Source organism: Ptychodera flava, chromosome 13 (genome assembly GCF_041260155.1).
Source record: "Ptychodera flava strain L36383 chromosome 13, AS_Pfla_20210202, whole genome shotgun sequence".
NCBI lineage: Eukaryota > Metazoa > Hemichordata > Enteropneusta > Ptychoderidae > Ptychodera > Ptychodera flava.
Window position 1 is genome coordinate 15,997,461 of NC_091940.1, and position 69,623 is coordinate 16,067,083.

At 40.7% G+C, this 69,623-nt stretch overlaps 1 protein-coding gene and 1 long non-coding RNA gene across 3 annotated transcripts; both read left to right on the forward strand.

Moving 5' to 3' along the window:
• Positions 1-1,820: 1,820 nt before the first annotated feature.
• On the forward strand, positions 1,821-29,659 carry LOC139147578 (uncharacterized). 2 transcript variants are annotated; one of them, XM_070718706.1, is made up of 15 exons: positions 1,950-2,241; positions 2,768-2,990; positions 4,634-4,776; positions 5,194-5,425; positions 6,129-6,271; positions 6,473-6,881; positions 7,242-7,412; positions 8,040-8,224; positions 8,514-8,679; positions 9,128-9,239; positions 9,593-9,758; positions 10,024-10,171; positions 10,939-11,104; positions 11,798-11,988; positions 12,515-12,990. In XM_070718706.1, the coding sequence occupies exons 1-15, from the start codon at positions 2,047-2,049 to the stop codon at positions 12,547-12,549; spliced, it is 2,685 nt and encodes an 894-aa protein (XP_070574807.1). In that variant the 5' UTR covers positions 1,950-2,046; the 3' UTR covers positions 12,550-12,990. The 2 variants fall into 2 exon arrangements, with proteins under 2 accessions (XP_070574808.1, XP_070574807.1); XM_070718707.1 differs by lacking the exons at positions 4,634-4,776; positions 5,194-5,425; positions 6,129-6,271; ... (8 more) ...; positions 11,798-11,988; positions 12,515-12,990 and adding exons at positions 18,911-19,053; positions 19,420-19,651; positions 19,965-20,213; ... (7 more) ...; positions 27,552-27,742; positions 28,537-29,659 and having other exon boundaries at positions 1,821-2,241.
• Positions 29,660-41,363: 11,704 nt separating this feature from the next.
• LOC139147579 (uncharacterized) lies at positions 41,364-69,288 on the forward strand. The gene is made up of 3 exons (XR_011555760.1): positions 41,364-41,459; positions 46,118-46,262; positions 63,497-69,288. It is a non-coding gene; the product is annotated as an uncharacterized lncRNA (long non-coding RNA).
• The last annotated feature ends 335 nt before the right edge of the window (positions 69,289-69,623 follow it).

The following is a 69,623-nucleotide window of genomic DNA, read 5'->3' on the forward strand; positions in this document are numbered from 1 at the left end:
TGTCTCGCACGTTAGTCTGAAGATCGTTCCCCTGGGACAAGCATTTTGACAATACATCCATAAACCCTAGTCATTAGAGTATTCTGTAGGATTAGGTCTGAGACTTACGCCCCCTCCCCAGATATACTCAGTAGAAAATTGTCGCCATTCACGTCACCGTTACGTCATCACGTCAGCGAGACGAAGAAAAAAGTCGAACTTGGTGGACAAAGAGCGAGTCTTGATCGAAATGTCATGAAAGGGTCAGCACTGTGAGTGACGTAACGCGTAGATCGATCGGTATTGTTTGTCAGATCATTCATCCATTTATCACTGTGCGTTTCAATCCATGACGCCTGTGTTGTTGATGCACACTACAGACGAAAGCACACTCCCCCTGACGCACGGTTGAGCATAGTTGACGTACATCTTGCGAAAATACCGTGTAAATAACGCTTAGTTAGTGCTTGTTTTCAAACTTGCACTGTGTGCAATTAATGTGTTACCGTCTGAATGCTTTATCAAAGGCACAGTTGGTCGTTGACCGGTGATAGAGGGACCGCGTTGAGACGTTTGCCGTTGGATTACAGACCTTCGAGAAAGGATCCACGAAACAGTGTACCCGGTCACTAGACTTCAATCTACACACGCACAATGGGTCGGGGTTCAAAATTTCAAATATGCTCACAATAACTTTGTTGTTAAAATTCCGGTATAAAGGGAAGGGACATGATAGGAGACTGGTCTAGTAATAGGGACTGAAATACTATCGTGACTTACATTCTTTAAGATGGCGTGAATAAAGTATGCGAAGCATTCACGAACGGAGAAAAGCTCATAGACAAGCTCATCGAGAAGTTCAAATTTGGAAAACGTCATAAAATATCCGCAGTCGAAGTGACCGAATAATGCCAAAAAGGTGATACCATTTTTTGCCATTTTCTTTTCACGCATCTGCGATCGTCAGGTATCAGTGATGAAGATAAAATGTTACAGAGATCATTCACTTTGACCTTTAGGGATATTCGGACCCTCACACTCTTACAAAAATTTTGAGTTTACCAACTCACAATACCTATACACTAGTGACCAAATCATAGACGAAACCATGAATGATAATGATGTAGTAGTGTGAGAAAGTCATGATCACGGATGAGATCCACACGTACAGAGTATGATATGATGAGTTTTCATTTCAATTGTATGTAAATAACAGATTGCGTATGGGAGGTGTCTTCACCAGCATAAGCACAGAAGGGACAACACCTGGCACTATATGTAACACTCTTGTATGAGAAATAAACGGTGTTATCTTTGAAGGCTTCGAGCCATGCATTACTCTCTGTATCGACGTCCTCTCCCGTGGCGGTGAGCAGTAATAGTAGGAAGCACAGACAAGGGGAAACACAAAGGCTGACTTCGACAAGTGCCAGTGGACACTTAACTGGAAGAGTTAGTTTTGCGAGAAAACCTGTCGTATGCAATTTTCCCTTTTCCAGAAAAAGTATCCGAATATTTGTGAAAATTCAGACAATGTATAAACCATGTGTATATAATTTAAGGAATATTTTCTCTCCTTCACAATATATCTTTTTCAAATCTCTCTTTTTCCTATAATGGACCACAGTCTTGAGATTAAACCCGAACTGTTGAGGTTAGATGCCATCTGCAAAGGCCAAATACCAAGCAAACAAACATACTTGAGATGATTCCGAGACAAAAAAAAGAATCCGAAAGAAGCTTTCAGCCTCAAAATTTGCCTCGGCCATGTGATGACGTCATTCAACTACGCACTGACAGGATATTCCATCGCGGCTGATCGATACATTTCACTTCGGACGTCAGGGGTAAAACTGTGTGACAAAGCGTCTATCCTTTCTTTGCAAATTTGCATGACGTAATTCTGATTCAAATAAGAGGGCTATGACCGATAATTAGCCCTTGACAAAGTATATAAAAAGACCTGCCCCGCACCGTAGATGCAGAAGTTGTTTTCCGAAAAAACTTTGAAGGACAGCAGCAGACGCAGTGGTTTTGACACTGGCAGTACAGTCGCAAGATCAAAGAATGAACGCACATCGTTTGGCGATCTTGGCCCTTTTGATAGGTGCATGCAGCGGACAGACACTACAAGGGTACATGACGACCAAATCCCCGTGGAACGGCGTTTTCGACGGGGAACTCGTGATCCCAATCACGGAAAAAGTTAGCGGTGGTTGGTACGTGCAAGTGAGGTTTTCTGCAGCGGTCACAGGAATAGAGGTAATATTCTTTTCCAATCTCAGTCCGTGGCGGCCATGATAACGTTTGTCTGCCTCCCTTCTCAGTGCTTGTGGTGTATAATATCTTGGTTTGATGTGTTGGTTGTAAAAAATTAGCGAATAAGTGCTCTAAGATATAATGCGCCTTTTGGGGATATTCGGACCCTCACATTCTTACAAAAGTTTTGGGTTTACCATTTTGCATGGTTCACTTTGAAGCTCTTGGGGTGGCTAAAGTTTCCGCCAGCTAATTTTTATGAAAATCGAAAATTTAATTTCGCTCACAGAGTTAACACAGGGATGGTAGCCACTCTGAATTTCGTACATAGGTAAAGTCGAGGTAAATTTATCCCATGCCACGCTGACCCCCGGTTTTTACTCTTGATTTTGAAAAAGAATAGTTTTAACGAGGAAAGTTTACAATGATAAGCAAAAGTTCAAGTCTTTCGATTTCCAGGCGCATATACTATACCTTTATTTAAAAGAAAAACTTTCTATCTCCTTCTTCCTTCCAATTACCATTGAAGATATGGCTAGCCGACGTAGAAAACGTGAGCCCGGACAATAAAGTGTACACGTTAAAGAACAAGTCTTGGAATCCCAAACTGGAAGCTGGGACGACTTTGACGATGTCATTCAGGGGCACCATCGATGGCGTTGAGTCACCGACAGCCACCGTGGTTCTATTCGGGTCGGGCCCGCCACCAGAAGGGAACACCCTAGCTCCACCTCCAACGCTTGGACAGTCGGGTAAGTTCACACAAACTCGGCAGCCATCTTCTTCTGTGTGGCGCGACGCGCGGAGTTTTTCTCGGGGCTCGGGATTGCTTCGGTCTGGAATGAAATGTTTTCGCTTGAAGATTTGAGCTGCAGTCGACTTGCATAACGGGGGCTATGACCTGGATGATATGCATTCACCAGACAATTGCGAAAGACCACAAGTTGTAAATTATGGTCTCTGTCTGTCTGTCTGTCTGTCTGTCTGTCTGTCTGTCTGTCTGTCTGTCTCTCTGTCTGTCTATCTGTCTGTTTGTCTTTGCCCTTCTCTTTCCATGCATATCATGCATTCAAACCATCCACAATTTTATTCAGTGAATGCGAAAAAGCGTTGTCAAAAGTTTCCTTGAGAAAAGTCTGAGTAACGGTTCGAAAAACTTTTTAATTGCGCCTGTGTTTTCTCGTGTGTTTTATCTTCTATCAACGGCAAAAAATCAAACTACTGGTCTCGCTATTCGAAAACTGGTTAGTACTCAATACAATCTATAGCTGATTTACCAAAAATTGCAATTCGATGGGATCTTAAGGACTTTCCGACCTTGTCACGGAGATTATGCTATGAACAACTGCTCTTTGTAAACTCCAAACTCTGAGACTGTGTGAGCCGCAACGCTACAAAGGGATGGTTTGTTTTTAGAATATGAACAGAATAGTTTAGGCTGTTTGGTCCCCGCACATGGTGACAGCATGATTGGCTTTGTCTGCGCGACATAAATTAACTATCTGTTGGCAAAAACTGCTCTTTTCAACGCATTTGTAGTGATTGGACACTAACAAACTGCAAAAGAAGAATCAAGCAGCGAGGTCATTTAGTCAATTCTACAAACCTCGCTGGCCAAATTTATCGTGAGGAACAAAACAGCTTTAATTACTCCGCGTATATGAAATTGTCCCCGGCGCTTTAATTCAAATTCATGCTCTAATCAGGGTGCAAATCCCAGTCATTAGCAAGCTCAGAGTCCGAATGAAGTGGCATCGTAATTGGCTGTGTTTGATTGTGCAAAGAGCTGAATAGCACATCGCATGACTGGGACGTCAAAGGGTAGCGGTTGCTACCAGTATCATTAGCACCACGGCATCAGTCGCATGGAGTTACCTCCATACTCCTAGCACGGTCCCGGCCCTTTTGTGGAGGGACCGTGATCCTTGCCAGAAAAAGGGATAGGGAATAGTATAAATCGAACTACTTTGTCCTGCATGAAAAGCGATGTTGCACTCTGTGACGCGGCGTTTCGTTAGACCATAGACAGTAGAGAAACAGTATGGTTAGACCGAAATTTTCCAAATGGAGAGCAACAACATGTCATATTACGTGGGTATACCATTATGCCCTATCTTTAAAAGCTTTGCATATTCCCTTCTTTCAGACTGACCGCTTTCAATTTCCTATTTTCAAATAGTCTAGTGAACGGTATTATGGTACACATCTACGTTCCACCATTTTATTGCTCAATCGCGACGGCTTCCAAAATATTCCGCTCCCTCCTTTACCGAGATTTGTTCAGTGTTGATTTTTAAGTAAAGAGGGGAAGACACACAAAAAGTAAATCACGAGATGCCTGACCAGTTAAAGATAGGCGATCACAACAGTCTTGCGCCCTCTCTCCTAACTGCAGGTGCTGAACTTGAGGGCGAGCTACGGGTCGAAGAGACATGGCCGGGTGGCTTCCAAGGGTTCCTTGAGGTATACATACCGCAGCGCATTACTGGTGGTTGGACTATGAAGGTGACGTTTTCAAAGCGGGTGAAAAACTTGGAGGTAGGTTTGAAGATCATATGCAGATGCAGACAGCAGGTTGTCTGGTTAATTCGGAACACTGTCTTAAGTAGAAAGCACCTCGGAGGACAGATATCGGTCTTCTTTTCTGATTTACCACCTGTGGGGCTCATTTTAAAGCTCTTGGAGTATTACAGGAAAATGTTCACCGTCTCATGGCAGTTCTTTCGAAAATCGTTTTGCTGTAACAATATGGTCACGAATCACATTCCAAAACAATTGACTTTTAATCAAAATTGAAATTATTAATCAGAATTGTGATCACAAATCGCATCTCTTTACCTCAACAATGTGGTTGGCAGAGGTATTTTATGACATCTTTAAGTATTTGTAACCATGGCGACAGGGAATTTGTTGTTATTCCGGACAATCCTTCATTCTGTTTTACTGTCTCAACAGATCTGGGACGCTGAAATTGATTCGATTGTCCGCAAGAGGGAGTATACATTTGTGAACAAGCAATGGAATGCAGAGCTTGCTCAGGGTACTACACTGTCTATGGCCATCGTCGGACAGCTCTATGGTGGACGAGCGCCCTCAGCGATTATTACTCTCCACCCGGCCACCCTTCATCCGTTTGTGCCGACAACTCCAGGGCCAACAGAGGGACCTATGACCACACTTATATCTGGTAAAGCCAAAGAAAAAAGATTATCATAAAGCGATTATGATTGTTACTTGTTCCATTACCTTTCTCAACACTAGAGATCGTGAATTTTATTCCCCTTGTTGTCATTGCTTTCCGGTCAATATTCTTGACACACTTCAGTTTTCCTAATCATTGTTCTTTTCGCTCTATTTCCCTTATTCTTTGATAATTACGAATCGTACCTCTAAATTATCATCAGTAAAGATAGATGTTTGTCTGTCTTGGTATGTCTGTAATTTTTTCTGGTTTTCGCCTGTATACAGTGTACTCCAGTACAGTATACTATGTACAGTGTTTCTCAGTCTGCAATCTGTTATGTCAATCTGACTGTCTCGTACCCTTCAAACTTTAGTATCCCAACTGTGTATTGTTTTGCCTGTCTGCTTGCCTGCATGCTTGCCTGCCTGTCTGTCTATACTTTCTGTCTATCTTCCTGCCTGCCGGCCGATTGTCAATTGTTTTCTCCTTCTTCGCAAACCACATCAATTAGTACCTCCTGTGAAATAATTAAGAGGGAGAAGAGTTTGAACAATATCACTGTCTGAGGGTTAGTTTCAGCGTTGTCTTGCATCTAAGTTGTTTCTGGTAAATTCAGTTATCGACTGACATCCATGAAAGCTACCTAGCGTCTTGACATTTTGTCACCGTGTCTGAACTGGCCTCCCTGTTTCGATTTCATGAACAGGTGCTGAACTTGAGGGCGTTTTGAAAATCACTGAATCAAGGCCAAATGGATTCGAGGGTATCCTGGAGGTTTACGTACCGCAGCGCGTCACTCGCGGCTGGACCATGGAAGTGAAGTTCTCCAAAAGAGTGAAAAATTTACAGGTACTCGTAAAGTTTTCTAGGATTTAGGAGTGCAAATCACTAGGCTGCAAGGCTAGATGAGCTTAACGTAATTCCGAAACAATATTCTTCTCCGAGTCGAGTTTCATCCTTTTATTTCCAATATTTGCAAATTTACAGAAATACATGGATTTTGGTTTTTTATAATACTAGATCCGTTGTCGCTTATCTATTTTCCAATAGATTTGGGATGCCGACGTCATATCCAATTACCGTAATAAAGATTATTCACTTCAAAACAAAGCCTGGAATGCCGAGCTCGCCCAAGGAAGTACCCTATCCATGTCCATCGTTGGAGAAATTATCAGTGGGAGACCACCTACAGCGGAAGTGACTCTGTATCCGAACGCGATGTACCCGTACGAGCCCATGGGGACGACTGCACTACCACCGGCAACAACAGACTCAGCTGCCACTGAGCGACCCGTGACGGTGTCAAAGAAACCGGTAACCGAAGCATCCACAGATGGAAGGCAAGCCTCGTCTACGTTGAACCCTCCTGAGCCATCCACAGGTGGCAGGCAGGCCTCGTCTACGTTGAACCCTCCTGAACCCTCTGAGACAACCAGACAACCGTCACCGACAGATCCAGGTATTATTATTAAGTCATGTCAACGCTGCCTCCATTCAGAAGCAATTTTCTGTAATTTCGGGGAAAAATCATAGAAGGCACTTTTTGTTGGTTTACTTAGTACTTAATTCACCTCACTTTTGCGCTTAAATGTTCTCATCCTCATATCTGTCAGTAGAAAGATAGACAAACATAGTGCTCTCAACCACCACCCGCTGTCTCGCAATCCCCTATCTGTCTGACTGTAAGCTCTCTTCTCTCTCTCTCTCTCTCTCTCTCTCTCTCTCTCTCTCTCTCTCTCTCTCTCTCTCTCTCTCTCTCTCTCTCTCTCTCCCTTTGAATTGAGACAACTCACTTGAAGCATCATTATTCATTTCACAGGAACAATAGGGCCATATGACTACAACGAAGTTCTGAACAAATCTATCCTATTCTATGAAGCTCAGCGTTCAGGAAAATTGCCTCCGAACAATCGGATCAGCTGGCGTTCAGATTCCACTCTCAGCGATTTTGGACCAAACGGCGAAGACCTTACCGGTGGATGGTTCGATGGTGAGAACAGCGAAATTTTTTTTTTTGAATACCCTTTTCGATTTTTTAAGCTCCCAGTCCGTCATATGCATATGACAAAGAGCTTCATCAGAGAAGAGGAAAATCCGCTGTCTGTGTGTGTGTGTCTGTCTGTCTGTCTGTCTGTCTGTCCGTATGTATGTATGTATGTATGTATGTATGTATGTATGTATGTATGTATGTATGTATGTATGTATGTATGTATGTATGTATGTATGTATGTATGTATGTATGTATGTATGTGTGTATGTGTGTATGTATGTATGTATGTATGTATGTGTGTTTGTATGTATGTATGTATGTATGTATGTATGTATGTATGTATGTATGTATGTATGTATGTATGTATGTATGTATGTATGTATGTATGTATGTATGTATGTATAGTGTATCTACATTCGCTGCTTATATCACTTTGATTTTAGTGTGGAGATGTGTTATGGAGTGAAAAGCCCCCGTTGTTGAAAGCGCAAGTCCCAAAATATGCAAATGGTTGCATGTCTCTACGGTCCACATTTTCTTTCAGCGATCTTTTAAAATTTGCAATAACTGTTGTAGTTTTTAATTGTATGTATTTGATTTCAAAGCGTAATTCCATTATTCTTCCAGCCGGTGACTTTGTCAAATTTGGTCTGCCCATGGCCTGGAGCGCCACCAATCTGGCCTGGGGTCTCATACAGTATCGCGAAGCCTATCTAGAGGCCGGTCAACTTTCATACATGTTGGATTGCCTCCGATGGGCCACTGACTACTTCCTGAAGTGCCACACCGACGAAAACACTTTCTACGCACAGGTAAAGTTGCCCAGTTTAGAACATCTCATTCATTGCAAGATAATGATGAAGTTTTTCAATATCTTAGCATAATTCGGGGCATACATTACTTGTAACTATGAAAGACAAGTGTAAGTCTATGCGTATCATATATGAACATTATTTTATAGGTTTTCAATATATTAGGCCAATTCTTTCTGAGAGATCGTGTGCATATTAAAAGATGTTATAAGTCTTGACCACACACATGAATAGAATAGATCTACACATGAAAAGTAGTCAATACTCATATTTACTGATTGATATTCAGGTTGGTGACGGAGATATTGACCACGCCTACTGGGGTCGCCCTGAAGACTTGCCAGCAACCATGTCCCGCCCTGCGTTCAGTGTCACGTCGTCTAAACCTGGATCAGATGTCGCCGGACAAACCGCTGCGGCGCTAGCAGCCTCGTCCTTGGCTTTTGTCGAAACAGGTAACTTGTGACCGTTTTCCGCATCACTTCGACGGGGAAGATGTGTGCGAAATTCGCAACGCCGATGGTAAATCTGCCTCGCAAGGGTTTGTCGTCGGGTAACCTACAGAGACCGACACGGGTGGACTGCCAAAAGCAGAACAGGCCTTCTTGTGACTTTGTACATCGACCCTTGAAGTTGCTACCGAATAAGTCGATTATACATATGTCAGATTTCAGGGGACGAATGCACATGTAGGCCTACTACGCTTACAGCAACAAAAAATTTCGATTAATTCCTCTTAAGAAATTGACACACAGGCATGGATAGCAATGAAAGCTCTTATTCGGACGAAAATGAAAACCGAAGAAAACATCAATCCTAACACTTGCCTGTCAATAGAGGAACATATGAAATCATATACAGTTAGGTTTCTTACAGTTAATTCCCTACCATCTTTCAAAACAGATCCACTGTACGCTGTAAAACTTCTGGAGAACGCCGTCAGTCTGTTCCAGTTTGCGGACAATTTCCGTGGGAAGTACAGTGACAGCATTCCGGAAGCCAGAAATTTCTACCAGTAAGTGTACATAAGATAATTTAATCCTTCCACGGACCAGCCAAGACTACATTTTGCACATCGGACGTTAGAGGGCGTTTCGCAATGACGGGTCTTCGATGAAGTTTTATCACCTAGCTGTGTTTCGTTTCCCATAAAAGCCCTAACATCGCCTAATCACGGCATGATCCGACAACAGAAACAGGCAGAAACGTAATAATAATTGCAGGCCAGTCTTTCACATCATAACTGTTTTAAATGATTAGTAATTTTATCTGCAATATGACTGACAATGTGGAAAGAGCTTATCAGGAAGTAGCGATTACCTGAGAAAACTCAAGTTCTCAAAGTGATTCTTGGATCATTGTTTCTAGATCTTACAGTGGTTATGGTGATGAATTGGCACTTGCAGCAACGTGGCTTTACCTTGCCACCGACGAAGTTAACTACCTCAATAAGGCTAAACAATTCTACGGGGAATTCGGACTTGGTGGTACACCCTGGGCATACAGTTGGGATGATAATACGGCCGCCGTGCAGGTAAAGAATTCACCAATATGAATGAGAGAGAGAGAGAGAGAGAGAGAGAGAGAGAGAGAGAGAGAGAGAGAGAGAGAGAGAACAATAACTTCAATTGGAACAAAAAAGACGGTAAAGATCGCAAATTAAATTTAAACACTACCATACGTAAAACAGGAACTTGCCTAAATGAAACTTGGACACAGGCGTTTTACGTTTTCAGTAAATACGTCTGTTTACTACATTTTCCCATACGTTACCGGGTTTTTTGTTGTCTTGATTTCAGCTTCTGCTCCATATAGCTACGAACGGCGACGCTGCATATGGCCAAGCAGTCTCTTCTTTCTTGAACGGCTGGTTTCCGAACGGGAACGTACATTACACGCCAAAGGGGCTGGCATGGCGGGACCAATGGGGATCGCTTCGATACTCTGGTATGTCACGTGATCCCTATATCTCGCGCAAGTGTGATGAGAGCCCATCTTCATATCTTCCAACAAATTTCAGGCGCTTTCTTGTTTCCTTTTGTCCGAGTTCTTTATTGTCATCAAAAATTCCTTCATTTTTGAGTATTTCGGTTATTGACTTAAACATTTTATTCAGCATATAACACTTGACAAAGGTGTCCTGGTACAGTACGTTCGAAGTCAGCAAATGCAAAACAGCCGTTTAGCTTGAAAATATAGGTATTGTGACTTTAACCCCAAAACAGTCACAAACTACCAGACGACAAGTGGAGAGTAAATAGGAACTGTAGTCGAAATATAACGTACGTGAGCCATGAGGTTTAGGCCACGATACCATAGCCTGCGGTGAATTAGATCAACATTTCAGGTTCTGATCATTTTATGTGCTTGCCGACATTTTTGTCTTGTTTGTGAAACAAAAACTCCTGAAATCATATGTCTAGATACCGAGTGCTGATGACAAGTTCATGTGCAACCTGTATTTGTGCAATGTCTGCGTATATTTTGACCAGAATTCCTCTGTCAACCATGATAGTGTTGCACATTTTGCACAATGTGTTACGCTTTTGAACACAATTTTGGGAGAGAAAGGAACTATTTGTTTTACAGAACAAAACTTGTAACATTACAGAAATTGTCATTTTAATACTAGTATTCAAAATTTTTATGAGAAATACCACACGTACATTACATGTCAACTTGAATCTAACTATCGCCTCATTGTCCACATTCAGCAAATGCCGCTTTCCTGGCGCTGGTGGCAGCAGACCAAGGGATCTCGCCCCAACAGTCACGTGAGTTCGCCCGATCTCAGATTCACTACATGCTCGGCGATGCTGGAAGGAGTTTCGTCGTCGGCTTTGGAGAAAATCCACCTCAGAGACCACATCATTCATCCAGGTACAAGGAGTAACCTCTCTTTTACCTATATATTTTGCAAATATCTGCAAACACATTCCAAACGGACCAGCAAAGTTGTTCACACCAGAATGTGAGGTACCCTCCTGTATACGATATATGCTCTCAGGTAGAATGCGCCTCGGGGACATATATTCGGACTTGCAAACTTTTACAATATTCTTTTGGCCTACCAGTGTCACTTTGAAGCTTTAACCGATTAGTTTTGTGAAAATTAGGAATTTATTTTCTCCAATAGAGATCAGGCAGGGATGGCGGCCATTTTTAATTTCAATTATCGGTACAGATTGGGTAATTTGTTTCTCTAGAATCAAAAGTTGCGTGGTGACGCCGGCCCCTTGGAATAGAGGGTCTGATGATAAAAACAATCAAATACTATTGCCTACGTAAAATTTTCTGTGCGTGTTTTTTAACCGCTCACCTTTAAAAAAATTGACTGGACGCAAAACGAAGAATGCGGTCACTCTGGCCAAATTTTGTTTGAGTTTTTAGCATAAAACGTTATTATTTCAGAGCGAGATATTTGGACAAGTTCAATTTTATCATGAAGGATATGAATCATTCTGTTGATAAATTGTCGCTATTCTGATTTCAAAAATGACAACTAAGCTTAAATATTGCTTTTTATTTTGTATGCCTGTTTGTTGAATATATGCGTTTTTTTGGCATTTGCAGTTCTTGCAGGGACGTCCCCGCACCATGTAATTGGGACGACTTCAACTCACCCGACCCCAATCCACAAGTGTTGTATGGCGCCCTCGTCGGCGGTCCGGACAGAAACGACAACTACAACGACGTGAGAAGTGACTACGTCTCCAATGAAGTGGCTTGTGACTACAACGCTGGATTCCAATCGGCCGTGGCCGGTGAGTCATTTATCATATGATTCCTTCTTGTGTTCCAAATCTTAATGTGTTTGGTTGTGTGTGGTGTATTGATATGTTTCCGTGTCCAATTGGTTGGATGGAATAGGAAACTTGAAAATTATTGAGACTTTTTTGGCGGGAAGCGGTCTCTCTGATTGATGTACAGCACTAGCCGTATCGAACAAATATTATAGCATAGGTAATCAGTATAGCTATGCTTTCTTATTACAATAATCTGAATATCAAGATATTAAAATAATAAAAACATTTTTATTGCAACTCCGTAGTCCATCAGATAGAAATAAGTCGCATTAACGAATTTCCAGGCCTGATGAAGGACATTAAGTATTGAAATCATACTGTTCACATTTCAGCCATCATAACAGAGTCATAAAAGTATTCTATCAATCCAGACAGAAGTAACAAATGATCAGAATTGTGACTCTTTTGGCGCCAATAAATTTCTATGTTCTGTCACTGAGAGTTCGTCAATATTTTATGTTTTTGTCCTTCTCTTTCGTTGCAGGGCTGAAAAATCTTCAGATAGCCGTAAAACGATGATTTCCAGTGCGTCCACTAGATTCCACGAGCCTATCGTTCACGTCTGTCGGCGATGAACCATTTTCGAACAGAAAGATGCAGCTCTGTCTGAGAAATGTCCCGGTTATGCAAAAATAGAGACTTCTAATTTTTTTTAGACACTGAAGTCAGATTACCATTTTTGTATATTCTTTCCTGGCAGCCTGTATTTACACATCGATCTAATTCTTTACTTTTTTGTATAATCAAAGTGAAACCGATCAAAGTCAAATACTTTCCGCCAAAAGCTGTAGGTTATCTCGACACGTCAGTGTATGTATTACTTCACAATGTACGCGTATCCTTGGAGCGCGTCACTCACCATTTGAACTTGCCATAACTCGCCACTTGTGGTGTTTTTATCACTTATTGTAGCAGTACTCCACCGTGGCTATAACAAATAAAGTTTTTAGAAAAAAAAGATTCACTCTCTCTGTCCCAATCACTTGAACTTTGATAGAGAACTTTTGCCACAAACAATTGCAACACAAGCTCTGCCGCCTATTGATTGAAGAAATGGTCGCTAATGAACACTGATGGTGTACGTTGTCGCTGAAAGAATTACATGTTCAATATATTACTGTAAATACAGGCCTTGACACCACAAACACAGCTCCAACTAAAGGTCGTGTTTAAAAGTCCAAAATCTGGAATTAGATCACGTGTTATGTATGTATATATATATATATATATATATATATATATATATATATATATATATATATATATATATATATATATATATATAACACAACAAAATGGCCAAAACCCCTGTACGCGTACCTCATAACACAAAAACAAAATACTGCAACACTTCATCAATGAAACAAATAAAGAGGAATGCCTTGATTGCATACAAGTCCAGAGTATTAACCTAATATGTGAATGGGTGAAGTCCTAAGTATCAGAAAATACATTCATCGAAAGTGAAAAGTCATGCATCCTTGTTCTTTGTTGTCGCAGCTTATGAGTGGGTGTATTCTGAAATACTGATTCTTATCATTCGTAATCAGTCCGTGAATATACAAAGGGGACCGGAAGGTGAACCACAAGCATCGCTGACGTTGGCTGGTCATACTTGTTGTAGACTCACACACATCTCAAACTTCTTCGGTCATTTTAGTGCACTCTCGAGCTCTCGTCCAGTGTATCTTCGAGGCATGACGTTAGCACCACAATAATAGACAGGTTTGGCTACACGTTTTACGTGAACGTGAACGCGTAATGTCACGAATTTCTGCGATGATGTCATGGACTTGTGCGTACGTTCTCCACGTGCACGGAGCCGGCGTCGCGTATTTACGTGGAGACAGCTTTTTTAACGTAATTTGTAAGCGTGTAAATTTATTCTTATCTTTAGGTATCAAAACATGATATAAACTGTGAATCATTCATGCACATTGTTAGTTGGATATATGAAAGTGACATCCTCAAAGATATTCACGTATTTTCGTTATTTTTTATGTGCAATTTCTTCGTCGATTCGCGGAATACCGGATAACCATTGAGCTATCCCTGTGATGCGGAAACAGACTACGCGGACCCAAGCCGAGCCGAATCATTTCTTCTTTCGCGTGCCACGGGAACGGGTGGCGTAACGCGTAACCAAACGGATTTTTGCACGCGAAAGTTTACGCCAACGCCAACGTGAATTCTACGCGTTCACGTTCACGTTAAACGTGTAGCCAAACCTGTCTAATAATGCAATATTGCCCACCTCGGACGTCCGTGTCTGCTACCCGCCCTGTCTCTCTCGATCATGGTTCACCTCCATACGTTTAAGTGCGTCTTCGAGATGCTTCGCTACGTAAAACCATAGAGTCGATGGTGCTGCTAGTTCATCTGAACTTCATCCGGTTCTGCCATCTCTTGTTCTTGTCTCCCATTGACTATACTACCACATCTCAGTATCATATATTCATGCTGCTTAGCTACCCGGATTCTCCACAAATTTGTCACGCCCGTAGTTAGGGGAATACGAGTTCAGGTACAAGTGTGGATGGTATTGCTTTCAGTAACTGAAGCTGACACACCAAGTTGTTGATTGTAGCACCACTTTAAATCTTTATTACGAGATGGCAAACGTAACGTTCCACGTCTCAAATCTAAGTCTGTATGTGTCATCAGTGTACATTCTCCACGTTAGGGACACTTCGAGATAAAATGCCTACAAGACAGGGTGTTACGTTTGTAGGGGTAGCATACGACTACCCTTTGGTCTGGTTTGGGATTGGTTTAAATTAAAACACCATCGTGACTTTTCTCGTAAATGCACAAGATAACATCGTTTAACCGTCCATCGCTCGAGCACTTTTGATCTAAATGATCGACCCATAGTGCTGTATTTGGTGAACGACAAAAATTTGACGCCAATGGCAAAGCCTAATACCCATGAACACAGAATTTTTAGCACCTTGTCTGTGCCCTAGACTGCCACTGAGTATACAGAAAATGCTTGTTGGAATTTGGAGAGCGTCACACGCGATATTTTCGCTATGTGCGCGGACCACTGGTCAAACGTACTATTTATTGCAGCACGGTAAGCAACCTGAGAAGTCCAACCCTGTTTCTGTTTTCTCACCTTTGGCATCAATATAATATGATAACACATCGACCAATCGCATACGTGGAAACAATTAACCAATTAACCAATAGAAAATATGGGATCATGCATAAATATGTCAGAAATAATTACCTCTCTTAAAGTTCCTGTAGAGTCTGAGATGAAGTAAATAAAATATACGAAGCTTATCGAGGAGTTCAACTTTACAAAACGTAATAAGACATCTGAATAGTCGAGCCGAATAAGCAGAATGTGAACGAATAATGTCAATACAGTGATACGTAACCATACCTTCATTCTATTTTCATGCATCTGCTATCATAAGATGCGGCGAAGATAAAATGTAAAAAGATCTAAAATCGACGCAAAGGCTGACTTCGTTTCGTGCCAGTGGGCACTTCAAGTTGACTGTAAGACCTGCTATATGCATTTCCCATTTTCAAAAAAATTATCCGAATATTTGTGAAAATTCCTCCGTCTAGACAATGTCGATGCTATGCTGGATATTTTCTCTTTTTTTACAAAGGGGTTTTAACAAATATCTATTCTTTGATATATTGGACCACAGTCTATCTGTGGATAGAGGGACTGTGATTGGACTAAAGTCTTGACAACAGACCTGGCACTGTTGAGGTTAGATGCCATCTGCATATGCCAAATACCGAGTAAACAAACATACTTGAGATGATTCTGAGACCAAAGAGAACAACCGACGAAAGGAAGCCTCAAAATTTGACTGGCCCTTGTGATGACGTCATACAACTCTATATAGTATACGCACTGAGAGGGTATTCCATCGCGGCTGATCGATGCATTTCACTTCAGACTTGAGGGGTTAAAGTTTGTGACAAAGCGTCCACCCTTTCGTTGCAAATTTGCATAACGTAATTATGATTCAAATAAGAGGGCGATGGCCGATCTTCATACAAAGTATATAAAAGGGCCTGCACCGCACTGTATTATGCAGAAGTTGTTTTCCGAGAAAAGTTTGAAGGACGGAAGCAGACGCATTGGTTTTGACACTGGCATTACAGTCGCAAGATCAAAGAATGAACGCGCATCGTTTGGCGATCTTGGCCCTTTTGATGGGCGCATGCAGAGGACAGACGCTGCAAGGGTACATGACGACCCACGGGGCTTTCGCCGGGGAACTCGTGGTCCCAATCACAGAAGAAGTTACCGGTGGTTGGTACGTGCAAGTGAGGTTTTCTGCAGCGGTCACAGGAATAGAGGTAATCTTCTTTTGCTATCTCACTCTTTGGCGCCCATGATAACGTTTGTCTGCGTCCCTTCTCAGTGATTGTGTAAACTGCCTTGGTTTGCTATGTTTGGTTGTATATGCTAGAAAGACACACGCGCCTACGGACAGATATTCGGGCTCTCACACCTTTACACTACATTTTGGCTAACCACTTGTTTTGGGCTTATTTTGAAGCTCTTTGGGTAAGTGAAGTTTCAACCGCCTAAATTTTATGAAAATCGAATCTTTAATTTTGCCCATTGAGTGAACACAGGGATGTCAGCCATTTTGAATTTCAAATATGGGTAAATTTAAGGTAAAGTTGTTTCCATGGTATTTAATTTTACTCTTGATAATTAACGTTAAGGGAAGTTTAACCAAAAGTTCAACTCTTTCGATTTGGAGGCGCGTACTACCTGAATTTAAAAGAAAAACTTTAATTTTTCGCTATTTTCCTTCAAATTACCATCGAAGATATGGCTTGCAGACGTAGAAAACGTGAGTCAGGACAATAAAGTGTACACGTTAAAGAACAAGTCTTGGAATCCCACACTGCAAGCTGGGACGACTTTGACGATGTCATTTATAGGAACCATCGATGGCGTTGAGTCCCCGACAGCTACCGTGGTCCTAATCGTTTCGGAACCGTCAACAGAAGGGACTGGGAACACCCTCGCTCCACCTTCAACGCTTGGACAATCGGGTAAGTTCACACAAACTCGACAGTATTCTTCTGCAGTGGCGCGAGGCGAAGAGTTTTCCCTTGGGTTCGGGATGGACTTTGTCAGAAATGAAATGAAATGTTTTCGCTCGTGGATTTAAGGTGCAACCAGCTGGCATAACAACGACCTAGAGAAGCTAACCAAGATTAATAGTATAGTAACGTATCTTGTTGATTTGTTAATGAATTTACTGTAGTGAAATTTATGTTCAAAAAAGAAAACAGAGTAATTAATGATTTTATTGGTCGCTTGTGAGAGTTTTCTCGATTTACTCATTAGATTGCCTTTTTTGCTTAACTTATACTGAAAGTAGACCTTATCTGTTTTTTAAGGTAAAATTTTGTAATTCAGGTGAAGCTAAGTTTTTTGACAATGTGTTTAGCTTTTTAAAATTCAAATTACTTAAACTGTGAAAGTAGTATACTGTGATTTGGAATTAGTGTTTTTTTTTCTCGTGTACTAATTTTGGAAAGAAAGTAAACATAGTTATTAACATGTTAGAACAATCAAGATGGAAATTAACGAGTTGATGTTGTTGTTACTTTAACACAGAAATACTAATAAAGTCATTGACCAAAAAATCTTGTAGTTAAAAAAATAAATTGAAATACTTAAGAGATGGTATGACCTGGCTGCCGTGCATTCACCTAACAATTGAGAAAACACCAGAGGGGATAAATTTTTCTTCTCTCCTTCTCTGGCCGTCTGTCGGTGTCTGTCAGTGTATACTTCGTCTGTCCAAGTCCGTCTCTCTCCGTATTCCGTATCAGTCTCTTTAACCCATCTCTTGCCCCTTCCCCTCGTCCATGCATAAGCTTATGATTCATTCCAAACCATCCACAATTTTTATTCAGAGAATACGAAAAAGCATTAGCTAAGTTTCATTGAGGAAAGTCAGAACAAAGGTTCGAAAAAATTTCATTTTTTAAAATTGTGCCTTTAGCTGTTTTATCGGTATTTTATCTTCTACGAATAAAAAAATCAAACCACATTGTCTGGTTACCAATCAGTGCAATATATCGCTGAGTTGCCCCTAGATTGTAATCCGATGGGATGTTGACGACCTTCCGACCTTATCACGGAGATTTGGCTATGGACAACGGCTCTTTGTAAACTTCAAATTCTGAAACTATGTCAGCCAAACATCTGAAAGAGACGGTGTCACTGTGATGTAATTAAATCTATTGAGGAAAAAGAATAACTCAGTCACGTTGCCTTTAGACTGTTTATCAACACTACAAAAGCGATGGTTGGTTTAAGAATCTTAACAGAATAGTTTAAACTGTTCAGTCACTGCACGTGGTGATAGCATTATATGCTTTGTCTGTGCGATATAAATCACCTACATGTTTGCAAAAACTGCTCTTTTCAACACAATTGTGTTGAAAAGAGGGGGATAGGCAATAGTGTAAATCAAAAGACTATGCCCTGTACATGACAAGCGATGCTGCACTCTGTGACGCGATTCGTTGGACAGAAACTTTCTAACCGGAGAGCAACGACGCGTCATACAAAGTGGGTATACCGTTATGCCCTGTGTTTTTTGGCGTATCCTTTTTTTCAAGACTTACCGCTTCCAATTTCTTACTTTCAAATGGTCCAGTGAACGGTTTTATGCTACACCTCCACGTTTATTTACCATTCTAGGAATTGCAAAATCGCAACGCCTTGCAAAATATTCTGTTCCCTCCTTTACTGAGTAGTTCAGTGTTTGTTTTTAAGTAGAGCGGGGAAGACACACACAAAAAGTAAATCACGAGATGCTTCAGTTAAAGATAGGCGATCACAACAGTCTTGCGCCCTCTCTCCTAACTGCAGGTGCTGAACTTGAGGGCGAGCTACGTGTCGAAGAGACATGGCCGGGTGGCTTCCAAGGGTTCCTTGAGGTAGACATTTCTCGGCACGTTACTGGTGGTTGGACTATGAAGGTGACGTTTTCAAAGCGGGTGAAAAACTTAGAGGTAGGTTTGAAGGTCAAATACAGACAGCAGGTTGTCTGTTTCCGAGCAATTTCTCAAGATAGAATGCACCTCGTGGGACTCTCAAATTTTAGTCTTGAAAATGTTCACCGTTTTACTTTTTAGAAAATGGCCATGCTGTATGTTTAAGAAGCACACTCCATACCAGCGATGAGGTTTTTATGACAATGTAATTATAAATCAGAATATGTGACGACAAATCGCGTCTCTTACCTCAACATGGTGATTTAATTGGCAGAGTTATTTTATTACACATTCCCGACATAAGCATTTGTAACAGAGACCATGGCGACAGGGACTTTGTTGTTCTTCCGGACAATCCTTCAATTTATTTTATTGCCTCAACAGATCTGGGACGCAGAAATTGATTCGATTGTCAACAAAAGGGAATATGCATTTGTGAACAAGCAATGGAATGCAGAGCTTGCTCAGGGAACTACACTGTCTATGGTCATCGTCGGACAGCTCTACGGTGGACGAGCGCCCTCAGCGATCGTTACTCTCCACCCGGCCACCCTCCATCCTTTAGTGCCGACTTCTCCAGGGCCAACAGAGGAACATATGACCACACTTGTGTCTGGTAAGACTTAAAGAAGAAAAGATGCTCATATAACGTTACGATGTTACCTTTTTCATTACCTTTCTCGACATTAAGATCGTGATTTTATTCTCCATATTTTCATCGTTTTCAACTTACCGCCAATATTCAATGATTCGTAACACGCTTCAGTTTCCCTCAGCTCTGCTAGTCATCGTTCGTCCTCGCTCTATTTCCCCGCTTCTTATAATTGAAGAGACTTGTTTGTCTGTTTTCGTTTGTCCGTAACTTTCTCCCGTTTTTGCCTGACTGTCTCGTACCATTTATGTAGCCCTATTCTGCATGTCCATCGTAGGAAAAATTATCAGTGGGAAACCACCCACAGCGGATGTGACCCTGTATCCGAACACGATACACTCGTATGAGCCCATAGAGGCGACAGCAGTGCCACAGGCAACAACACACTCAGTTGCTACTGAGCGACCTGTAACGATGCCACAAAAACCGGTAGCTGCGCCATCCACAGACGGCATGCAGACCTTGTCTACATTGAACCCTTTTGAACCCTCGGAGACAACCGGGGAACCGGCACCGACAGATCCAGGTATTATTAACCGACAAGTCTTTTCAGCGCTACCTCCGGTCAAAAACATTTTTTTTCAGTAATTTCGAAAAAACCCTACAGATCACTTTTTGTTGATTACTGAGTTCAACTTACTTTCATTGGCACTTTCAATGTTCTCATCTTTCTGTCTTTCTAAAGAAAGATAGAAAAAGATGGTTCTCTCACCCACCACCCGCTCTGTGTCACAAGCTCTCGTCTGTCTGTCTGACTGTATTCTCTCTCTCTCTCTCTCTCTCTCTCTCTCTCTCTCTCTCTCTCTCTCTCTCTCTCTCTCTCTCTCTCTCTCTCTCTGAATTGAGATAACTCACTTGAAGCACCATTATTCATTTCACAGGAACGATAGGGCCATATGACTACAACGAAGTTTTGAACAAATCTATCTTATTCTATGAAGCTCAGCGTTCGGGAAAATTGCCTCCGAACAATCGGATCAGCTGGCGTTCAGATTCCACTCTCAGCGATTTTGGACCAAACGGCGAAGACCTTACCGGTGGATGGTTTGATGGTGAGGAGAAAAAAATTAATTGTTATGAGTAGATTTTTTCGTTTTTTAGCTCCCAGTCTGTCATATGATGCACATGACGACAAGCTTTCATCAGATCAGAGGAAAAGCCAGTGTCTGTCTGTCTCTGTATGTATGTATGTATGTATGTATGTATGTATGTATGTATGTATGTATGTATGTATGTATGTATGTATGTATGTATGTATGTACGTACGTAGGTAGGTAGGTAGGTAGGTAGGTAGGTAGGTAGGTAGGTAGGTAGGTAGGTAGGTAGGTAGGAAGGTAGGTAGGTAGGTAGGTAGGTAGGTAGGTAGGTAGGTAGGTAGGTAGGCAGGCCTATGTATGTATGTATGTGCATTGTATGTATATGTATGTATGTATGTATGTATGTATGTATGTATGTATGTATGTATGTATGTATGTATGTATGTATGTATGTATGTATGTATGTATGTATGTATGTATGTATGTATGTATTGTGTGCATAGAGTATTACATTCGCTGCTTATATCACTTTGATTTATGTTCATATTTTCTTTTAATGATATTTTAAACTTTGCAATAACAGTTGTAGTTTTTTATTATATGTATTTGGTTTCAAAGTATAATTCTATTATTCTTCCAGCCGGTGACTTTGTCAAATTTGGTCTGCCCATGGCCTGGAGCGCCACCAATCTGGCCTGGGGTCTCATACAGTATCGCGAAGCCTACCTAGAGGCCGGTCAGCTTTCGTACATGCTGGATTGCCTCCGATGGGCCACTGACTACTTCCTGGTATGCCACACCGACGAAAACACTTTCTACGCTCAGGTAAAGTTGCCGAGCTTATAACATCACATATATCGCAAGATGATGATAAGGATTTTAAATATTACAGCAGTATTTGAGGTATGCGTAATTTTAATGGATTGTTTTATACAAGTCAGTGTGTATCATATATCAGAATTATTTTTATAGGCTTTCAATGAATTTGACCAATACTTTACTGGGATATTTAATATGTGCACATTAAAAGAAGAAATACATCTTCGCTGCATAAGTAATCTAGATTTAAACATGAAAATTTGCTTCCTGTATGACAAGTCAAAAAATTGGTATATCATTATTTTAGTCGATAGACATGTTTATTGATTGACATATAGGTTGGTAACGGAGATATTGACCACGCCTACTGGGGTCGCCCTGAAGACTTGCCAGCAAGCATGCCCCGCCCTGCGTTCAGTGTCACGTCGTCTAAGCCTGGATCAGATGTCGCCGGACAAACCGCTGCGGCGCTAGCAGCCTCGTCCTTGGCTTTTGCCGAAACAGGTAACTTGTGACCGTTTTCCACATCACTTCGTGTGCGACATTTGCAACTCAGACGGTAACTCTCCCTTGAAAGGGTTTGTCGTCGGGTAACTTAGATAGCCGACACTAGTGGACCCCCCTCTCCGCCCGCATAAGCAGAACAGGCCTTCTTGTAACTTTGTACACCCGCCCATGAAGTTTCTACCGATTAAGTCGAGTACACATATGTCAGATTCCAGGATTTGATAGACCAATGCACATGTACTGCGCTCACCGTGACAACAACAAAATTCGGTAATACTCTCATTCAGATTAAAATTAATATCAGAGAAAACATCCTGAACGCTTTCCTGCCTATATTTGAACATGTAAAATCATGTACAGTTAGTTGTCTTACAGCTTCCCAACCATCTATCAAAACAGATCCACTGTACACTGAAAAACTCCTGGAGAACGCCGTCAGTCTGTTCCAATTTGCGGACAATTTCCGTGGGAAATACAGTGACAGCATTCCGGAAGCGAGAAATTTCTACCAGTAAGTGTACACCTTTATGGGGGCCGGGATTATAAAATTATTATTGTGTTTAGTTGTATGTGTTCAAATGATTTTTGTCAAAAGGAATTCGTTTTAAATTAAGTAGCATCGAAACATAAACGATTGAAAATAAGACAAAAGTATTTGAAAAAGCAAAAATTAGGGTTTTTAAAAGAAAAAATCAAACTAAAGAGTTTGGAAATAAAAAAATGTATGTTTTAGTTTTTATTTTGATAAATAAAGCAGGAACATTGTATGTGAAATAAGTTTTCTCGATTTAAGAAACAAAAATGAAGTAAATCAAAATTTAAATGAAAATAAAGTTAAAGTTCAAAACAAGTTAGTTTAAAGCCGGTAAGGGCAAAGTAGATGCCTGGGACAAACAAATGATAGACAGACAGATTACAACATTTAGATATTAGCTGTCAACATCCCCTCCAATTGTGGCAGAGGCACTGTGATCAGAAACAGTCCCTCAATCACTGTTCGTCAGGTTTACCAATCTTTCAGTCGACAAGCCATGAGCAGAGTTTGCACATTGGACGTTAGAGGGCGTTTCACGATTACAGGTGTCAGATATGTTGTATCACCTGACATTATATTCTTTCAAATTTCAAAGCCCTAACATCGCCTAACTTATCACAGCATGATCCGACGATAGAATCAGGCAGAAACTAGCTGCAATAATTGTAGCCCTGGTTGGTCGTGGAGATTGGGCTTCTGTCGTGCGGCTCGCGCCTTACCCTTGGTTGGGGCAAGGCGCAAGCCGCACGACAGAAACCCTAGCCCCACGGCCAATCAAGGCTACAATTATTGCGGCTGGGCAGAAACATAATACATGTAATAATTGTAGGCTAGTCTATCACATCATAATTGCTCTAAATGATCGGATATTTTATCTGCAGTATGAGCGTAACGTTCGGAAAGAACATACAGACGAGCAATTTCTTGAGAATAATGAAGTTTTTGCAAAGTAACACTTGAATCATTGTTTCTAGATCTTACAGTGGTTATGGTGATGAATTAGCACTTGCAGCAACATGGCTTTACCTTGCCACCGACGAAGTTAACTACCTCAATAAGGCTAAACAATTCTACGGGGAATTCGGACTTGGTGGTACACCCTGGGCATACAGTTGGGATGATAATACGGCCGCCGTGCAGGTAAAGAATTCACATATATGAATGAGAGAGAGAGAGAGAGAGAGAGAGAGAGAGAGAGAGAGAGAGAGAGAGAGAGAGACCAAAAATTTCAAAAGGGCGGTAAGGATCGCAAATAAAATTTGAACTTGCCTGGACTTGGACACAGGCGTTTGACGTTAACAGTAAATACGTCCGTTTATTACATTTTCCCATACATTACAGGTTATCTTTTGTTGTCTTGATTTCAGCTTCTGCTTCATGTAGCTACGAACGGCGACGCTGCATATGGCCAGGCGGTCTCTTCTTTCTTGAACGGCTGGTTTCCGAACGGGAACGTACATTACACGCCAAAGGGGCTGGCATGGCGGGCCCAATGGGGATCGCTTCGATACGCTGGTATGTCACGTTATCCTTGTATCTCGCTCAAGTACCGTTGGATCCCATCTTCATATCCTCCAGCAAAGCTCAGATTCTTTCTTGTTTGCTTACGTGTTTACACACGTGAGCATATGTCGCAGCGATGTCTGTCTGTCTGTGTGTCCGTGTGTCTGTCTGTCTGTCTGTCTGTCTGTCTGTCTGTCTGTCTGTCTGTCTGTCTGTCTGTCTGTCTGTCTGTTGGTCCGATATCTCAAAAACGGCTAGTCAGATCAGAATCAAATCTGGTACATATATTCAGTTAGCAAATGGCAAGAACTGATTAGTTTTTGGTGGGTGTGGCTTGAATACTTTTTACTCATTTGCATAATTAATGATTTTAGAAAAAACGGATATACATTAAAAACGACTACACACAATTTGATGAGATTTGCTTCAAATGTTGATCACACCAAGATATATCAGCAGTTGGTATGTATATTGCAGATACTATTATTTAACATTATTGAAAGTCATTCAGCGTTTTAACTTTAACCAATTCCTAATTTGCACTTTTAATGAACTTTGCTAATTAGGGATATATATTTGAATTGACTGGACTGACGTTGATGAAACTTGCTACATGTATTTGGAGCTACTATTATACAACATTATTGAAAGTCAAAAGACATTTTTACTTCAGCCAATTCCTAATTTGCATATTAAATGAATTTTCATAATTAGGGATATTTATCTGAATTGACTCGATCAAAATTGATGAAACTTGCTATGTACATTAAAGACACTATGATACAATATTATTGAAAGTCATTAAGCATTTTCTCTTCAGCCAATTCCTAATTTGCATATTTAATGAACTTTCCTAATTAGAGATATATATCTGAATTGACTTGACCAAAGTTGACAAAACTTGCTACATATATTGCAGATACCATGATACAACATTATTGACAATCATTAAGCACTTTTACTTAAGCCAATTCCTAATATACATATTTAATGAACTTTGCTTATTAGGGATATATACTGGGATTTACTTTATCAAAGTTGGCAAAACATGCTATGTACATTAATGATTATAGTACCTGGTTAAAACAATATCGAAAGTCATTTCACATTTTCATGTCAGCTAATTTATAATTTGCATATCTAATGAGCTTTCACAGCTCGGCATATATGGCTTGAAGGGCTTGGCCAATGGTAATTACACTTGCTATATAAAATGGTGATACAATGACAGCATTCAAAGAACTTTAATATTTTTATTTCGGCTAATTACACTTCATGACCTTTTAGAGTTAATCGGCGGTGATTATTGTTCATTATGTTGATCATAATACTTTCAATGAAGTTGCAAACATGTGGCAAAGGTTAAAATTTACACATAACTGCAATATATAATGAAACACGTGAGCATTTTCAGTTTATATCTGGTCTTCTACATCATGTTCATCAAAAAATTCTACGTATTTTGGTATCTTGGTCATCGACTGGAGAATTTTATTTACCACATGACACTTCGACGAAGGTGTCTTGGTACAGTACGTTCGAATTTAGCGATTTGCAAAACAGTCGTTTAGCTTGAAAATGTTGGTAACGTAATTTTTACCCAAGACAGCCACAAACCACTGGACAGAAGGTGAAGAGTAAATAAGAAACGGAGTCGAAATGAAACGTACGTGAGCAATGGCGTTCAGGCCACGATACCATAGCCTGCGGTGAATTAGCCCAACATGATTGCAGGTTCTGATCAGTGTAGCATTGTATGTGTTTGCTAACATCTTTGTCGTGTCTGTGAAACAAAACCTCCTGAAATCATGTTTAAATGCCGAGTAATCAATTTATCAGGTCCGTGTATTGTGCAGCCTGTATTTGTGCAATGTCCGATGTTGTTATCGATGACTGAGTTTAACTTTTAGTATTGACGTCAATTCTCTGTCAACCATAGTGTTGCACATTTTGCACTATGCATTATGCTTTTCAACACACTTCAGGGAGAGGAAGAAACTCCATTTGTTACAGAACAAAACGTAAAACATTACAGCTAATGTTCTGAAGGTAGTATGCGCCTCGAAAGTGAAATACTTAACTGTTGCTTCAACTTTTCTGAATGAAACTTTCAACCATTCTCTTACCAAATCAGCAATAAAAATCTGGGGCAACGTGCGAAGTTAGGAACCAGCGAAACAAATTTACCCAACATTTTGCGATATTTGAAATTCAAAATGGCCGCCATTCCTGTGTTAACTTTATGGGGGGATTAAATTTTGGATTTTCGAAAAACTAGGATGGCGAAAGACCTTTAAAATGAGCCTCCACAAGTGGTAGATCAGAAAAGAACTGTAGAAATTTGAGAGTCCGACTATCTGTCCCCAAGGCGCGTTCTAGCTAAAAATAGTATTTAAAATTTTAATGACAAATACCTCGCATACACTACATATACAGTTCTTCTTGAATTATCAGTCTAACTATCGCGCCGCCTCCTTGTTGTCCACATTCAGCAAATGCCGCTTTCCTGGCGCTGGTGGCAGCAGACCAAGGGATCTCGCCTCAACAGTCACGTGAGTTCGCCCGCTCTCAGATTCACTACATGCTTGGCGATACTGGAAGGAGTTTCGTCGTCGGCTTTGGAGAAAATCCACCTCAGAGACCACATCATGCATCCAGGTACAAAGGATTGACCAATCGTTTACTTGTCTGGTTTGCAAATACCAGGGAACACATTCTAAACGAACTGGCCAATTTGTTTACAACAGAATATGGAGTTTGCCCCCATGTACAGTATACGATATTTCGTTTCAGGTAGAATGCGCCTCGGGGACAGATATTCGGACTCTCAAATTTTTACAATATTCTTTTGGCCTACCATTTGCGGGCGGGGGCTCATTTCGAAGCTTATGGAGCCGATATATCATCGATTAGTTTTGTGAAAATCGGGAATTTTATTTCCCCAATAGTAAATGGTAAATAGAAGGTAATTTGATTTTGTAGTATCAAAATTTGCACGACGAGCCCCCCCCCCCTCCCCCGCCTCGTAGAAACATACACCCTAGAGGGCCTATTATGGAAACAATCAAGTAATATTGCCTTAGTAAAATTTTCTGTGCATGAATTTGAACGGCTTACCTTTCAAAATTTTGATTGGACACTAAACGAAGAATTCAATTACTCTGGCAACGAAATTTTTTCATAGCTTTGAGCCGAAACTGGAAGATTTCTTAGCGAATATGGGGACAACTTCAATTTTATTATGATTTAATATGCTTCTCGTCAAACTTCTCTTGCAGCTACTGTACTTATCTCATTCAGAATTGTGAAAATGGCAAAGTAAATCTTGAAAGATATGAATAGTTCTTTGAATGAATTTAGCGACTCGCTGCTGTCAAAATTGACAACCAAGCTTAGTCAGTCAAATATCGCTTTTTATTGTGTATGTCGGACTGTTGAATATATGCGTTTTTGGCGTTTACAGTTCTTGCCGGGACAAGCCCGCACCATGTAACTGGGAAGACTACAATTCACAAGACCCCAATCCACAAGTGTTGTATGGCGCCCTCGTCGGCGGTCCGGGCAGAAACGACAACTACAACGACGTGAGAACTGACTACATCGTAAACGAAGTGACTTGTGACTACAACGCTGGATTCCAATCGGCAGTGGCCGGTCAGTTATTAATTATATAATTCCTTCTCGTGTTTCAAATGTGTTTGGTTGTGATTGTGGCATATTGATGTGTAATCGTTGTCCAATTGCTTTGGCGTAATAGGGTAACCCTATTACTCTTTTGAAGTGGTCTCTCTCACTAGCCGTATCAATCAAACAAATATTACAGCAGAGGTAATCAGTGTAGTTCTGCTTTCTTCTTACAAAAATCCGAATATAAAAATATTTAAATAATAAAAAACATTTTGATTGCAACTCCCTGGTCTATCAGATAGAAATAAATCGTGTGAACCAATTTCTGGGAGAGATGAAGGATATTAAAGGGACAAAGTCGGTAATTTTTCATGAATTTTGTTTGATACGAGATACTACTTATATTGTTTGACATGTTGAAAGATACTGAATGAATGGGTGACCATGCATATATTCGACCCCGGTTTTAGACACGATGCATGAAACCATCACGAAAATGAATTAATGGTCATGACCATTAATTCGTTTTCGCGATGGTTTTATTTAATTTGTCTAGTATCTTTCAACATGTCAAACAATATAAGTAGTATCTTGCACCAAACAAAATTAATGAAAAATGGCCGACTTTGTCCCTTTAAGCGTTGAAGGCATACTGTTCACATTTCTGTCATCATAACATGATCTTCAGATAAAAGTTTTCCATCAGACACGACACAAGTGATCAGAATTGTGACTCTTTTGGCGCTAATAAATTTAGAGTAAAATTCTATATATCGCTGACAGTTTGTCAATACTTAATGTTTTTATCTCTTCTGTTGAAGGGCTGAAAAATCTCGAGATAGCCGTGAAACGATGATCTTCGCACCAGTGGATTCCACGAGCCCTCCTTTCATGTCAGTCAGCGATAAGTCATTTTCCGACAGGAAGATGCTTCTCTGTCGAGAAATGTCACGGTTATGCAAAAGTAGAGACTTCTAAATGTTTTGGAGACCCTGAAGTCAGATTTCCATTTTTGTATATTCTTTGTATTTAGACATCGATCTTATTCTTTATTTTTGGTATAATCCAATCGAAACCGAAATATACTTTCCCGCCAAAAGCTGTAGGTTATCTCGACACGTCAGTGTATGAAGTACTTCACACTATACGTGTATCACTGGCATTCGCCACTTGTACAGTAAACACCTATTGCCTGGTCATGAGGGCTATAGCGCCCGTCTATTACCCCGGGGGCCGTGTGTTACCAGAAACACATCGCTATTCCCCGAGGCCGTAGGCCGAGGGGTATATCGATGTGTTTCTGGTAACACTCAGCTACGAGGGGTAGTAGACGAGCGCTATAGCCCGAATAAAGACCAGGCTATAGGTGTTTTATAACACACCACATGCTCATGTTGTATTGTTATATAGTTTTTAATGTGTTTTGATATTTTGCACCGCAACAATCCATTGTGACAAGTTTACTGGGCGATGTTTCCACAGCGGTTTCAGTTGTACGTGGTACCACTTTCTTTCAAAAATATTCTAAGCATACCTAGCGACATCCTTAGTTGCACTTTAATCTTTTCCGTCGATGAGCTGTTCAAGTTCCTACGCTGTTGGAATGTTGGAAAATGTTGGAAAATCTGTTTTAGAGAATGTGTCGTCACCTATCCCGGACGCACATCACGTTCTAGTCACCCGCCATTGTTGCAAAGCTGCAGACGACAACGGTCACGTGACCGGCCACTTTTCCAAATTTGGTCAGAACTATTTCCTTAGGGAAATAGCTGTTCAAAAAATACCCTCTAACGTCACTTTTGTCGATCCTGTGGGGACTAGACGTATCTATTTTCTCGTCACGTGACGTATTCTGGCGAACCGCGACACGGAATGAGCATGTGGCGTGTTATAATAGTTGTTATCACTAATTGCAGTAATAATAAAGTTTTTAGAATAAAGGGATTCACCGTCTCTGTCCCAATCACTTGAACATAGAGGAACCTTTACCACAAACAGTGACCACACAAGCTCTGCCACCAAGTGACTGAAGAAAGGGTCGCTTATGAACATTAATGTACGTCGTCGCTGAAAGTATGATTTTACTGTAAATACTAGTTTGACACAACTCTATGCTATCGGTTGTGTATAAACCGTGAACTTGACTCATATATATATATATATATATATATATATATATATATATATATATATAGACTCATATATAGACTCATATATAGACTCATATATACATATATATACATATATATATATATATATATATATATATATATATATATATATATATATATATATATATATATATATATATATATATATATATATATATATATATATATATATATATATATATATATATATATTAACTTGCGGGTTTTGTTAGTACGCCTTGTACATCTTGAGGAGACTATCCCGAACGCAACGTTATTGCGCCCTCGTCGGTGGTACATGAGTAATCAGTGTTCGTCTGGTTTTTACAAACTTGTTTGACGCGTTGGCCTTCTCAGGGAAGCAATGACCCCTGAAGGTTCATTTCATTTTGAACTAATCGATTGATCAGCATCACTGGTGATATCAAAACGTGCCAATTGAATGAAAGGGAAAGCTGTTATTTCATTTTATATAAACCTCGATGTTTTAACTGATCGTAGGATTAGTAATTGCGACATAGTGTTACAAAGTGTATATGAATCCGTGCTTTTCTTGTACTGGGTTCGTAGACCGGGACAAGCAGTCAAAATTCAATGGTGTCATTCAAAAATATCATCTGTGGCCCCTATTATTTGTGATTTTAGGACGATGCTTACGCGCGTTTTATTCAGTGGGGGCAACCGTTACCGTACATATGTCGTGGAAGCGTAACAAAATCCACTCGATGACGTCACAAACGACAAAAAAGTGCGTAGCTCGATCGGAGACACCTCGTCATCGCTTTGTTAAGAAATCAATTTGATCGATGATTTCAGTCTTGCGTGTATTCTGTATGCTTCAATAGTCTTGGCCTGCAAACTGCCCGGTAATTCTTATAACGGTAGAATGCCTTTTCGCTGGGTAAAAATAGCGATTAGCATTTCATCAACTCTCTCAGTTTAATTATCTATGGAAATTCGAGGAGACAGGCTGAGAAAAAGAGAGAGTAACACATGTTATCAGACATTTCTTTGACTATACTAATCCAGTATCTCTCTACACATTAATCATTCAATGACATAATTGGCGATGCTGACTTCACCATTTGACGCGAATATCACCTGCAAAACATCTGGTTCATTGAACCACAAAAATTGTATTTTTGATATACGACGCAATGCCCGGCATTGTCATCTCTTGCCATGAATATTTTTCTTGATCTTAAAAGACCGATTTTGTTACCGAGTACATTCGAAATACTTCGATCTGATAATGTTTTATAGGATTGCAATGTTTTACTCGACTTACACAGCACGGTGAGCTGAACAGAGCAGTTTTGTTTTGAATTGTCTGATGAGATCATGTACTGATCAGTTTGACTGATTTGCTTCACTTACGCCCTCCATGGAAAATTTGCATAACCTCTTCCTTGACATTTCCCGGTAAATTCACAACTTTTGGCTGCAGACGTAGTCATGATTGCTCGACAATAGATTCTGCCGCTTTGTATATTGACTGATTATTTTTACTTCTTTTCCTAATTGTTGTATTTGTTGAAGTCCGGAATCTGTTTGTATCTTGGTCGTGGTTTTTCATGCTTATATTGTCCATTGATTTCGTTTTCAGTGCTCAACTACTAGCCAAGTGCCCCACACAAATGGTGCTCTTGGCATGCTCTTTGCCGCCACGCTTACTGGCAGTGATGACGTCACGAAGCCTCAAAGATCGATTTCATTGATGCTATCCACTGATATTCACATCAAAGCGTGATGAAATTCCACAACATTCCTGCAAATTTTTTTTTAAATGTCACCCGCAAGTTTTGGAGCCCCCTTTGTTCCCTCTGAAAATGATTTTTGACTCAGTTTAAAACATTTACTATTCGTGAATTCGAATCGGCGACCAAGAGTAAATGATGGAACCAAGTTTATCAAAAGAGCCTGTACCAACCTTCCGTTGAGGGCGCTCTCCGTAATCCATGACAGGGCTCCTTGAGAGAGCACTCAAGGTTCGAATCCTTAACCTACTTGTTTGGACAGAGATCATTCGTACCACAAATTTTCAGGTCACTTTTCCTGACACTCTTTAATAAAAGCTTTTGTCATTTGGCCAAACACCAAGATAAGGTTTGACAGTTGAAGTGCACACTGCTATGTGTGACTAAAAATCACCAGGGCAGATTCTCAGTCCAATATGCCAAAGTTCGCAACACACATACAGGTACAAATTGCAGGAGGTGTGCTTGAACGACAGGAGGGATCCGAGAACACCGTTGGTAAAGTCATATAGCAATGCCGTTCGGGCGCCTAGTAGGCGTGACACTTTCCTTTCACTTTATCTCAAGCATTCATAAACAAACATACATACACATCTACAGAACAAATAGAGACTCGCTGAATATGAAGACATTCTTCTTAAATTTATTCATATTTTCATAATTTTTTTTTCAGAATAGATTTTACATAAACATTCGACGGACTGCTCTGGTCTGTCGTGCCATCTAGTGTTATACAACAAATAGTCATTCTGGACTACTTTTTGCTGATGAAGGAAGTTCAGACACGTTTATTTGTAAAACCAGTGAAAGACAGCGACACGCAGGCACCGTCATTGATCGGATAGTTCCTGCATTGAACGATTTCCAGGCCCGCCCACCTCTGGCGTCATATCGAATGAATGAATGAACAAGAGCTCAGGAACCCTGTAGATTAGGCCAATCAGTCATATTTCCCTCTGAAGTCACCTTGTCATGTCGCGTTCGGCACAACGAGAAATGTGTGATGGATAAAGTAAACTACTGATACAAGTACAAATATATACAACGAGATAAAGATAACATGGCCAACAGAGGCAGATAACATAATAACAATACATTATAGTTGTACATGGCTGGCTTTTATAGTTGCACCCGAATTTACCGATACTGTGAAATTGATGTTTTGGTATGAGTAGTAATACCTATAAAAATATAGGACTGGTAATGGTGTTGTCGACCATGAACACAATCTGCTGGCAAAGATAAATGTGACACTGCACAGAAAACAGCTGCTTATCTGCTTACCATGAATAAGTCTGTTTGTGTTTTTAATCTAAAGGTATATTCCTATATTTTCTTTCGTTATTATTATTATTTCGAATTAGACAACCCCAGGAGTGATGATCGACTGATTGCAATCAAACGACAACGGCCGAAAATGTTTGGGCCCTCATCACGGTGAGTCACCGGAGTAAAATCCTTTCGTTTTGTGAAAAGTTACCTTACATCACTTTACTGACGCTCGTCGTCTGTCGACCGAGTTCACTTTAAGGCCGACGGAATGCCAACAACCTATATGTTTCACGACCTCTGGTGGCGGATATTGCACGCGCTCTTGAACTGTGTGACCCGAAGCCGCCGAGTTCATCTCGAGGTTTTCTCTTCGATCACACCGCGGGGTCGCCGTGACCTGCATTAATTAATGGTGTCTTCGGCGGTGGTTCCTGTCTTTAATACGGCGTCTGTAAGAGAAGGAACAGAGAAAATATGTTCAAGAGAATGAATGTGCGTGGAACCCCTTAGGTTATCATCAGTTATCATTTCTGACCACATGATCGCATCATTACTCGAAAGCCCTCTTCTCTTGATCAGGAAAATCGAGTGTGATGAAAACTAATTTACATACCATACGCGTCAATTTAATAGCTCAGCAAACATTGCTGTTTGAAAATGCGAGTCTGCAGTCTACCTTGCGTCGCGTCTTGTGTCCTCGACTACAAATATTGGATTTCATGCGTCCGTATGTTGGACTCGAATGTTAAGCTGTACTAACAGAACACCGGTAGCGACGAGGGCAATATTGCAAAATAAGGGTTACATGTGACTGCATTTGCTATTTTGACAAGTTGTATCTACAACATCCAACCGATAATCGCATTCTGTACCTCTTGCTCGCTGTCGAAACTAATGTATCGACGCGGAGGCCAACAACGCTGCTGTGTTATAACTTACGGTAGTGTTTGTCATTGAGGGCGCTGTTTTAGCATGCGGTGCTCGGCCTACAAATAAAATTGTCCGGAAGAAAAATGTAATTCTCAGTCTTTAGAACATAACCTGACATGCCGCTTTTAAGCGAAATTACTATTCACATGTAATGATGATGTCGTAACCACACAAGTTTGTCGTACCACTGTGAAGACTACTGGCAGGAGCTAAAATCTAAGAAAAGTGTTGCTATCCGGCATCATATTGGTAATAACTCGGCAATAGGACAGCTTTTTTTCTGTAGTAACTTTTTCCAAAGGATATCAATAATATTACAAAGGTTAGGTGGGCGTTTGTGAAAGACCTCAAAACTCTGGACGGGCGAAACTTTAGATAAGAAGACTATGATTTGGTATACTTTAGCAGGGTTGAAAGATCTTCTATACTCGTTTGTGAGTAGTTCATGAATCGTAGCCTTCTTGAACTCATCAATATTCAAGAAATGGCACATAGTATATGATGAGGTATGAAGAATTGTAGGATATTGAAAATATCGCGAATAAAAACTTTTAGAAATATTTAAGAATGACAAACTGCTTTGAAAGAAACATCTCGTATGTATTATTAGATACATACATATACACACATACACACATACATACATACATACATACATACATACATACATACATACATACATACATACATACATACATACATACATACATACATACATACATACATACATACATACATACATACATACATACATACATACATACATACATACATACATACATACATACATACATACATACATACATACAAACATACAAACATACATACATACATACATACATACATACATACATACATACATACATACATACATACATACATACATACATACATACATACATACATACATACATACATACATACATACATACATTAATTACTCGCTTGGTTGCATGACATATTTCTATGGTAACATTTTGTTAGGCCACAGTATACTTGAAATCGTTAACTTTTTGTTTTAAAATCAGCTGTCAATTTCTGTGATCCCATTCCATGAATCAGCTAGGATGGTTTGAATGGATGGACAGAAAAAGAATGAACTCAAAAGATGTGTTATTATCACACACACGGCTGGAGTGCATAAGCGTGACGTCAATAAATTCAAGGAACACATGGCAACGATTCAAAACACGTGATTTGCACGTGAACTTTACATGCCCGTCAGGCGAAAGATAAGAGTGATGCAAAATCTCTTTCAAGGAACTGCGCTGACATACTTATTCATTTTTTGAAACCAAAAGTACTGCGCACGGAGGTGCCCAAGCTTACTGCAGGCTGATTTAATGGCAAACCAACGTTTTATGTTTGAAATAGGTTGGTCAAATCAGTTGCGTTCACCGTTCCTCGATATGAAACACTATACGTGTAGGCAGTAAAGAGTTCCAGAGATTATTTTGTAATATAAATCTTAAGAGCTTAAACTGCCTTGAGTTTAACTAAATTACAGGTTTTTACCTACGCTTGATGGCGCAACCACAAAAGTGCAAAAGTATTTGAGAACAGCATATGTTCTATCTGAAAACACGATTGGTATTTTCAGTGACACCTTTTCTCGGCAATTACCGTCCTCTCTCCCCTAAAACATGTACCATCGGTCAGTAAGGTCCAGGTAAAAGTGACCTAATTCCGTTGAATATGAATAATTGACTCTTTCTATGCAGCTGGGCTCCAATATGTGAACATGCATGAATAAATGAAATGATGCGGGGGCGTTGATGACGTCATCTGCCTTGATCCATGTCAACCACGAAATCCACAAACAACACAGCGCTCTTTCCCGACTCAATGCGAGATTTGAGTTGTGCAAGTATACAAAGAGAGAGAGAGAGAGAGGGAGGAAAAAACTAATGAGCTGTATTTGGTACAAATCAAAATAAGTGCGAGTGATCGCGAGGTAGTTCCGGATCGGATATTTCCCCTTTTTTTTTCTAGGTATGAAATTATGCATTTATATGAAAACTGAAATCCTTTGAGAGAAGATTTTGTACACCCGGATATTTTCTTTTACGATGATTTGAATCTGAAATGACTTTGCACGGTGCCAGTGAACTCCAAGGTGAAGGCTGTTTCATCGGCAAGGAAGGAGCGCGCAGGACCTGGGTACTTGATACGGTGCAAGGTTCCGAGGACCCAACCTTGAACCCAAAGTTCAAGACCTGACGACTGCCAACGGCAAAATATCACCGCTGTCTTCACAGTCGGCATCGGCCAACGCCAATTTTTATATCCTTATCAACAACAACGGCAACTTCACTGATGAAAAATCAGGAAGCAACAAAAATCAGCTGAAGACGGACTGGAACATCGTCTTCCACACCAACGCTTTCCTGTGACCTCATCACTGCTATCTCCATATTGTCAACAACGAAAATGAGAACAGCAAATAATGACGAAAAGGGGTCTTTGTAAGAGATTATGTCGTAGATGGAAAAATGTCAAAAAAAACAGAGACTGAAGAGAGGAAAAAAACCAAATATTATGGACAGAAAAATATTCAATACCTGGATGACATATCAAAACTGTGATAATTCATTCTCTGGTACGACTTCGACTTCGCGGCATCCCTTTCAGATTCAGAATTGAGAAAAGAGATGCTATTCAGATCCGGTGGAATTGTCAAGTCTGTAATCAGATTTGCTTGACGTCACAAGCAACTTTATTCCTTCTTTGGCTTTGTCATTTTCCAAGAAATAAACTTATAGGTCGTCAGTTGGAAAAAATACATGTGATTTGTTGGTATCTGTATTATGCTTCTTGGGATCATCTAACGAGTTGTACGGGTGATACCGAACAGTTCGTGAATTAACGGGTGGCACACTGTCGTCCCATTAACAAGGCAAGGAGTCCTCCTTGATTGGCCCTTGCGGACATACAACTGATGGAACAGTTATGGCGTCTTGCAGTGACCAATCAGCTAACGAGAATCTACCAAGTCATCGACCCACCCGCCATTTTGTTTTCTGCGCCTCTGCCCTTTTTTTTAATAGTGAACCGAAGTCAATAAGCATTGTTCAGGTAAGTCGTGAAAACATAACCTGCACGTAAAGGGACAAAGTTCCTGTTTTTCGGATTTTATTCCGAGCAATTTTGTGTTATTTTAGGTGCGAGGCATCTCGGCAGACGAGACACAATTTCAGTCCCAGACAGGACATATGGAACAAGCAGTGACATAATTTCTGGTGTGTTCCATAAAAGTATGCAAATAAGCTGACCTTTGCCCTAACAAACCTCTTATCATTGCATAATCTACAGCTGGTACTTATCATATTTTGGCAAAACTACATTATTTCAGTCCATGATCAGCTTCAAGAAGACCACCTTTTATTTATTCACTATACTGAAAATATGCCAGAAACACCTGCCGTGTCCCTTTAGCGTCCCACTTTTCTGGCTAATTGCACCCGTTTGTTTAAACACCACCTGTATAGTGATGTATTCGGACCGGCTTCATCTAAAATTGTGCATTGTAATATGATAATGATGATGATCACTGTTCACCGGCGCGGTGAGGCTTTATTCCTATGTACACCTAGAGATGCGAGATGTTTACCAATGTTCAGATCATAGTGGGGTTGAGCGATTCTACAGGAGATGGATTCTTGGTTTGCTTAAATACCCGTCAAACTTTTCGTGGAAAGGCGATGCATGCAGAAATGCAGTGAAATTACCATTGCTCACGTTTTAATAATTAGCGCCAGCTACGCATGCGAGATACACGTGGCTTATGATCATCGTTCGTGCCTGGCCACAAGAGTCCGTGATTAATTCCCTGTCCTCCACGTCCCTACTATTCCATCCCCCGGTTTGTCTTCACAGATAGGATGGACAAGCTGAAGTGCCCGCCATCTTCCTGGCAAATGAATTTACATGTTAAAGAAGCAGTTATTGTACCAAACAAGCCTACGCTTGGAAGTAGGATTTTTTCATAGAGAGTAATCGCTGATCTAGTTTACTCCATATTTCATGTCGTGGGCCGTAGTTTTATTGTATATATAATTGGCATCAGAATGTTAGCATGTAATATAACAATACAGTCCTGATTTAACGTGTTTTTTTTACTCAGAGTGGCCTATGGATGCTGATCATATTATATGTGCCCCCACCTCTACTGTCTTTGATTGTGGTAATAACTGGAATCACCCCGCTTCTCGTTTACTGTAGAATGCGCCTCGGGGACAGATATTCCTACCATCAGATTTTTACAGTTCTTTTCTAATCTACCACTTGTGGGGGCTCATTATAAAGCTCTTGGAGTAAGAAAAATTTCATCGTCTCTGTTTTGCCAAAGTCGAACAATGTATTCTTCCCCATAGTGTTAACATGGGGATGGCGGCCATTTTGAATTTCAATCATCGGTAAATGTTGGGCAGTTTGTTACTCTAGTACCAAACTTTGCATGGTAACCCCTGAATTTTATTCCTGATTTGGTAAGAGGGTGGTTGAAACTTTCATCAAGGAAAGTCTGAGCAGAAGTTTGAAGTCCTTAACTTTTGAGGGTGCCTACTAGCTCTGACTTTCTTGATCAGCATTCGTCAGAGTAGATGCTATGGGTAGTTACTGTCACCAACAATGCATTTATGAGCCTAGCATGGGTCACAAAGGCCGTGCTACAAGCTGCAGTGTTGTTACATAGACAGTGATGTTATATATTATGTAAATGTAACCGATGGCTTAGCGGTTCTTGTGCTATTCAAACTGGACGGACATGTTTTCTTTGAAGCTCTTTTGAGTTTCAAATGGTTAATCAGAATTCTTGACAGATTCCATACTTCCTTGTAGTCTTTGGTGACTCGGTCACATTCTATCATCGATACAAAGTGTATACAATGCACGATTCGAGGCACTTGAATGTTCCACATTGACAAAACATAATATTTCAATACCGAAACAATGCTCATTAATATAATTTGCATAAATTAATACTAATATGTCCCGTATCTTGCACTAATAGACAAAATGGAGACAAAATACAGACGCAGGCCTCTGTCATGTGTTTTAACAACTCAAGGTCCAAGGAGAACTAAGGTAGTTCCTGCACTTGAACCTCGCTACCGTGGGGGCGCTATGGTCGGACAAGGCTTTACATGAATCACTATCACCTGCCTGTTCTCGTTGATATAGAAACCTAGATGCTGCTTTAAAAAAACGTGTAATCAATGGCGGTCGTGTACTTTTGAAGACCTTGCCCCAGCCTGGAGATTACGATTTTGAAAAAATGGCGCATGCGTACGAGAGTGGAGTGGACGTGATTCCCTTCTCTTTGGTGTACTTATTCTCACTTTAAATGCGGATGAAATTAATAAACCAACAGCAGCATATCAAACACCCATGGGCTTCCCTTGCATAATTAACTTTTCAAAAAGTTCAGTTTATTGAGTCAAGGAATTTCATGGGTGTCTTTACAGACGTTGGGTGTTCAAAGTTTCAAAGCAACACCCAAATTGGTCGCCTGCTACAACAGCCAGGACACTCCTCTCGATGCTTTTCTCTGTCGTGGATGTTAAGGGTCGTAGCTTGCGGGGTGGAGGGGCCAGCGGGGCAACTGAGCCCCCTGTCAATATGCAAATGTATTATTTATGTTAATTACCCAAATCCTAGCTAAGTTAGGTTCTGTGCCCCCCCCCCCCCCCCCGGCAATTTGGTCAGGCTGCCATCCTGAAGAGTGCACAGCACAGGCAAAGACGGTTCGACAGACTTCATTCAAACTTGGCCAAAGGAATATACATACACGTTTTGGGATACAATCAAGCATGGCTGCCTTTTAATAACATACACAACAACATTAAGTCATTACGTCACGGGACTCAATCTGCGCATGCCGATTTCATGTCTATCCACCATTGTTTCATTGAACCTGGTTGCAGAATACATAGCCAACTCTGCAACAGTGATGTTCAATCTTTAATTAATTAACAAAATGTTACAGTGGAAGCTATAGCTTTGACACGCCCTCTAGCCTATATAAATTTCCCTGTCTGTCTGCCACGTGCTTTCATGACGTGACATACACACAGTAATTGTGCCTTAAATTTTACTCTGATGAAAACAGAAATGGCTCTTTCCATAGAAAGTATAAAAGGGAAGAAAATCAGCACACACAATAATCGGAAGCTGATTTCATGAAGTAGGTGTATGACCGACAAAAAGTTAACATATCTTCATCAATATCCCTGTTATCAAAGCCAAACTGTCTAAATTGACCTTTTCAGGATGAATATCCCATTTCATGCATAAAACGCCAGTGAGACTGATTTCCTAATCACAAATAAACAGTAACCTGGATAATGATGAGCTGATAAGTGTGAGAAATATGCAACACAGTTTCAAATTGCTGCATGATATCGTGATTGATATATCAAAATGGTACAGTGAGACTATGGAGTGACAAGGAAATGCCAGATATGATTGAAATGATGTGAAATATCACTTGCCGGACCCAACAGTTCGATACACTAATTGGGGGCGCTTTTTGTTTTCTGATCTTGTCGAAACTTAGCATCTTTCCTTGTGTTTATCCCTCCTTAATGAAATTCATTTTAAGGTGATCTTCGGAGCTGTTTGAGCAATTTCGCTATCCTAACGACAGACACGAACACCCGAGAAGATCAAACGGGCCGCAAACGATTAGAGGAGTCTGTAAGCTATCCTCGGGGAGGGGAGGGATGTGGGGTGGTGAAATAGGAGGGGGTGGGGTGGCGAAATAGAAAAGAAATAAGTAATTTTGAAAAATTTAACTCGCAAATATCATCAAGTATTTTGTTGCCAGCTAATCAAAAATGTGCATATTTATACAATAGCTGAAATTCGTTAACGTCACTACAGATATCGGTATGGTTACGTCCAATTGCAGTCGGTTCAATGCCATCAGCTTGACTCCTGCACCCACTATAACTACTAATACTACGATAGTTGAAAACGCTATCATCTTACATAATAATTGACCTTTTTGTTGGAAATCGCGGTGACTTGTTTGCTGGTTGAGATGTACCTCAGAGCACAGGTCTTATGTTTCCAGCCGATTTTGACACTGTGGAAAAAAGCGCTTAAACTACTCGCCTCGGGGATGTCTCTAGCAAATTGTTTAAGGAAATAAATTGTGTATATCATAATTTGCGTTTGAATTAAGGCAGCGCTTAACGAGATTGGCATATCCTTGACGTATAATTTTGTTTGAAAAGTAAATGAACCGCGCGTGGACTGCACAGCGCTAATCTGGGTACTGGGGCACAAAAAAAGATCACGACCGGTGATAAATTATCATAAAGTATCTGGGCCGGCTGGCCTTCACGAGGAATAGTGCGAACCAAATGCCTAGTCAAGGCCATGACAGGTAACATCTAGCAACTAGTTCATCATTCCAGATCGATTATTTCTAAATAAATATGCGGACGTGATCAACTCGATTCCTTGTCTGGAGCTTGCCCTTGTATTCCTGTGACCCTTCTCAATATATAAGGACGTCCTGTTTAAATTCGTTTCAAAGTTTCACTGTCTGTGATCAGAGAAGGTATAGTCTCGCGTCCTCAATGTCGGACAAACACGCTGCTCCGGACTTTATCAAGCATGTGTACCGAAGTAGGCACTATTTACTTGTTACATTTGCCTTTTCAATCATTATCATGCTAACTGTCAACATTATATGTATATCATTCGAAATACTTTTTGCATCTCGTTATCATCAGCATTATGCATTCTCTTCTGCCATGTGGTTATACATAGATACATAGATACACAGATACATAGGTACATAGGTACATACCTACCTACCTACCTACCTACCCCGCACCGCCCTACCGCCCTACCTACCTACCTACCTACCTACCTACCTACCTACCTACCTACCTACCTGCCTGCCTGCCTGCCTGCTGCATACATACATACATACATACATACATACATACATACATACATACATACATACATACATACATACATACATACATACATACATACATACATACATACATACATACATACATACATACATACATACATACATACAGTAAGTTAATATATGCTTACGCTATGGCAATGTATGAACATGATACAGACTATCTTAGGTGAATGTATACAATTATGTGTTTTCTATGTTGACATATACAATACACCATGAAGTGCTCATTTATGTTACCTCTAGTATGCAATGGTATAGCTAATCAACTTAAAAAACATAACAATTAAAAGGGTCATATGTGACATTTTCAGGTCAGGTCAGGTCACCTTTCAACTTTGTTCTACTTTTTAAACAATATTAATTCTAGGCATGAACGCCTGAGGAGTTTTTAAAACATTTGACACCGCAGAACGTATGATTACAAATCGCAAATTGGTTGCGTTTTTGAATTTTGATTGACCTCTGACGTCACTGGTGTCTGGCCAGGTTAATCAGGCACCGCTGTACGCATCGCGGAGTCTCCCAGCGCGCGTCGCGAGTCACCGTTGACATGGCGGATGTGAATGTACAATATGGAGGTAAGTTGACGGACGACATTAATGGCCAGGTACACATCCACCATACAAAAGAGAAAATTTGAATAAGGGATATCTTCACTGCCCTATTTCTGCATCCTCGGAGAGGCGTTGGTGGAAGTGTCGAGCGATACAATTTCTGTTCGTCTTTTTTTTTTTGATAATGCAAGTGCCGATATATTTTTTCTTCGAGAATTGCCATACGGCGTCACTCTCGCAGCTTCCCCCACCCGCCCACCATCCTTCTACTCGATCGGCATCAAGTGTAGGATTTCTTGTGTGTTTTCGCCGCGGATTTCGCGTGGGTGGGGACTTCGGCAAATAAATACGGAGAAATTATTACCAGCCCACATCCATCGGAATTTCTAGAGCGAGAAATCATCAACCCATTGGCAAAACAACGGTGAACTCTTTGAGAATCCACTCTGTGCATGCTTTACTAATAGGTAGGCCATTTCATCCTTGCTGTGAAAACAATGTCGGATCATGTAAAAATCGCCATTTTGGTTTTCTCGGTGCCGACGACCGAGGTTCAGACGAGTCAGGATTTTCCGAAAGCCCGGAGATATGTTAGTATTTTCGCCTCTCTCCGGCTCCGACAAAAAAACAACAACAAGTAGACTGTCGATCACCATTACGACAGACTGCCAGTTGTGTCGTCGGCAGTCGTGAATATGGGGCGCTTCGATGGGCGATGTCGTGTACAGTCTGTTTTCTTTCATTCCGGCTCTGTCGTCTTCCTCGGAAGTCGTTAATATTGTGTCATATTTTTCTTTGTCCTCTCATGTTGATCTCGAGAGCACAAACAATGAGCTCTTATTTTCTCTGTGAGCCTGAAAAAAGAGGCCAGCAAATACAGGGCATTTGATTCAAAGATATGCCTTCAAGGTGCCAGATTTGTGGTTATACACCCGACCCTGATAATTTTCATCACAATTATGCGCCGAAAAATCACCCGGCCAGCAGTAGTACAAGCTTGTTCCTTCAACAAAAATTCTGACTTGTATTGATTCGGTCCGGAAAAAAGTACTTGAAAGCCGAATGCTTCAAAACGTTCTGACTTCATTCCTTATCACTTTAGTAGTCAAATTTCTGTCAATTTTTTTTTGTTTTTTTTTTTACTTTAGCAGAAAGCAAACCACAACATACCCTGTACTATCCTGATGTTTGGGGTCAAGGGAATCTAAGAGCAAAGTACAACGTCAGATTTGCGTAAAGAAATTCTAAAATCCCAGACCTCCGAAATAATTTTCTCGTCTTTAAGCGCGCCGATTTGCTGCTCCAAACTGACCAGTTCTCAGTAAGACAGTCTGAGGTAACTGGCTGTCACAACCTTCCATACATACAAAGATGCAATGTTGCCACGAGAACGAGGGAATCGAAGCCATGTCGAATTCTAGTGAGTTTATGAGAGCACAAACTGTGTTGGGGAAGGGCAGAGTGAGTTTTCGTCAGACGATCGCGCGTCAAATCCCGCCCTGTTTAACAGGCGATCTCTGCCATAGCTTCTTCGATCATCAATCGTTTTAGGGGACATAGTTAAATTCTGTTGACGTAAATTTGATTGATTATTTTTACACACAAGAGATTGTTTGTGTCATTTCTACCAGCGGAAAATCCTGGATATCAAATGCAGTCCGAGCAGTGTTTTATGCTTAGTAGCAGGCAAGTGACGATTTTGAAAATTTGAAAACACATGAACGTGCTGTTCATGAGAGGCCGTGACTGTCAGTGGGGTGGAAATAGTTCAAAGACAGTTGACACTTGTTTGTTTCAGTGGCAAGACGACAAAAATAGCCTTTTCGAATGAGAACCCTAAAAATGTAATCAAAAGTGTTGCGACATTGCCACTCGAAGTGAAGCTATGCCTGACGCAGCTATAAAAAGTCACACCTACATGATGTTCACAATTCTGTAAGTGTTTTCGAAGAGAAAGATTTCCTGACAAATAATTTACTGGGAACTTCGCTTTTTGTGCTTCCGAAAATATCGAGGTTCGCTTTACCAGGTTGATACTTGGCTTTAAGATGAATTTGTCGAGTCTTTGATGTGGAATGGGTTAGGAACGGATATGGTTGAGTTTTCAGAACAACGCATTGTTTGCCACATTTAAGAGCGCTCATTCTCAGTACTCATCGAGTCCGTCAAACAGAAAGGCTAGTATAAACTAAGGCGAAGTACAAGCAGAAGTTAGATAATCAGCAGCGTTTCTTGGAGGGTCAAATATGCCGCAGTGAACGTGGCCGATGATACTACCGTAACAGTCGCCAGCAACATCGACGGCGACGAACATCATAACTTTATGATGAAATAAAACTAAATTTGACCCTTACGTACGCTTTGCTTGCCTTGTCTGTTGAAATTGACTACACTTGCGTTCTCTCTCTCTCTCTCTCTCTCTCTCTCTCTCTCTCTCTCTCTCTCTCTCTCTCTCTCTCTCTCTCTCTCTCTCTCTCTCGTCAATATTCTTAAACTTGTGTGCTTTTGCTTGAAATGTGTTATGTTATTGTGTTTGGAGTATCCATCATGAAACTGCAAATCGACCTCCTTTTGGTATTTTAAGACATTTAAGTCAGAAAAGTGTCAATGACATTTTAAACTGTTTAAAATTAAAAAATAAAACCTCCGTCGCCTAAATCAAAGTTTGACGATCTTTGGGAACTTCGCAATTTCATATTTGTGTTATGCTGACAAACCATGATAACATACTATTCGCGAATTTGACACGAAAACTGACTATTTGGATATGTTCAGTGATAATTTAATGTGGTTTTTTCCCCTGGAATGCCGAGGCTGTACATATCGCACGTAGTTGCCTGCAGACAAGGAATAGGTGGGTGGGTGTGTAAAGTTCTCCATGTTTCGGGAAAAAATATCCTTGTTTCTGTCACAATGGAATATCATTATTCGGTGTTGGAGTCTTGCGAAGAGCGTTATTGAGATGGATCAGCTATATAATTTTGGTCGTTGCGGTTGGCTTTTTTACTACGTGTCCTTGTGCTCAGCAGAGAAAACTATACATTCATGCGTTGATGCTAACCACACAGGTGTGTCATGCTAATTTTCGTGGAATTTCATCGCATTTTTGTCGACGATGGCAACATCGCAACACATCGAAACATCGTGTTGTCGATGTTTGACACGTCCTAGAGACGCGTGCAAACCAGAAACTGTACAAGATTTCACAGAACGTACGCTCCATTGGCTGGGCGCGATGGCGGTTCTTTCAATTACATATATTTTAAATGGAGTTTTTTTAAAAGTATATTAAGATGCTCTTATAAAATGCGGCACTCAGCAGTACGTTTTTGTCTCTTACGTCACACCATTCGGTGTTTCTTTCGACGCTCTTAAGCGGCTGCCGTCACTTTCATTGGCCACCACAAAATCACGTGAACGCCATCGATGTTGAACAATTCTGCCTTGGCGATTTCCAAAATGCATTAGGTTGAAGAAAGGCGTGCAAACACAAAGGGTGACCGGCGTTGTGTATCAAGGGGCGAGGGGGGTTGGGGGAGCTTGGTTCTCGCGTCACACATGCACAAAAAACACAGGAGATGCCCGCCAGACACGATAATCACGCTCAGGTCATCGTCTTCAACCCACCTCCATTCAAAAATCGCTCTCTCACTGTGAGTGGCCCCTTTTTTCAACATGGTGTCTCAGTTTGGCGCGGTTTGCTGGCCCATAGCCGTTCATCACACATTACAGCATGACCACAAAGCCACATTTTTTAACTGATAAAGCCTATGTTCTATTGACAGGTTCAAGTGTGACCAGCACGTGCCAACTAACCCCACTGCCGCCTCCCGCACGGAAGTAGACCAGCAAACAGTACTGTACCATCGCTTGAGACAGGCTGCCGGCGCTGATAGAACGTATGAAGAATGACCACCTCCCCACAAAAAGGTAAGGTCAACATTGCTGTTGTAGAAAATTGAAGAATAACACAGATGTTCATAGAGATACACATTGATTGTAATTTCTTAATTTTAAACGTACTTTCTGCATGTTTATGAGATTGTTGTTTGCTTCCCGACGGACCGTTAAACAAGAAATGTTTTGACGGTCAAAGGGTTGTGTGACTGCGGCGTCGTTGAGAGATATGGCCAATTTGAACAATTTGCCATATAGAATCGCCGCATCGTAACGTAAAAAAGGCGTTTTTCGCCGTTAAAGCAAAGCCAAAGAGATGTAATTCTTTAAACGGGAGACTGCTCTTGAGATGGAAAACCATGGCGGTTCAAAAACTCTATCGTTCACTGTCAGACTAGGGCATCGTCCGCCAAAACTCGTTTCCTCGGGCGGCAACACGTACAAGAACTTATTTGTTCCTTTTTTCGTCTTGAAATTCTGTCTTTGAATAGGCACTGTCTGATAATTAGATAGTGTGTCTGCCTAAAATTTGCTCGTCCAAGCTTGTCTAAAGACGAGTTGGACATCACAGCTCTTCGACCACGCCATATGTCTCAATTGTGGATTGTAATTGTCAACCGTCGGCGTGTTGTCTTCCGATGCAGAAAATAAGCTTGTTGACAGCTCAAGTTCTAAATATGATGAAATATAAACACTGAAATGCACAACAAATATTCACCGTAGATTTAAATAGTACAGTACTTTACTTTAGTAGTAAGGAGGCCTTTAATTCATATATTTTGGAAAAGGCCTTATCATTAACAACCTGGGCATGGTATGGTTTAAATTCGGAACAGCGAAAATTAATACTGCTTTACTGTAAAAATAACACCCGCGAGACATGTTGAGAGGCTGTGTGTTCCACCATTATTGTTTTGCGAAAACAAACGTTGACTTTCTGCACAAGGAAGCCGTCTAGAATATTATGAAATTTTTGGTAATATTTATGGTTGGTTGTATATTTTTTGTCCGCAAACCTGGTCCGTCGTTGCGGATTAAACGCTTTAAGCGAAGAGGGTTGCCGAAACTAGGTTCTGTTTACGAAGCTTCCCGCTCCTGCCTGTAATAGTTTTGGTCGATTGTCTTGCATTGTGACATTGTAGTTACCGCTGCGACCGAAAATATAATTTTCAGCTTACTTCAGTAAATATGATAGTAATAAAAGATTGGTAAAAGTTATTGGACTGAGTACAAAATGGTGCATATTTTTCAAATGACTGACGTACGATTTTTCGGCACGAGCGGACGTCCAATTTCTGCCTATGCATGTAACAGACGGTCGTCATTGCAAGACTCCGACAAGTTTCGCTGAACAACTACTCTTTAATACTTGTTGTCTCTTCTTCAAATTCACTAAGTTCTGTCGTTCTGTCCCAAAATGCTTACTGCGTAGGACAGCATTCGGCATAAAAGAGGCGCAAGTGGTCATCATTCTGTTGTAATTTTTCGGTGCACAGTACAACGGAGACAACACTCTATCGAGTCCAACACAGCCTTTTCAAGCGGATATTTCTTTTACGAACGCATGTGTATAGACGAATAATTCAGATTTTGGCTATGTTAGGCCTCTGTAGAGGGACCATGGTAAGACTTAGAAAAGCCGTGTGACTACAGAAAGCAACACTAGCTCTGTCCGCGCTCTCTCAATCGAAAAATATCGAGGCGATTTTCATGTGTCCGTGACGCGTTACGGTCCGACGGTTTCATAGTTGGCCGTTGTCGATAATGTATGTACTTGAAACAAGTATCACTAACGTAGACCAACAGGCGTAATATCGACCACGGAAAAAAATGCAAGCGAAATATTTTCAACACATGCAATGAGAATATTCGTGGCATCGGAAGTATAGACCACCGTGTTCTTATCCAGTTAGCTGGACCTTTCTTTCGCTCGGGGGGTTAAGAAGGATGCGATCCAATGCTGGGTGAATTATGTTTTTCCCTCTTGTGTTGTTGTCCACCAATTCCACGAAATCCGCGGGAAAGTGTGAACAAACAGCCATCTATTCTGGGAACTCAGGTAAAATGACTTTGATTTTGAGCGCGCGGTACACCAAAACAAGAACACAAACAACGACAGAGAAAACAATGTTTCTATTTACTGATTCCATCCTGCATAACACTGCTTTATTATCTCAAACCAGACTCTGACCGAAATTTCATAGAAATGTATTTAAAAAAAGTCTTATGACTATCAAATTACTTCTTATGCTGAAATATTGTACCCCTGAAATAGTCACGATGAAACTTTGTTTGTGGGTCTACTTTTAAGTATCCTTTGGATGGCCAGTGCATTAGACTTGTATATGTGTCGGCCAGGGCGTTGTAGAATTTCATGGTTCGAAGATCTTTTACTTGTTTCGCCCAATATTGCTGCAGTGTTAGCGATTAAGCAGTTTTTTTTTCGGTGTGTTCGTATGTTCGGCCGTTTTATTTGATTTTTTCTTGGAAACTGAAGAATTGGTATGAAATGTGACGAATTTTTCATCACGTAGAAAATGAGACTGAATGCCGATGACGCCACCTCGGTAACATACACAAAGAGACAAACCAACAGATCGTACACAAGACAATCAGATCAAGCCGAACTTTTGCTGTATTATTTCGAATACTTCAAAATTGGATCACAGAGAAATAACACAACTATTTTTTCCCAGACAATCATAGAAAAAATGATATCAACAGGCCTGGATAGCTCTTTCATGAGACAACAAAAATGAAAGACTCTATCTGTACAGGATAATAATGATACAGTAGTAACAGATTTCTTGGTCATTTGCTTTTGATAAAACATTTCCGAGAAATGTACACAGCTGAGATCCCGAACCAGAGAAATTAAGCCCGTAAGCTAGATTATGATTTGGTTTTTTTAGGTACAAATTGTTGTTGTTGACGTTGTCCTCGCTATTGATTACTGTCGTTGTTTTGTTGGGGTTGGTTTTCTTGTTTGTTTTCCTCGGAGGCATAGGCGAAAGATGGCGAATTGCGTCAGCTTTGAACGATATGGCACTTTTCATTCATGTTGTTGTTGACGGTGTCGTTTCCGTGGTTGTTGTCGTTTTCACCCGAATTGGGGAAGCAGTAAGGTCGGCCTGTTTTGATTGTAAGTTTACATTTTTCCCTCCACAGTAAGCTATGGGACTTGCTCCTCTGTGTAGCATGGCGGGTCTTGGACGCGAATGAAACTGAGAATCGCCCATGTTCATTGAGATTGGAACTCGCGAACGGATTCACAATCTACTCTCAACCCTATACGTGCAGAGTCTCTGAAAAACATGTGCGTATGTCTGTTTACAACAGTACATCTTTTCTTCAGATTCGTCCCGAGTTGTTTCAAAGAAGAATTTGTATTTTTGATTCATTGTATATACTTTAATTGTGCAATAACATGACAATAATGAGAATATATCTCAATAGGCGTATGTTTGTACTTGGTTGAAGAACAAAAATTGAAACGTATTATACGGCGTGCAAGAGAGTGAGTGAGAGAGGGGCATTGGAATTTTTTTTCGAAAAAAGTTCCTCAAATATTGCCTTTTTAGGTTCGGGGTTGGCGAACAGGCTAAAATAAGGATTGGTAAAAAATGATACAATTTCGTACCACAAGGAGCAACGGCAAATCTTATCAACGAACGGCAATGTGTTTACCGTGTAATGTCTATGTTATGTGCATCGGTCCAATGTTAAACGTAAAAGTTTTCAGTAAAATGCCAGTCTTGTCTCCTTATTACTGCAAACGGAATGAAACTTCAGTTACGGACCAAATAGCACCAAGGATGTATAACGGTAAGTTGGACTGCGGTTTCCCCATAAATATCGATAACACGACTCCCCTTAAAATCGACGACGGAAAAAGACATGTCGCGCTAAATTGTTGAAGTTTGCTGTATATGCTTCAATTCATTGTTTTCTTCTTGGTTAACATAATCACAAAAAAAGAAATTTCATTTTATAAAAACGCCAAAAATTATTCTTAAAAATCCCTCCATGAAATGCAATTCCCATTGATCGAACCACATTTGGCGAGAAAATAGGACAGAACTACCCCACAGCTCAAATCTAGTCAGTTTCGGCTTCGTCCACTCTCAAAAATTCGAGGATAAGAAAATTACACCGTATGTATGCAGGCGAGGCTTCTCAGGTAAAAAATTGCCCTGAATGTTGATCTAAATTAAACATTCCAATCGTTGGCCAGGAAAATGTGCTCAATCATCGGCCTACAAATTTCGCTCGAATGTATGATGGAACATCACACGGCTGTCATCAGGACGCAGGCCGCTGTCGTGCATGTCACCCAACGTAGGTTTGTCCAAGTGTAGGCTGCTGGGCATTTCGATATCACGAGGGCGAATCGTGGGTTTGTAGAGCAAATTTGTGAAAATGCGGACACGAAATTCATCAAGAAAGTGTGTCGGTTGAAAAAAATGACCTTTGACGTGAATCGGGTTTTAGTAATTTCATTGCATCGTCGACAATATTCAGTATAGTATTTGTACTCCATAGCAGTGCCAGGGAAAACGCCCTACCCTGAAACCAAGCCTTAATATGGTACCTTTTGCTTTCTAACGTGGTGGCCAACTGATTCAGTTGACGAATCTAAAACAATCATAAAAAAGCCTAGACCATTGTTTTAAAGACATTAACGGCGTTTACGCAAACCGAGAGAGTAATTGCAGCGCTAACAAAATGTCTGTCACGCCATTAGCCGAGTCTAATACAAAATTCAATTAGGTTGTTTGTCGATGGTAAAAAATTTGCTTCTGTACGCCTTGATTATCCTGAGAATAATGCTGGCATTAATTTCTCAAAGTATAAGCAAACCGAGCCAAGATTCCATTATCAAGACAGCCAAGCAGAGTGGGCGAGGCTGCGGCTAAATATGTGACAACGGAATCGTCAACCTCGTCCAGGAACAGGGTTGACCGAGTTTATACCTGATTGTGTGTGGTGTTTTCTCGATCTCCGTCGTTTGTCCGTCCACTCCGAATGATGTTGTAATCACGTTGTGAAGAAGATTTTATTGTTTCCCGTTCACGAAAGTGGCCCCGGGGATGTCCCACCAGAGAACAAAGACACGCCAGACTGTAAGTAGGATTTCTCATGGACGAAAACGCCCTGTGATTTTTTTTCTCCGGTGTGATTTACCTATCAAATTTTATTACGATGAATAAATGTCTTTAAAAAGGAGAATAATAAAGTGGACAAAGTAAGAATGTCCATTTTGTGTGAAAATGTTATTTAGGTAATCGAATTTGTGTTTTTGGATCAGCGTGAAGCAACATTTCGTCGTGTCCGTGTGGATGACACTCTTTCTAGAATCGTTCTCCCTGGTGGAGAAAGCAACCAACAAACATGCAGTTCCTGACGCGGCGCGAGGCCGTCTGCGGCTATGACGTATTTTATTGTCTCCTTGTTCAAATTCAAGTCGTTGAATAGCTTTCAATTTAGTGAGGTTACATTTTTCAAAAGCAACAATCTCCAATAAAACGCAACTTGGTAGTCCAAAATGAAACTACTGCAGTGCCTACGGAAATCTTCGCAAGCGCATAGAGTGACCCTGCTAACGTACCCGCCATTTCCCCGCCCTGATATTTTTTGTATGAATATCAAACCTCTTTGTTTTTGATAACATGACGAAAACCTGTTCCTGTTCATATATTTACAAAGACAAATATTGGTTAGCTCTCTTTTTCTGTGGTTAAAGCCTGGCGGCTGTCGCGGGGTTTTTTTCTTGGTTGGTTCTAGTTGTTTGGCTTATGAGCGATTGATTTTTGTTATTGTATTATAACCCCATTTCAAAATCGAATTGTATGTCTGTGTTTGTCTTCTATTCGCGTGCTTTCAACAGAACCTCGCATTAATTGGATTTTTGACGGGCACAGAATGAATGAGGACGTGTTTGAGCGATGACGCAGACGGTTGGTTATCAGGCCCATACCCCGGTCCATCTTGTCCAAATTTCCCTTCCCGCCAATTCTTAGACGATTGTGAAATAAAAATGTCTAAGAACATATTTCAACAATCAATCGGAACAAAATACCAGAAATAAGACCAGAGGTATTATTGTATTGAGAGTATACATGTGAAGAAACAGCTGACAAACAAGTAAATAAATATATAATAGTTGAAAATTACCCTCCCTTTCAGTAAAAGGTCAAAAATTTCATTAGGGCAAGATCTGGGGGAATCTCCTTGAGTAATAGTAGGTGATGGGTAGCGATTTATCTCTTCAAGTGCAGTTTGATAAGCTTAACAAAATGACCTTTGAAATCCAACGTTTCGTGTTTCCTTGAAAAAATAATCCGTACCATAGTATGGAACATTTTCTTACAGTAGCTGTTGAAAGCCACTTTTATTATTGGCTTTGTGTATTGATGCTGTCAAAATGAGAAATAATAATCGAAAACACGTTTTGCTGATTTGGATGTCGACAGACTGTAAAACTCGCAAATGAGAGAGAGAGAGAGAGAGAGAGAGAGAGAGAGAGAGAGAGAGAGAGAGAGAGAGATTACACCCTCCCTAACCCAATCCCGCATCACAATGTTTTAAAGCCGGTTAGGGGCATCGCACTAGCTTACTCAACATTAAAATCGATGCTGAATCAGTATTCGCGCGTTTTATCCTAATATGGAAGTGCAGTGTATGTGTGTCTGCGCCCACGCTCTGATAGTGTCAGCAGTGTAGAACAGACGTTCAGAGTTCGTTGTCGATGAGCCCCCCGCATAAAAACCATTCATACTGGAAATGTCGTCATCGCTGGTTCACCCACCAGCATTCCTTTACACTGGCATCGGTCCAAAATCTGGCAAACAAATTTACGCCTCCGAACGCCCCTGTTTGTACAGAAACCGGAGGGTTTTTTTAATGATACGAGAATTCAGAAATCACAGGAAACGCGCCGAAAACGCCGCCGTCAAGGAGTAACATCGTAAATAATACTAAATCATCGGAGTTGCGGACGGCAGATTGGATAAAAACACTTCGTCACCGGTGAGAGTCACACGTCTCTCGCTTTCTCTCGATGACAGTAACTTGTGCTCTACTGTGGACTACGTTGATGGCGACGAATTTGCGAGAAGGGAGTACGGCTCGACATCGACAAGGACGTACGGCCACATTGCACCTTAGCCGAGTCCGAGTACAGGTGACATAGACATCTCCCGCGATGAGCCGAGCAGAAAGTGACATGCCAATATCCGTGACGTCATCCCTCAGGACAAGTTACATCTATTCTTTATTACTTGATCATGGCACATTGTTGTCCAAACAATTGGGGGAAAAATAACATTTTATAGTAAATCACATTTGTCTTGTAAGGCGTTTCCCCTCCTCGGCATGCGTAAAATGTGCATGTGCGACAAAGACAATTGAGATGACGAAATTGTGTGCGATGGTAATGATTGAGAATCAGCTTGGTATTTCAATCAGCAAAGTGGCAAGTTTTACGGCGAGGGCGTGACTGATCGAAGTGCGTAACACATCGAGCAAGTCTCAAGAGCTTCGTCCATTGTTCGAAACCATAGAGACGGCAGTCACGGTAAGCAATGCCAATTCCTTGAAGCAGAGAAGTCACAGCGGCAAAAGTTTCCTTTAACGATAGCATCGTACGAAAACATGGTCCTAACAGTGACAATACCAGACATAGATCAAAAAGACCAGGTTAAGCCATTTTCATTGTTCAAGAGAACAAGCAGAACCGAGTGATCGCACAGCGAGACCGGTCAGAAAGATTTCCACCATATTTGAGAAATGTTGCCCAGAAAATGTCGAAAAAAAAGTTTACATGAATTGGTTACCTGTTGTATTTTGTTTTCTATTGACTTCCATGGCAACGAAATAAACAGAATCCAACTATTCAGCATATGTAATGAACACAAACTGGTACAGCAGACTGTTTCCGGCCGCTTCTGTTATCGTACTGACCTTAGCATTCAGAATTTATTGTTTTCTTTTGTCGTCCGACATCAAACCCGGCGCAAATAGTTACTATAGAAAAAAAAGCGATCAACGTAGAACTCTACCAATTTTACGGTGCAGTTCTTGATGAAGCCTATGTTTTCTAAAACCGGTCAAGTGGTTTAAGTTTCGAGCCCTGGTCGCAGTTTCATCTTCGTCAAACCCAGGCTGGTAGATGATTGGTTGTCAGTTCTAAAACATCACGAAAAGGGAAATCACTGTATGGATTAAAATGCACCGAAAGTAATATGGTTCGCTCTGTCACACTTTCCTAAATATCAATCAACCAGGACATCGTCTCACAACATATTGTGGAGTTTCTTTCCCGAGGTCTTGCGCTCCACCCTGTCGCCCACCCCTGCGTACTTCGGCCGAAGTACCAGCCGAACAGCCGAACAGTTTTCTACGGCAGGGCCCTTGGCCAGGTGTGTCGGCACCCTAGAAGAAAATTAGTGGCTCTGTTCCGATTCAAGTGTCTTTAGTAAAATGGATGATCACAGCTAGCCATGTATTGGACTGGTTGGAGTCAAACTGCGGCTTTTCTTTTCGATGGCCTTAAATCCCAATCTTCGGTATGATTAAGATTTCACCAAATTCAAAAACCAAGAATCATATTTTGGCCTTACTTTAAATAAAAACAAAACGACCTTCCAATATACTAAAATAATGTCGATAACACGATCGCAAGCCTAACTTCCGTGCACTCCATGCCGATGTTTCCGCTTTGTTACGGAAATCGAAAGCTTTTGAGTACGTGTTTTAGGTAAACAAATTCTATCAAAATATCATCTGTTCTGTCTTGGAGCGGGTTTCGAGGTTTGTCTTTTGTAGACCAAAAGCGGGTATCGCACAAAGTAGGCGCGACACCTTAACTGACAAAACAAATGACGGAAAGTATCTCCTGGGATTGCGGCCGCGTCTTTAAGAAGGGGTTGAGTCACTCGGTTCCTATTGTGGCATTGGTGAGTGCATCTTCAGCGTGACTGAGGTTCCATTTTGAGCAAGTTCTGATTTACAGTACAGGCGACACGGCAGGAGTGTCTCTGAAGCAATGTAGGGTGCGGTGGCAGGCTAGGTTCCGTGACTGCCCCTAGTCTGATGATGCGCTGTCATCTCAACGCGCCTATATGTGTACCAATAGCATTTAAAATCTATGCATCGACCGCGTTGTCAAGGTCAAATTATGTGACAAGGCGTTACAGAAACCAATCAATATGATGGTCTTTTCCCCGGATGCAGGAAGAAAACATTTCGCAATGAAATCACTATGAAATCTAATAAATTTCGATTATCTGTAAAATGAGGATGATATTTGTCAGGTAATGTTATCCGGGCGTTTTATTTTTCTTCTAAAACGTGGTAGCAGGGGAAAAAATAGGACGAATAAAAACAATATTCGCCTGTTGAGTTTTTCAACTCCTATGGTAAGTAGGCGTACGGTGAATGAACTTTTTGACATCATAAAATCTGAGAAAAATAATCATAAAATGCTAAAACACGGTTGTAAATGTCGCGACGGCGAGACATCGGAGAAAATCCGGCAAGGAAAATCGTCAAAGTCCCCCCCCCCCCCCGGCTTGATAATTTGTGTTGGTCGCACTTAGGGGCTTTCGGGTGGCAGAAGATGACAATGTCGCAGGCACTCGGTTTTTGTGGTTCTTGATACTTGAGAGCGTTGACTCCGGTGGAGGCGGTATTTGTCATCGGAATTTATGAATGAATGCTATAAGCTGAGATCTTTTTTTTTGACGAATGTTTGTCTGGACTTTACAAATAAATTTAGCTGCCTGCTTGATCTGGACCCCGAGGCACGATATGGCCATCTCCCCGGTCAACCGACTACTTATTGTCTGTATATCCAAAATACTGTATTAATTAAAACGGTGACGACATACGAAATTTCATTTTTCTTCCCTCCTTTTTCGAAATCTTTTTTGACACCGGCCATGATGACAGACTTCAAATCAACCTTGAATTTCAGAATCTGTGTACATCATTGCGACTCAATAGCAGATGGGCGTTGCATCGCGTCTCTAAAAGCATGTATGGGCAACTTGCATGCAACGAGTCAGGTTCGTAGAAAGCTGAGCGGTTTGAAACCAGTCTAATTTAAACCAGTTTTGCTCCAAGGTCGTTTGGTATCTATCGTACTGTCATAGTTGTGGGTTTTGATTTTGATCTTGGACGGGTCTATGAAATACCTCGACGGTACGCATGTGAGACGCTCAACCACATCGTCGGTTTATGCCCTGTCGCCGCAAGCTAGTGTGCCTCCCACAATGCAATCTGGTCTCCTAATGCGGTGGTTATATCGCATCTCCGTAACGAGGGGGCTTGTCCCTGCGGGGGGGGGGATGACGGTGTTTACGCAGGCAGTGGACTCCGGGGGTGTTCGGTGAGTACGTAATCCCCGCTGTCGGTCTCACGCCCACGTCCGAAACCAGTGTCCATCGAGCGCTGATTAAGATGCGAGCCGAGCTAAATTACAAATATCATTATGCATCCTGTGAATCTGTTAATTGTCTTTAAAAGGTGGAGGGGGCATGTGCCCGTGGGATCTTGCTCCGGATAATGCGGTGTGGGAATGAAGTCCAGACCAGGGTAACAGGCAGTCAAAATTCCTTTAGGTTGTATCAAATCAAAGTGTGGGGTGACGGAGACTGCGGTTGAGGAGAATTATACCATCAAATGAAACCAAAGACCGTCAACCCGCCATTTTCATTCGTCCGGGGCCAAAGGTAGTGAAGTTCGCGGTTTATGCGAATATCTGTGGGTATTAATATCGTAAAAAGTCAAGGAATTGATTTTTTAAAAATGTGTAAGCGTTCAGAGAAGTTCGAACGCTATCTTTGGTCACCTCTTGATATGCACTGTATCAAATAGCACCTGGGGTATAAAACACAAACATTAAAGTCATTTTTAAATTTAAATTCTTGCACTTGCTCGGTCAGTGATAGGGCCGTTGGTTTTAAGCGTGTGATTTGGTTCTTGTAGAACTGGCATCAGATTCCCTCGAACACAGAAACGTGACGCAGCAGAAGTCCACGGCACTTCGTTGAATTTCCAGACGTCGGCCAGTTCGGCGCACAATGGCCTTGCGTGCGAGAATCTGTCCGTGGAAGTACTCAGGTTGGGTGTGACTGATTTAACCACATCCATGAAAAATGTCCGCATAGGTTGAAGAAGCTAACCAGATCAGTGATATTGTTGACCATTGCTCAGAGCGACGGGGCGATTTAACACCTGGTTGAATTATAGTCTGGGTGGTTTCGCCCGATGCAATGGATTCGCCTTCGTACAGTGCAGCTTACGGGATGAAAATTGGTGTGGTTTACTTTTCTTTATAAGTATCAAGAAACAAAAAAAAATTAGAATTGTCGAAGAGCATCCTTAGAATTGTGTGGGAGCTAGCTCTACTGGTAACCTTGGCCATGAAGGCATTGGTGATATCGACAAACAACTGTTATTGAATTTGAGATGTGCACAAAAAGGTTCGCTTAATTTCAAGTTGTATTCGTATTGTACAGTATATAGTTCGGTACGACCCTTCGTGAACACGGAGGCACACGTGACGTATTGTACACCTGGGGCTCACAAGCTTGAATGATAATTGACAGGAAAAAGATAGATGACTGGGCGAATTTCTGACTGTTTCACTTTGTATATTAATTTAACATCAAATACTTTGTGATGGAATTAATGGCGTTGCGCCATCGGTACAAATGTACGATATTCGGAAAGGTCTAGATATTTTGATCAAGCAAATATAACTTGACCTTTGACCTGATTGTCCGGACGTTTCCTCGGAGCTGACATACCGAACAACCAAATGTCCGCAATTTTACTGGGGTCGGTACGGAGGTCCGATTTGAAGGACGCGTCGGTTTAACTTCGAATTCAAGCGTCTCTGAATCGCACAAATTGGCTGTGCTGCCACGGTCAATGTCGTGATCATTTTCACCTTGTCTAAAACACCTCGAAGTATTGGCGATGATGACGTGGCAGCCTCGAGGAGAAAATCAAATATGCAATCGTAAATCAGATAGGTCCGATATTGGAGTGATTGGTCGCTAATGAAGTTTGTCGCCTTCTTTGTTTGTCGTCGTGGTCATCTTAGATTTGGCGGGATAGCTGGCAGCGATTCTTGCCCTTTGGTTGGCTGGGGTTTTCGCGTCACCTTGGCCGACTCTCTCCTGAATAATAACGCTGGCATCAATATCTTGCTACATCGTATCAGATCGATGTAAATCATGTCCATTTGTGTTGCGTGACAGCAACTGGAGTAGGATCCCAGAGGTGCGCTCTCATAGCGTGGTTGATGGGTGTGTCCAGATATGACCACAGAAATGCTTTCATCGCTTATGGCTAGTTTCAGGTTTTTGATTTCTTTTTATATTTTGACAATTCTTGAGGGTTTGTTTGAATTCGGGGGCGTTTTAACCGCATCGGTATACGATTTTATTTACAACCCGAATTTTTGTCGGCACCTGCGCCGAAGATGTCTTGTTCGAAAACGTTAGAAAAAGCAAGCCAAGTAGGCTTCCCTGTCTACCGCCATCACCGAGTCACATGCGTGCCCGTCGGCGACATGGCATGAGCCCAGAAACGAATCACGGCCCCCGATTCTGAGATGAGTAACTGCTCTCTTTAGAAACTGACTGATTTCCATTTTAATAAAGTGGTTAAGTCTACATCTGACCACGCTATATTCATAAAGCAGCGACTGTGATGCAGACTCGAATTCGGACGCGCAGCTGCTCCGTGTTGGAACGCCGACGCGTCGTCAAGATGACAGACCGCAATCCATGCACGTTTTGCCAGAAAGTCGCCGTTAATGAAACCGCCACCAGGCCACGGCCTTATACTACAGTTGCCATGGTATTCTCTGTTATCATAATTCTTTTTCTGAATGAGTCCACGGTAATTTTTCTATTTTGAGCGAGTCAATCGGTGTTATGGACTTCCTGGTTGAAAAAAGCCGGTCTTTCAGGCCGACAAACTAGCCATAGAAGCCTACAGGTCCTTATAATAACAAAATTGAATTGTAACTTTCCCAAAGATTCTTGAAATGTGGCAGCAAAGTTGACGCACTCTTATTATTATTATTATTATTATTATTATTATTGTTGTTGTTGTTGTTGTTGTTGTTGTTGTTGTTGTTGTTGTTGTTCTATTCTGGATGTCAGCAGCACCGCACAAATAAAAACAATTTCATTTTATTTTACGATTATTATTTATGTCAGTACTGATAATCACAGGATATTTCAGACGTCTCAATTCAATGCGGAATGTAGAGTTTGCAGAAATCTCAAAGCGAAATAGGGGAGGTATACTAAAAAAGGTGGTAAAATTTTAAAATAACAATACAGAGAGGTCGTCCATTTCGGGCCTCTTTGCATGATAACGTCATATGCATGCACCATGATTTCCAAAGTTCACATGAGTGAGAGGTTTGTTTCATTGGAAGGGTGTTTGTCAAATTTATTTCGGCTCTCTGATTGAATTTGAAAAAAAAATATCCTTCTTTTGGTAAGAAAAAGATCTTGACCCGGAACCTTGGTCATTGTGCGGCCGTATGTAACTCGGTACACGCCGACGTGGATGGCGGTCGGAAATAACTGTCACACATGTGCGCCGGCGCATTTTGCGTCGTGAGAGAGATAATTTACGCATTGTTTAAACTGTCCAACAATCCTGAAAATCTGAATAAAAATGCTATTATTTACATATATCTTGTTTCACGATCACGAAAATGGCGATGTGTATGGGAAGCGATCGCGGGATGTTGTTCCAAATTCTAATGAGAGGCGCTTGGGTGACGTCAGGCATTGGGATTGCATAAATGACTTGCCTTCATATAAATGTTTCCGTTCATCTTCATTAGAGAGCATATCACATTTAATATCGAGGACGAGGCCCTGTCCTACTCTGAAGCACCTGCGGTTTAATATTTTCCCCCGCGTAATAAATAATGGGAAACCGTTCCGTGCCAGGTAATGCGACACCCCTCCAGATTTCAAGCCAAACTTAGGACTACGTCAGTGCAAACACCTTTAAAGCGCTTGGATTTCTGTCTCTGCACTCTCCATGCCCAAAAAAGTGCATCGAACGACGAACAATTAATAAGATACCGAAATATGAATGTACCAAGGTGACTTCAGACGCTGCGTCAACAAAATACTCGAATTTACTGCAAGGCCTTGAAACGACAAAACGCGGCAGCAGTCTGTTTACCTTGTGACGTCATTACCGGCCTTGAACCAATCTCACAGGGTTTTTTTTTCAGGAGAGAAAAAAAAATTCTATAATGTTGCATAGGCATGACCACACAAGGCCGCACAGTTGCCCATTACGGCGAGAATTATTACAATAAAATACTGATTAACATATCGTGCACGTGACAACGCAAGGTTAGCGTTTGACGCCCACGCGTCAAATAAACGCGTGGGCGTGCTGTACAATAAAGAAAATCCAGGGTCTTGAGAGATTTAAGGGTTTGCTGTTATGACGATTGCGAATGATATGGCAATGAAACAAAAAAAACCCCGAAACCAGTAATATATGTTACATTTTAAATTGTTGTCCGGAGTCATTTCTTTATCATCATCACCAACTTTAGGCGAGTTGAAACGGTGATCTCGCGATCCTGACAAAATTCATAATGATCTGCAGCACTATACGTCTGTCTGAATCAAGCACTTGATTCTGCGCTCATCTGATTTATTATACATCTCTGCCTTGCCCTGCCTGTTTTATTCTCTCTTTTTATCCAAGAAATCACAAATTTAACTTGATAGGAGAGTGGTGTGAGGAATTATTCTAGAATTTCTCATTACTTCACGAGCTGAGGTATTGGCGACGGCCACTCTTACAATATGTTTCAATTCTCGAGCGCATGGCTAAAACACAAAGAATTGCGCCGTCTTTTATTCCAATAAAATTTCGAAGAAAAGCTGTTGCCTGATGTCGAAAACCTTTTCTGTGGCAAATACCAATGTAAAAATCATCAATGGGAATTTGCTCCATGACTGCAAAATCAGTTCTTGCGAAGGTGTGTTTTCTGTTCCTGCGAGGGGAACAGCGCCACCAACGAGCTAAGACGACATTGCCTCTATTGGACAGGTCTACTTCCCCGAGTCTGATGTCACACATCAGCTTTCAAGCCATGCCGGTGCTTTCTAATGGAATTGTGCGGATGAAAATTGAACGCTAATTTTTTTTAACAGAAATCTAGAGAACTGAAAAACGATCGTCAGCCAGACAGAGCTCAAGAGTCGCTAAAATCCCACGGAGGACGGTCCCAGATCCAGATGGCATGCCGTTTAACGGCCCTCTTTACCTGCCCGGAGCGATTCGTAACGTTCTCTCGCCGACGCAAATCTAATAAAAAACGTGGGAAGATCCAAGCAGTGATGACGTCAGACGTCCACTTGAAATCAACAAATCAATAGGACTAGCTAAAGTGTGAGCTTATGTTGCTGCTTCACGTGTGCATGCTATTTGTGAATGTAATATGAATTTTTTATCACATCATTGTCGAAAGTATCGACAACTCAAATAGCAGAATTTATTGTAATGTGTTTTTGTTTTATGGGCGCACATCTTCTCGCTTGCTTTTTCGGATGAATCGCAATGCGCTGCAGTCTCTTGCCAATTGAGGGGGAGGGGGGTCATCGACGTTAGACATCGCTTGGGTTTTTAAAATGGACAAGATGGTCTGTTTTGATGAGAGCGGGCGTCGGAGGAAAATATGTGTTAACGTTGCCATGGTGAAACACCCACGGATATGCAAATTAATTTGATAACCTAAAAATAGCCGCGATTGACGTCAATGTGACGTCAGTGACTCATTGTCTCTGGCACTACGTCATCGCTACAGATATACTTGTATGTATTCCGCAACAACATTGGACACTAGTGGTTAATGTACAGTTTCGATCTCGTTTTAGTTTCTCTATATATAAATACATTTTCTAAATTAAGCGTCAGAAACTATGACAAGAAGCTGCAAATGGGGGCTGATAAGTCCTACGCGCATGCTTCATTGCCGTCGATAAAAATTCTGAAATAATAACAAAAAATTGTGAAAAATATCAGAGGGTGTTCCTTTCATGCAAAATAAATGAAAAATCAACGAAGCCGAAATTCTGAACAACTTCGGACTAAAAGCGCATTCAATTTCTTCGAACCGGACTCAGGGATGTCTGAAAAGAAGACATGAACTTCACGTTCCACGTCAATAAAATCGCGTCCATCGACAAATTAAAGCTTGTCACTGCGCTTTGTCGTATCCATGGAAACCGTTTCTAAGGGAGCTTCGAACAAAGTTGATATGTATATATTAGCATAATTTATGTCACCACAGGATCTATAAATAGCACCATTATATACACTTTATTCATACTTGTGGAAATTTGGATTGCACTGCGACATTTGGAATACGGCCTTCCCACGAAAAATGGAATTGTTGGGTTGGATATCAGCAATGTTCGGTTGCACTTTTTTGTATTCGTGTATGGGCTTTATTTCCATTTATATTTTGTCTATATTTGTGTATGAATAGAAAATATGAAGCGTAAACACACTTTATACCGCATGTTATGAATGATTAATATGTTTACTCTCGTCTTGCGTTTGTTTCGATCAGTTACCTACGAGAGTGTCGCATTTAAGTCTTTCACGCACCCAGTAGCGATACTAAGTCACTCCCTCTTCACCATTTGACCGGAAACTGGTGACGCTTTCATCTGCCGCTTACTTGCTAACGCTATACTGCGTGAAGATTTCAAGATGCGCCAAAAAATATGGGCGTCGTCACGTTGACTCCATAGAGGGACTCCAAATTCAAGCGCAAATGAGTAAAACAACAATTTGTTGCTTCAATGCATTCTCTACGTCACATGGGATATCGTAGAAACTTTGTCTCTTAGCACAGGCAAACGATATATATATATATATATATATATATATATATATATATATATATATATATATATATATTATACTACATCTTTACCTGGCGTCTACCCTTGCCTATATGCACAGGGGTTGTACATTTTCGACTGTGCCTTTAATTTTACGACACGTGCTTTTAATCGCGGTGATCTATCGTTCTTGCTATGGACTGCGCAGTTCGACGACCTATGGCTAGTCAGTGCGTACCGCAGTAACTATGTACCTGAAAATAGTGTGTCGCATTGACGTTACACCTACCTGGTGACGCTGTGCAGTTTTTTTACAACCAACGTTCATTTTCTCCTTTGCTGTCCTAGGCACCAAGCCGCCCATGAATGCTGCCATCCAATTCTGAACGACTGGCGAGCGCTGACACACGGCACCACCGGTGGATGTAGCGGCCCATCGAGCCAGACGGTGCGCTTCACATGGTTGCGAACTCGGCACTATCCCTGCACGTTTCACGACACCGTCGTCTCGATGTGATCGAAGCTGACTGGGAATTCACTGCACCAGAGAAAGCAAAGCACTCGCGGAATAAAAAAGGAAAAAAAAAATTGCGTGGGCGGGCGAAGAGATGTCGCTCGTAATCCGCTCTGATCTTCATTCAACCTGTGACTATTTACAATACTGTAAGTGTACCGTTGCATCCCGCCAGCCGAAAACGAGATGCGTTTTTAAAGGAAAACCGTAACAAAATGCTTTTGCCATGGCAGTACGCCACCATGCACGTGTTTAAACTGTTTCTACAGTTCTACGTCATCGTCCAGTTTTTGCATACCATGAGGTGGCGTCGCAACGCACACACTGGCAGACGTCAGTTGCTTTTGTGAATTGAATAGGTTGCATAACGCTCTCCTTCCAACTCTACATCTCCCGATATTATACAGATAATAAGAGTAACAACCATGTGTATCTATCACAAGTAATGTTCTGCAATATTTTTCAGTAATACTGCTACGATGAATTGTTTTTCTTGCAGACTTTTCTGTTTTTAAAAATTTTAGACGGCATTGAAATTCAGATACAGCGTCTCGAAAGTGGCGGAATATCAATATAATGCGGAGGTGTTCAGGTAGCACGTATGCTGTGGACGAATAACATCTTCAACAGGGAATGCTGGGATGATTTTGTTGCGTCGATTGTTTAGAAGAGAAGGTAACACTTGTGTACTCCATGGTTATTGCGTAGTTCACACTTCTTGGGAATGAACCATTTGATCTTTTTTAGAGGGGGAGTTAACAAGGGGAAGTGTGTTAGTGTTATGAGGAACGATTTTTTTATAGTAGAAATCTCACCTCTTGCTCTTGCGAAACGGAATCTTGACAAGATATCGAAATGTAAAAAAATGTGATATTTGGGGAGTAATAGGGCGTGTCCATATTTTGAATACCTGTTTTCAAGATCTTATTGTCCCCCCCCCCCACTAACACCAAGACAAAGTCAAAGCAATTGCGCGGAATTTATCAAAAGAAGCAGCGATAGAGTCAAGTTATTTATTTTGTAAACAAAAAGTGACACGATATAATTAACGACATTTTTTTTATTTCTACAAATAATATACGCGGCTTTCTTAGTCGCGCTCTGTTTTATTTGAAAATCTTGATCGACAAAAAAAATGCAACCCCTAAAAAAAAAAATAGATCACACAATTTTACGATTTTCATCGGAATCGAGTGTTCGTTTGAAGTAGCGCCATAACAAGGGATGATCGAATTGTGATCAACGGGCGTCCTTAAATTTCACTTCTGAACCTCAGATACGCAACTAGCCGACCTGGAGTCTTTTCAAACTCTGGTCACTTACCCATTTCAACAATAAATCATTTATGGCGGCGTATCTAACTTCGTGACACAAAATCGAACAAAAACCTGAAACGCTCTTAAAGCGACGGTAATCGCCGTTTCTCGGTCACGACCCCAGGGGGCGTTGAAATACCCAGTACCCAGTTTATCAACGCAGCAAGACCGCTATGTGCGTTGTTATTGTTGATGATGGGAATTACTGTTCGGACATAAATTATATCGTCGGATGGCAACAATGCATTTTGCGCATGCACGTTCTGTGTTGACAAACCGAATACCCGGTATTTTAATACGTGTTTGTCAGTATAATGAAGGTACTATGACATGGTTGACAAATTGACAGACAAAAGATGTTTAAAACTTGTCACAATAGTTACAGGGAATTTTAGATAAACAATGCGTTCAATAGAGAATGCAGATTTGGTCACACTGTGTTTTTCTATATGTATAATTTGATTGCTGTGGCGACTAATATAACACAATGCTTACATGATACAAAATTACATAATTTTACTCGTCCATCGGATTTACCTTAGACAGTAGAAGCGAGGTTAATTTACCAGTTGAAGAAGAATCTAATAGTAACGGACTCCTACAGGTGAAATACTAAACCTGCTATAAGCGTTATCATATCGGTTATTGGCAATGGCCCATCATACAGTGGCACCATCATCAACCAAAACCTTTATTAAACCATTAACAGTTAACGAGGTTGTGAAATTGACTAGCAATTTTGTAATACTAAAATTCATTTTCTAAGTTCGTACATGGACAGTTGAGCTTCAGCTCTACCGTACCGTGTACGAACTTAGAAAATTCATTTTAGTGGACGCTTTCACTCCACTGGCTATGGTTCGAATTTTTAAGCGTTCTCAACATGTTTTGTGACCAGTAAGCATTTGTTAGCATTATCACGCTTATTCTCGCGATCATTACAACCCATTCTTAGGGTCACCGACAGGGCGAATAATTTCGCTAGTAAGATTTATCTTGGTATTCTACTGAAAAAAAGACCTAGAAATATATCATTGAAACAGTATTAAAGGTCAATTCTCGTTTTAAATGAACATTATGCACATTAAAAAGTTTTCAATGTTTGCCAACCTGCTCAGCAACAAAAGATATCACATCGCCGACTCTATTTGATCGTTTAGAAAATTTTGCCATGGTATTTTTCGTTCCTGTGATCTATTTGTACAATTCTACCCATTGAGCTCATTCGTTCATCTAACAAGTTTTTAAGCGTGTGCGCAAGCGCAGCGGCATTTGTGTTTCCAAGCAATTTTCACGTGGCGGCGCTATTTCGTATTTGGTTCATGGAATGACACAGGAAGTGCACTGGTTTTTTTTTGTAAAGACAGGAAGTAGAGAAATGAACATGGAATTTTGTATATAGTGGTCAATCGATGTAATTTTTTACTAAATGAGAAAAATAGCGAAAGATGTCATACGTTGTAGATATTGTTTTCGCAGTTGGCTAGACCGATGGTGTAAATTTCGAGTGTATTTAGCTGTCAGGCTTTCTCCTCTTCAAATATGTAAATGCCGAAATGTAACTGTCATATTTCATCAATGTAAGTTTTCCATACGCTGTTATAATGTACATTTTGATTCTACGACATGGTAATTATTGTATTTTTGTAAAGGAAAATGCTTTTCTGTGATTACGATTTATGTATCTTGCGTTTGACGTTGATATTTTGTTGTGATAAATTTTCTTGCTCTATTACTTAATGAACAAATTCTCTCCTTTCGCGGTGCATGCTGGGAAGCACTGCCCGCACAGCAGGTGACAGGGACCAACTGCAAGACCTTCCTTTCATAATCTCTGCATTATTTAGTTTGTCCTCTTACATGTTTACAGTTTCAGCCGGTGAATTTTGAGAAAATTCTTCGGCGCTTGTCCTTCTTGTCCTCGGGTTCAGCACGCCCTGTTCTCGCGAGACAGTGACTCGGCAGTCTATCAGACAGACGGTTATAGCGGACGCTCTTCAGCTAGGCTGCGCAGGTCAGAGGTTACTGCTGGTGATAATAATGCTCTTGAAAACACTGTCTTCTTCGCTGCAGCTAATGGCACAACCGTTAATATTACACTAGAATGACCGTCACGACGTGCTTAAAAATTAATAAAATAGCAGTAACTACCCTTCTTAGGCGTCAGCTTAAAACTGAGAAGATATTGCGGTGTAATATTTAACAAAATTGAAACAAAGTTTCCTGCCATTTTCATTATAAATGTTGGTATAGCTAAGGTTATTATGCCTCTCGCCGAATAATGACCCTTTCATCCGTGATTTTATACATAGAAATACCGATTTTAAAGACTAAAGATTGTTCCTTGAGCACAGCGACTGCGAATACTTTTGTTTTCAAAGTAAATGTTTGACCCCGCATATCGCCGTGTACAAAGAACAATTCTTATTTTTTTTATTGTTGATGATGCATGCAGAATACTAGAGTGAGAATTCATTGATACCTGGATGCGAACAAGGCAACGGGCGCCTTATTCTCCATGCCTTAGTTTCTCAGCTGAAGTCTTTGAAAAATATTTTCGTTTTAAATTCTTTTGTTATTTAAAGGGAAATGGTCGTTGAAACTGCGCCTGTGCAAGTTTCTTGTTTACAAACAATGTATTTCGTGCACGATATCCAGATGCATCTCATCATCATAGCTGAAACATTTAAATTATACGATGTAGATTATGACAGACATGTTTTAACTTTCATCAATCACCATCATACCTTAGATACAGTGTTTACATTGGTCGTATGAGTCCCATACGACCTTTGAGCTCAGTTCCGACGACTGTATCCCTTTAAAACTTGAACTGCGTTTATATGTATTGATAGTGTGACAAAATATCTGAGAGAAGTAATTTTGTATCCTTGTCTCTTGGCCAAAGAGTAACGTTTTGACATTTGTCTCTGAAGCGTTTTACAGTCAGCCATGTTATGATAAAATGTTGTTCTCGTACGTTCATGTCATTTCTATTCTTTATCTTTACAATATAACGATTTTTGTGTGCCTTGTCTAAAATTTGCTGTTTCAATTTGAAAGAGACTTTCGCAAAAATTCCTCACAGACAGCGACAATCATTTAAAAAAAACACCAAACCTTCTCTATAGCACTTTTAGGGACATAGAGAGGATTAATAAGACATAACTCATTAAAAGAGAGCTTGGCCGAGTCCGTGGTGTATTTTTGAACAAATACCCTCGCCGCAGCTGATTAATTGTTAGAAATAATTTGTAAACTGACGAACCATTCACTTCAATGGAGGAGCTAGTTCAAGGTATAGGCCTTCACCTCTTTTAGAAACAATAAACCATTTATCAATTCAATTCCAATTAGTACAATCACAAGGGTTATAGTTGAACTCGTATCTGAGATAGGTTAACACGGGATGGCGCTGTTTGTCCACATTTGTTGTACCAACCGCACCTTTTTTAGCAAATTGGAACTAGTTATTGCGCTTTGCAGGGTGTAATTTATTCTTACATGAAGCATGTGACACGGTCTACCAGTATTTGTTGGTTCGATGTACCGATTTACATCAATTTACAACTGATTTAAATGATAATTTATAGTTCTCGGGCTCTTCAGTGTCGACTCTCAGAGATTTTGAGCACCCCTATCTTAGTCTTTATTGATCTTGCGCACCATTGTTACAGTCACTGTCGTATGTTATGAGCACCCATACATATCTCAGTCATATAGATTTTGAACACTGGTGTACATTGTCAGGTCTGAACAAGTTCGCGGTTTTTTTCGTATTTTTATCGCCCTGTCTCCGTCGTCAATGGAGCACGCGCACAAGTTAGACCATCTCAGAGAATTTAGATTATTACGCTTTCCCTATAACTCGAATTTCGCTCAGAATGGAGTTAAAAAAAATCATTTTTATATCGTCTTCACTGCGGAATGACAGAACACATTCGGCCGACCTGTAACTGCACATCTCACGCACGCCATTGCGTAGAAGGCACGCATGCTCACTTATAAGATTTTTAAAGTACACATCAAACTTGAATGTTGACATTTTTACAATTGTTTTCTCATTTTACTATCGTAACGAAGTTTTAATCGAATGGTCAATAATACAAGACCACAAGTCTCACTACCAAACCATGTGTTTCAATACTTTAACAATGATGTTCTTGACATCATTTTCGAATATTTTTTCGTCAAAAATTAGTTGAACTACGATATGTATATGTACAAACTAGTGTGTTTTAGATTTTACTCTGCATGAGATATGTTATCATTTTAAGGTGTTGAATAAATATGTAGTATGTAAAGTGTAATGTGCTCTACCAGGCTGCTTTGTGTTTTCTATGTTTATCTACAAAATTTCATATGGCATGGCACTCGACTCCCGACCAAATTGACATGTGCACTGGGAATAGTCACTTGCAGATATATATATATATATATATATATATATATATATATATATATATATATATATATATATATATATTATATTACCTGCAGATATATATATATATATATATATATATATATATATATATATATATATATATATATATATAATATATATATATATATATATATATTAAAACAAGGGAATCACTTCCAGTTAGTCCCTTGTTTTGGTTGATGAATCCTGTATGAGTGG

Bases quoted from the DNA above. Each gene is read 5' to 3' on its own strand.
- LOC139147578 (XM_070718706.1), top strand. From the start codon at position 2,047: ATGAACGCACATCGTTTGGCGATCTTGGCCCTTTTGATAGGTGCATGC. The intron at 2,991-4,633 runs GTAAGTTCACAC...TCCTAACTGCAG, and splicing joins TCCAACGCTTGGACAGTCGG to GTGCTGAACTTGAGGGCGAG. The intron at 8,225-8,513 runs GTAAAGTTGCCC...ATTGATATTCAG, and splicing joins AAAACACTTTCTACGCACAG to GTTGGTGACGGAGATATTGA.